Source organism: Cygnus atratus, chromosome 10, assembly GCF_013377495.2.
Source record: "Cygnus atratus isolate AKBS03 ecotype Queensland, Australia chromosome 10, CAtr_DNAZoo_HiC_assembly, whole genome shotgun sequence".
NCBI classification, from domain to species: domain Eukaryota; kingdom Metazoa; phylum Chordata; class Aves; order Anseriformes; family Anatidae; genus Cygnus; species Cygnus atratus.
Window position 1 is genome coordinate 10,843,551 of NC_066371.1, and position 70,614 is coordinate 10,914,164.

Here is a 70,614-nt window from a genome sequence, read left to right on the forward strand (position 1 = left end):
AATTTGTTGGCCAAGATGTGATTGCCCTTTTTTTGTAGCATTCTCATAATGAACATAAAAAGATTACAAGATTTGTGAATGTAGTCAGTCCTGTGGAAGCTCTGGCAGTTGTCTCTGCTTTGACTTCATTTTTTTCCCCTTAGTAATTAAAAACACTTCTACATGTTCAGAACCCAACCATCATTATGGGCACTTCCAGAACAAGATGTGGGATTCAGAGCTCTGTAACCTCACTTAGCCCCTTCCAGCCGGAAAAGCTGAAGAAAGGTGAGATGAGACTTTGTTTGAAAAATGTATTTCTTGCACAGGTTATTAGAACTGAATATGATGGTTTGTCTACAAGCACATGAGTTAAAACTATTGCTGTTGCTGAGATGCAGGACACTGAGATAGATCCCTCCTCTTGGGTAAACCCTGCTTTCATTAGGCTCAGCAAAGAGCACGCTGCAGTGGCCTACAATAAATCTTGACCCCAACCATTTCCAAAGCACTGTATAACATGGAGGAGAATAGATTTTGGTAATTACATAAAACTTTGGTTAAAACTACATAGAATACATTTGAATATTCACAAACTCGTTAGCAGAAGATGAGAGGAAGACCTTGTGACTTTCCGGACAACAGAAGGGTCTTGCACCAGGAGTGCATTTACATTATGACAGAGGAACTGGAAACGGGGAGGGATGAGAGAGATGAGTAGAAAATCCAGAAGGTTCTTTTGAACTGATCCTGGAAACAGTGGGGTATAGATAAGATATTGCAGGCAAGCTTGTCTTGGATCAGAGAAATCAGGGGGCTGGGGGACCTGGATCCTGCCAGCACTGCACTAGATTCTATCCTACAGCTTGTGGGGTCTCCGGTTCCTGATGCAGCTGAAGCTACGTGCCTGCTCTGACCAGGATGGGGCTAGCCCTCATCTCCACCTTCTGCATGGGGCAAGAAGCTGGGGAATTGCACTGGAGAGGTCGGTGCCATGGGCAGCTGGGGAGGATCCGTGAATAGGGGACTTCACCATCCTCTATGGCAAGAAGCAGTCGTGGCCTGAAGGAATGGAGATGCGGTCAAGGACTTAGTGTTTAAAAAAGGAGGTGGTGACAGGAAGATTTGCAAGCAACAGATGTGGAGAAGAAGGAGAGTTCAGGGTCAAGGAGGATGGTGCTGCTGGTTCAGGGGCAAAAAGGAAGCAGCTGGAGACGGGGTGGTGGGTGCTGGGCCATGTTCGAAAGTGGGCTTCTCAAATGGCTGTCACTCTTTTTGGCAGTTAGTGCATGTGGCAGGTTGGCACAGCTCAGAGCCATGTTTCCAGCCCCTGGGGCTCTTGGTTGCAGGGGAAGATTTTCTTCTCCAGCATATTTCTGCAGGGCTGGTGTTAGGAGGTGGGAAAATGTCATCTTGGGCTAAAGCCAAGGAGTGGAGGAAAGATAGCTGGGGTTTTATTTCTGGTCCCAACACAGGTGTAAGGTTTGCAGGAGTCATTTAACCTCCCATTTTCCTTAATATAGAAGAGAATAATAACCTCTTTTTATCTTGTAAGGATATTTTAAGGCTTAATTCCCTAGTGAAGCACATCTGAAGTAAAAATTGCTGGTGAGAGGTAGAAAACTGACAGCAATGCTCACACATCTGGGACTTTGTTAAAAGTATTTGACTGTTAACCCTTACCCCATAGGACATCCACATTTTGGCATCCATTCTCCTGTTTTACAATGTTTGTGCAAGTGTTGTTTGCTGTTTTCCCGGTTAAACTCATGTGACGAGGTCAGATGGCTTCTTGTCTGATACAGAGATGTCAGATCGACTTTGACAGCAAACTGCAGTGGGGCCCAACCACGAACATCAGATGCCCTGTTGTAATTTTCCCTATTTTGTAGCAGAGTGCTCAGGGGTGATACAGCCAGGTCTAGATTCAGTGCAGTTCAGCTGATGGGTAACTGGGAACACTAGGAAAAAGAAGAGCAATTTCTTTATTGCAATTTGGGTAAAAATGTACCCATTCCTCCTGTGGCTCTCATATGTCACAAAAATTCCCAGAGCATATGCCGCATGATTTTCAAGGATGATGAACACTCACATTTCCTTGTGTCCAATGGAATCATGACATTAATTTATTTACTGACTGGCTGACTTCTAGCAAGAAAAGGGGAAGTGCAATGTGACTGTGAGTTTCGCAAATTGACATGATGCAGGAAAATCTTAAACATCTTGAAAATCTTTTTTGTTAAAATTGCATTTTTCACGTTCATTAAGGTTCTCTTTGTTCTGCAGTGTGGGAGGGAGGAAAAAAACAAGGTCTTTCTTTTTTAATGTGCACTTTGCTTTGTGTACCTTAGGACGTTCACCATGTGGAGGAGCCATATAGATTGGCTAACCTGTCCCACGTGTGATAAAAGCGTCAAGTACCAGGTAGGATGGGGATACTTTTGTACTGATGGGCCGCTCTGCTCAGGAATAGTCAGTGTTCTCCTGGGCAGATAACCGCTATAGACAAGAGAGGAGAACCAAACTGAGCCAGAAGGAAGCATTTTTTTTTTTGTTATTTTATTCCTGTTATATGACTGGGAGAGAAAGGTGCGAAAATGATGCAATTTTATTGGGTTTGTTGGGTGTATGTGACAGAGCTGCACTATAACCTAGTCTGCTGGCACCTGGCATTTAACTCAGCCATTGAACTGTACTCGTTCTCCCCTGAGCCTCAGAGGTGACTGATCATTTTAAATTATTCCTCAAACTGATTGATTGAATTCCATCTATATGGATCTATTTTGCTGTTAGGAGAGCTGCTGCGTGTTTCACTGGGATTCCCCCCATCTTCCCACCCCTGCCCCTGGGGTTTGCTGTGTGCAGTTTTGTATCCCGTAAGTTTTCCTTGAAAATTCAGATTCATTCACTTCCATGAATGCACGATTCACAGTGGAGCTGACACATTTCATTAAGCTCAGCACATTGCGTAGAGGCTTGGCAAAGGGTCCCCGGGCTTTATTCAACCCAGACACACCGTGTGACCAGCTGTCACAGGCTGTGTTGTAAAACTAGAAGAAAACCATAAAACAGAGTTGAGGGAAAGGAAAAAATTGTCCCTCTCTGGGGACAGCACTTTGAGTTGTGACAAAAGATTCTCAGAGCCCATCAGACGCACACAAAAGCTTTGTGCAGAACTCAGCTGGTTTCATTTTGCATGCTTGAACGTTATACCGTGGGTAGGTGCCACTGTATAAAGGATCCACCTTGTTCCTGCTGCAGCACAAAGTTGTGCTTTTAACCGGCTGTCCAGGGCACATAGCTGCTGGTGGAACAGTGTATCCTTTTAACCAGGCTGCAGGATTAAAAACAACCTGCAAAAACATTGCGTCTGCTCTGTTACATTAGGGAAGAGTGTTAAGAGTGGAGAGTTGTGCAGCTCTTTTTGTAAAGGGGCTAAAATCTATATTCACTAGATCTTGCTGAATCTGGGGTAGGTGGCCACACATACTGATTGTCCTCATTTTGCAGAGCTCTTTTTCCCCATGCTGTGAGTTAGCAGCACGTCGTGGCATTCTTCACCATACAGATGCATCTGAGCATGGGTTTTGGGGGGCTGTTATGGGGCCCCAACCCCAACCACTGCAAAGCTATGGCCTCTCCTGTTGACTCCGCATAGACAATGTAGCAGGGTGGTTATCAGAGTGCTTTTCATGCATAGGGTGATGGATCAGGAGAGGGGGATCTGGAATGCATGTGTTTGAGGCCTCCTTTTGGGGAAACATCCAGCAGGAATCAGCTGGTGTGTGAGGTTTGTGGTATCTGATTAAATATTTAGACTTGTTACGTGTTTGAATGTTAGGACTCTGTTGCATTTAAGGGATCCTTTGGAGGTACTGAAGGCTTTTCTGTGTTTTCTTTTGATGTCAGATGTCTGAAACAGGACTCCCCCAGGTAGTGGATATGAGGAAACTATGTCCTGAGTGAATTGTCCACAGTCAAAGAGCAAGTGAGTAAGAGAGCCGGGACAGAACTCCCATTTCTTGACTTTCAGTGTTGCAGCCTAACTACCAGGTGTCGTTTTTATTGTCACTATTTTAGATAATTGGATGATGTATAAATAGGTCATAGCTTTGGTAGAGAAATAATTGCAAACCTCAAGGCACTGATAGATGACTACTGTAGATGCTAACAAAATTAGTTAATCAACGGTGGTAAAATTATATCATCATCCAGTAAGTGAAGCATGAAACACCGCGACTGGAATCTGTTCCGCACCTGCTGTTTACCTTGACTCATGCCAATTTATAAAATGGGTTAAGCTATTTCCATTCTAGCATCATGTTCTCCATGTGGGAGAAAGCTTGCCTAATGAAATGCTTCCAAGTGAAAAATTGTGTTCCAAAGCTCATTAATCTCTTTCCTCTATGATAAGGAGATGCAGTTATATGTCCGTGCTGAATCCTGACCTCTCTGGTGCAGAGGTGGTAGCAAAACTGTGTGCAATGTGGAAATGAAATACATGTTAGGTTCACATTTGTTTATATTTAAGGGCCGCACATAACCCTGGATAGAAGAACAGCTTCTTGAAGGCGTGAACTGGCAACTGCAGTGACTGTTCCGTGTGATGCTATCAGTTCCGTTCATCCCTTGTAATTGGGTCAGTTTGTTGAAAAGCAGACAATGAAGCTGCTGAGGTGTGTCAGTACAGTAAAGGAAGGTTTCGGTCCAGGCCTGTTCTCAGTTGGACTTGGTGGTGTCAGGTCCCTGTTCTGTATGCTGACACAGCTCGAGTACTGGAGAAAGCCCCTGTGTGCTTCATGATCGCTCTGGCTGTGCTCTGGGGTGGATTTGGGCCTGGAAAAGACCAGGCAACCTGGTTTCAGTAGGTATACTGAAGTAGTAGGTATGCTCTTTTTAAGCATAGTACAGATCCTTTGAGTCTGAGTTACAGCAGAAAATATCAGGCTAATCCAGCATGATACACTGCAGAGGAACAGATATGGCTTTTTACAATACACAGACAGAGATCCTACTAGCAGCATTATTCTCTTCATAAATGGGTTGAAAAGGAACTCAGATATAGGGAAGCAGTAGGGTAGGATGGTACCCAGATCCACAGACAGCGTTGTGAATGGGTGTGTGGGGTGACAACGCGAGGAAAACTGAATTATGATCTTAGGGTTCTCAGTGCCTTATCCATAAGGAGGTGGTAGCATTCAGCATCTCAAAAGATTTAACCCAGGAAGGGATATCTGGCATTTTCCCTTATTTTTGTTGTGCTCCTATATGTTTTTTATGACAATAAACATCAGGTACGGCCTTTCTATAAGCCATATAGCATGCTCGCACACAGAAATGCTTTTCCCTGAGGAGCTATGGGATTTCACAGCACTTTTTTTTTTTTTTCCCTTTTTCCAGCTGGGGATCTGAGGAACAAGGCTGTTTGTCAGGCAGCGTTTTTGTCTGAAGTGGGATGTGACTGGCCTTCCCAATGAGGGGCTTTCAAATGGGCTGCCTGGGGGATCGTACAGCAAACTTGCCCTCTCTGCAGTAGTAAAAGAGCGGCTCTGATGTAGCTGGCCTAGCAAAGCAGATTTACAGAAGCAAAGGCCTCTCGAGGGAGCAAAGCCAGCTGGAGTGTCCTCTTGACTGAGCAAATCGTAAAGGGGGTCCTTATTCTGCTGGGAAGAAGTTGTGGGATTGGCTTTACTCTCAGCCTTTGGCAAGAGGGACGTGTCCGCAGCAGGGAGAGAGTTTTGTCCTGAAAGTCTGCATGGTATGGCTACACTCCTTCCTCAGCACAGGGCTTTCTTGGCTCTGGTTGGGGGCGCTAGGGAAGGCACAATTGAATTGAGAGCGATCCTACAATCACTTCACTAGCAACAGGAGCTCGAACAGGCCCCAGATCTGTGGAGGAAGGATGTACATTCATGCTACTTTTATTCTTTTGTCTGCCAGCGTCAGCTGAAAAGTACTTAGGCTTTGCATCTTACTGTCTGTTTGATGCTCTTTGTTTTTCCAGACAGGGGTTTGTATTGATTGAGAAATAATCAAGTGGTTCTTGTCATCCTCAGTCCTGCTATTAGACATTTTAAGTGTGTGTGTGCGGACAGAACTGCCTGCCTGATGTGTGCAGTGACTGTCACGTGTAGGTTCAGGCGTTTTGTTTGCAACTTCCGAAGCCTCTTCCCAAAATAGTTAGTAGATACATTTTTACCTTTTGATAGATCAATTTTTCCCTTTTTTGTAAGGTATTATTTGTAAAAAGAAGGAAAATGACTGATGCTGTTCCCTTGGGGTTTTTATATCCAGAATGACCCCTCACCAAATGTAATACTACCAGACTGGGCAGCAAGGTTTGATCCTCAGAAATGTGATGGCTTAGGCCTTTTTAATTCAAATTCATGTCTCTGGAAATTCATTTAGCAAGAAAAGCTCGTATGGAAGCAACATCTTTAAGTATATGCAGTTCTTAAAACCTGGTTTTGAGGTTTTGAAGGGTAGTTTAGCTTTGGGAATTGACCGTCGGTGTAACAATAACCGTGTTTTCCATGGTAATGGCTGTTACTTTTCTTCAGTCCACAAAAAAAAAAACAAACAACCACCACCACCAAAAATTGTAATTCTGTTGAGCAGGGATACTACAGAGTCAGTCTGGTACATGTGAACCAATTGATTTCTAAGAGACTTCAGAAATGGACTGCTTTCTGAAATAAGAATTATCACTAGCGTTAAAATTAGTGAAGATGAATTTCTGCTCTCAGTAAATCCAAGGTTTAAACATAGAGAATGACAGATAGCATTTCATTTACCAATTGACATCTTGGTAATAATCCCCCTGAATAAAAATCATGGACATAAAAGCATTTGCACAGATGTGTTGTACAAATAACGTACCTCTAGATGTGGAAATACCCCTGGAGCCCTCTAAGGCAAGAACCCAAATCAAGGTAGGACAAACGCGTGGAAAGCTGTGAGCTACATCTGTGGTTTAGCTGTGGGGTAACTTACCATCTCTGTACCTCAGTCTTCCCATCTGCAGTCTGTGAACAGTAACACCACGCTTCTCAAAACTGTTGGGAAAATTCACGGATGAGAGTTTATAAAATAATTTGAGGTCCTCTGGTAGCGGAGTGACATTTAAATTAGAGTCAGAACTGCACCAGATACTGTGTTCATGCATGGACCATGGCTTGATTCAGATGCTGTAGGTAAATCTAAATCCGTGCCATGGTCACTACGTCTGCAGAGAATGGCTGTTTTCCTTTTAATCTGCTGTTCTTCAATGGGTCTCCAGCCTTTTCTAGCCTGTCTTCGTGAAACGAATTTTCCCCATTCAAAAGCAGCAGTGTTTTATTTTTGTTTTAGCTGTGCTTGGGAATGCAGAGCAATTCAATCAAGAGGAAAATACACCATGAAAAGCTCTGAAAGCCCTGAGGTCAAGGATCTGAAGTTACCCACAATATTAATGACAAACCAGTGGCTGCGCCATGGCAACGGACAGAAGAATATGTGGCGTGGAAACCATAAGTAGTGTGGGGCTTTGAAAGAGCACAACCGGGAGAAAAATGGAAATTACATGATGTTCTCTCTGTTCTGTGCTAGGACAGCCATGTACAGTCTAATCCCTAATGTTGGCAAGTCCAAGATTTTCAAAAGGGCCCTGTAAGAGACGGAGAAAGGAGTTGGTTTTGCAATTAGGCTGCTGAAAAGTTTTATTTAAAAGGAGAAAGGTTTGGGCAGGAGAAAGTTAAATAAAAATGCTTTATAAAAAAAAGAAAAAAAAAAGAAGGATGTTGGTGTTATGGGATCTCCATGCTTGGATTCTCCTCTGGGATCCCCTGCTTGGTCCAAGTGAGTCACTATGAAAAATCAAGTTGGTGTTTGACTTGATCAGAAACATGAACCTCAGCTCCTTTGTCAGAGCTGGGAATAGCAGCAGTAAGTTGGGCTGATTCAGAGGATGTTTGGGTTTCTTGCGAGGTGAAAGAATTATTTGCAAAACCACCTGTAGACAGAGTAGCCTGCTACTATTTACTTTTACTAGAAGGCTGTGCTTCTGTGACCATCTCTGCTGGCTTGTGGTACAGGGGACAATAAATGGAAGATGGGGAGGGCTGACCCATCCTGCTCTTGCACAGCACTGCTAGGGGAGAGGTATCGAGGCAGGGAGAGTGGCAGCTTTCTGCTGCAGGGCCCAGAGAAAACTGCGGTTCTTATGGTCAGAAGTGTGAGAACTGTATCAGAAAAAGCTGAATAACCTCCATAAGAGTGGTCCTGCTGTAGTCATGGCCCTACTGTCACCTTCATTCTGCTAGCAGGTGAGGCACTGATGAGATAACTCTCTTAAACATGGGACACTTTTACCTTGCAGAAACCTCCTTCTGCTGGCTGAGCAGTGTGACACCTATGGTTAGTCTGCACCAATTTGTACTGCTCTGGTTCAGGCTTCCACAAACATTTTTCTTTTGGCACCAATGACCGCAGCAAGTAGCTGACAGTGATGGAACTGAGCCGTACAAGCCACTGGTGATCCACATACCGTGACTTGGCTACCCCAATCTAGAGCAATTGTATTTTTGTTGTCATATTGCAAGGTGTGCCTGATCTCAGGTGGCACACAGCAGCATTATGGCTTGAAGTCAGTGCCAGCAGTTGCAACTTTGCATGTTGTTATTCTTCACAAATGCCCTGTTTGCTCTTCTCTTTAGCTGCGTGAGCACTGCAGCCATATAGCCTTGCATAGAGCTTTGTATATGTGCAGGCTTTTTTTCCTTTTTTAAGCCATCCCCTACTTTTCAGAACTCTGGTGTTATAGTTAGTGACTCAAAACCGGGTCATGCTAAACTGGGTTGCTGAGCAGCCCATGGTTCTGTGCTGCTGTAAGAGCTGTTGCTGTAGTATTTGTTCTGTACCCTGGCTATCAGATGACCTAATTCTCTTGGTGAGAACAGGCAGCGCACTTGAGCAGGGAGAGATCTGAGGACAGCCCCGTGCAGGAATCTGCCCATTGAATCTGGTGGGTTAAAGGGACTGGCTTGCAACAAGTGAACGAGAACACAGAAAAGAAGCATATAAGGTCTGAGGGGAGGAGGAGAATGGTAGGAAAGTAGCTTGACCTGGAAATGGGAAAAAGCAGCAGAGGAGGGTGGCATGATTTCGCAGAAGTTCATTAAACATCAGTAGCAGAGTGGGCAGGGGAAGGAAAACCACTGAAATCAGAGAAGAACATTAAAAAAAGAAAAAAAGTTCCCTAGATAAAGGATAAAGGCAAGAACTGGAAGCAGTGAACTTTGCTGTTGCTGTAAATGCTGCAGAGGATTGCTTAGCACCTAAAATATGCCCATAAGACACTTTTGATGGTAGGAAAGGCAGTAGCTCAGGAGGTATTGAATTCAGAACAGGAGCACTGTGCAGCTTCTGGGCACTCTGGTGGGCAGTCTCCTTTGAAGCACCCTTTGATTACTTGGGAAAAGCTGGGATTAAATGACAGAAGGGAACAGAAAGTTCAGCTGGGACACGTGGCTGAGAAATGTGACTGTGTTTTCCTCTGCCAGTTGGCATTTGTTGGGTACCTTTTAACTTCTTGTTTTAGTGTATTGTTCAGTGGCTACTCAGCTGACTTTGCGTATTTTACTTCTGAACATGGAAGAGTTGCATCTTTGCATCTCTAATGCTTGTGGCTTTGCAGCTCCAGCGATACAACAAACAGAAACAAGATGAAGCTGGCTCATCATTAGCACTATTATTTCCTGACGACATGCTGCTTTCCAAAATAATCTTATCTGTAGCAACTCAGTTAACTTTCAACCACCTCCTTCACGTGGATCCTCTTCTCCTTGTAACTAGTATAAATGTCTAACGTGGTTATGAATAGATACAAATGGTGATGAAGAGTGAGTGCGAGAGCGATGGAGAAATGCACGTGCTTGGATTAAGTGATCCAGAGTTCAGTTTCTGTGGCACTATTTGGTTGACTGGTGTCAGCAGGGCAGGGGTGTGCTCCAAGTTCCTTCCCATTTTCTACACCTGGCCAGGACTGGCAGCCCCAGACAGTGCCATGGTGGATCTGCAGGAATCTGGTATCTGCCTTAGAATGAAGGAGCAGGACAAGACCAATGACCACATTTGGGGCAGAAGAGAAGTGTTGTCTCTGCTGTATACTGAAGGAGGAACCTGTGTTAGTTTTTAGTTGTTGTTGCTCCCCAAAATTGGGAGAATTTGCTTCCAGGAGAATTTGCTACCATGCAGGGAGGCTGGGGACAGAGAGAGATGGAGAGGAGGAGCAGGGTCAGTCCATGCATGACTGTGATTGCCGTGTTATTGAACATGTCTAGCGTGATGGATGTCCTTATCTGTTGGACATTCTGCTAATTCTCTCTCCAAGGGTTATAATTTTGCTGGTCAGACTAGGTATTGAAAACTCTGAGCAACTCTTCCCTACACAAATGGCCCAGATGTTGCACTTGGTCTATGGACCTACAGAGCTGCCTTTCTGGCTGCTTTCTTCACTGTCGTCACTAATCCCTTGCTATCTCATAAGGTAGTTGTGTGGCTCTGGACCAGAGCTGCCTCTTGAGTATAACTTCTCATGCACTTGCTGTGCTCCATAACCAGCAGTGGGGCCTGTGGGGCTCTGGGGACTTCAGATCTATCTGGAAGTAAACCAGGAGGGGGCTGAATTTGCTGTCGCTGCATGTACAGCCCAGTGCCAACACGTGTTAGAGCAGCGAGACCCCAGTGGAGCTGCTATCCTTGCCTGTGTGGTGTATTCCCAGGCTTGCAGAATTCATGGTGTGTCTTGTGAGCTTTGGCTGCCCAAGACTTTCAGTATGCAAAAGAAGGTTGGCCACTGCTCCTCCAGCTGTTCGTGAAGTGATACGTGTCAGTGGTAACCCTGCGTGTAATATCAGAAACAGCAGCCGCAGATGGAAAATCACCAAAGTGCAAGTCGTACTGACATGTTCAACGCCTGACATCAGATTCCTCGGAAAAGGTCCTGAGGAATCTGGGAACCATGGCACATGATGGATTATTTCTGGTTTGGCCTGTCTCCCCTGTGCAGCTTTATTTCTGTCAGTCTGTGCTTCTGACAGCTGGAGGGTTGTGGAAATGCAGCTCATCTCTTGCTGCCTTTACTATTCCTGCACTGCTAATAGGCTGGCGTAAGTCTGAGTGTGACACATGTGAATGTTTATCATATGTCCTAAGGTGACAAAGTCCTGGAGTACAGTCTGCTCTGTTCTTTCCAGCAAGGATGCAAAAAATAATCATGCATGGTTGCTGGGAGCAGAAGATATGCTAGTACTCCAGCCATTACATTCCGTCAGAGTTTGTGGGCAATTATGCACCCAGAAAAACAGCTTACCATGGCTTGGAGAGAAGAGGCAGATTTAAAGCCCATTGCTGTCTTCTGATCCCTGGCAATAAAACATGCAAAGACTACATCCAGCTCTTGATAGCTTATCGAGGGGCATGCTCCTAGCTGTTCTGTCACAGTTTTTCCACTGACCCTCTTGTTGCAGAATCAGCTGTTGATGGTCTGCCCGGGCAGCGCTGGGCAGGACTGCGAATTGCAGAGCACGGGGTCCCCTGGATGCCAAGCCCTCTGCATGGCTCTCAGCACTGTGCAGGTGTGGGGTGGGATGCAGGGAGCAATGCTGGTCCGTGTAATCACGAGCTTTGGGCCCAGCCTGTCAAACTCTGAGTGCTCCCAGGTCCATGGTGCTGCCCGTGGCACTCAGGACGTTCAGTACCCACTGCGCAGATCTGGCAAGATGCTTTTAGCCAGGCCGAGGTGGTCCTGCTTTGGTGTGGGAGGGATGACCTAGGCGGCTTCTTTTCTTTCAGCCTGTTTCCAAAGGGCTTGAAGAACCTACAGACTGCACAATGCTACAGCTTCCACCAAGTTCTTTATAGTCGAGTTTCTCCCCCTAAGGATATCTACCAGTAGGAAAGAAAGAACCTGTCCAAACCTCAACCTGAAGCACAGATACAAACAAAGCTAAGCCCGAGCAAAGCTGCTGGATAATTCCACATCCCATTCCACTGTCATGGGTCAAAAACCAAGGCTGACACCAGGCTGGTAATGGCATTTCAACTCCAGATGCAGGTTTTCTTCTGTAGTCTTGCGTTTATATGACCGCAGTGTGCTGGTGGATGGACTCAGGCAGGCTGTGCAGCACTGTGTCACTGAGTAGTTAGTGCTGGTGTTGATATTAACTGCTCCATCCTCTTTAATAACATTATTAGGCAGACTAAAATGAGAGTTAATTTACTTCAGGGCCTAGGCTCAGCCAAGGACTGAACCCCAGCTTTGAGCTCCTGCTGTGCAGCGTGGTGCTTTTCTAGCACAGATCCTGGGGAAATAGCGGTGCTGGTGGGAAGTGTGACTTTTCCTTGTGGATTGTTTGAATCCCATCACACAGGTAGCAGGAGCAGCGACAGCTTTGGTGGCCTCCTGCCTTGGAAAAGCAGGGGAGCTCACTGTTGGGACTGTTGTTTCCTGGGCACTGGGGCCAAATTTGTTCTGTTAGTGAATCTGCTCTCATAACACGAGTCCTTCTAGGTATGCAAAGGGGACAAAACGACCCATTAGCTCTTGCAACAGTTCCAAAAAAAGAGCAAAAGTCCTGTACTGCTTGTTCACAGCCTTCCTGGCGTTTGCACAGGGGAAGTCTAATGCCATTCCCCTGCCATATTGTTTCCCATGAGTATCTGCCAAAGAATGCCTGATGCAAAAAATAAACCATGGCAAGTGCTGTCTGTTTCCATTACTGTATGGGGAATCAGTGGCTTATGTAACGTGCAGCGTGAAACCATTGCAGAGATCAAATATAAATATTGCTCTATTGTGGAATGTACTGGGAGCATAGCTGACATTTTTGTGGCTGATGAAAAATCAAAGCTCATTATCACTCCTGAGGTTTACCCTCTCTGTGCGTTTGTGTGTGTGTCTTTCTATTTCTGTATATTAAAGGCTCTGGGTCAAATCCTGATATTCTGAGTCTATTTTTACTCAGTTGCTACTCAGGCAAAACTTCCATTGACACTAACTGGAAAGCTGCCTAAGTAAAGGGCTCTGAGGGAATTCAGAAGCTGGCTGTAACTCAGCTTCATTTTTTTTTACTTCTGAAATTCCCTTTCTTGAGGCTTGTCTTAGTATCTTTAAGCTTGCGTTAGCAAATCCTCGGCTGGTGCAAGTTGGCTTTGCAGTACTATAGCCAGACATTGATTTTTTTTTATGTCACTTGGATCTTTTCTGCTCGCCATTTGGGATAAGTGTCCTGGGGGTCTGTCCTTTGTAGGACTTTCCCCATGGAAGGGGATGGGGATATGTGGGTGAAGCCAGCCAGATGGCAGCAGAGCTGTGCTGACTTGCAATGGCTATGGATCTGGCATGCAGAATATTTGTCTTTTTTTTTTTCTTTCTTTTTCTCCCTCATCATTGGAAACATTTGGAGCGTGCTGGCAGGAATTCAAACAAGTTGCCTCCAATCTCAAAGCCCTCCCTGCTGCTTTCCTCCTATCCTGCAGCTTCCGAGCTTGTTCTTCCTGAACCGGTGCCACTCCGTAGCACAAAGGCAGCAGGTTGGGATCTGGCATGGAAGGCCCCGTGTGAAAGACACCTGAGGAGTAACTGGCTTGGGGAGTGAAATATATCCAGCGGATGAAAGGAAAGGGTCCTCTGGCAGCACATTGAAAGTGGATGTCAGGTGGAACCTCTGAATGGGGGGCAGACAGAAAGGAAGAATCACTTCTTTTTATCCTTAACTTGATTTTTAGTTTTTAGCCCTGCTAAAATCCTGCACTTGCTTCCTGGGAATGACTTGATGAGGAAGAACACAGGCGAGGCCGTCCTAGACAGATGGTGCTGCAAAAAAAGGGTGGCAGTGAGGAGTCGTGGAAAGAAATGGAGGAGTGGGTGTGAAACGAGGACAGGGAGAGAGGGAGGATGTGTGACGCAGGCACGAGCAGGTCTGGGAGGAATGATGTAAAGCGGCCCCTGAAGTGAGCAGGGGAGCTTGTGGTACGGGAAAGTCGTGTCCACAAGAAGCAGCTTGTATAAGCTCCCAGGCGCTTCCTGGGTTCTGCAGTTGCACTGATGAGAGGTGCCAAGCTCCTTACCCGACACAGTGAAAGGCTTTGTTCTCTGCTTTCTGTCCACATCCTGAGCTCCGCTTTCCTGGTGCTACCAGTCAAACCAGGTTGGGAACTTGGGACCAACACCCACAATTGCTTTCTTACCATCCTCTGACCCACCTTGGGTTTTTACTGCTAGCTGTACCATCTGCTAGCTGTTCCTGGAGATAGTGGGTGAAGTTGTGCTCTGGGCCACAATGCTGGTCCTGGAAAATAAGCTGTGTTTTGATGAAAGCTATGTTTTGTTATTAGAAACGTGGTGGTGGAAGAGTTACCAAGGGCTTATTTGCTGCCTCTGCAAAGGAGGGATACCCAAATTGCACTGTGGCACTTGGTGGAAGCCACAGTCTTATTTGCTGGTAAATGTCAAACCTCTGAATCTCTCAAGAAAACGGATATATCCCTGTTATGCTCCCAGACCCATTAATTGTGGCAGCAGAGAAATGATATCTTGCCAGTATGACCTTCAGGAGAAGGTGGTGAATAGGTTAGGAGGAAAACGGGTCGGCTGCTCTCAGTGACTGCATGTGGATAGCAGAAGGAGGACCACTACACCCACTTAATGTTCTGTGGACTTAATACACTTCCAGTTTTACATGGTGCTCATTATCTGGCCAGACAGTTCATCCTAACAATTTTGTTTGTGTTGACCACTGTTTATTTAAATGCTAATGAAGTATAATTGAGCTTAAAATATACACCCTCTTTAAACCTCAACTTACCTTGACAATGCGAGTGGAACACGAAATTTCTCTTTTGTCAGTCAACCTTAGGGAGAGACTTCAGGTTTCTTACCCTCTGATACAACAGAATATCCTAACGGTTGGCCCAGGCAGCTGGTTCAGTTGCAAAAGATAAATTTGGCTTCAAATGCACTCCTGAACTTCTGGGGAGAACATGTTGCCTTTCTTGGGATATCTGCATACGCAGTAAAATGTAGAAATCCCTTGTCCTACAAGCCTTTTCTCAAGGTTGCTGATCAAGTGTTTAGCAAGCCAAGAGGGCTGAGTAATTTGGATAATTTAAATAAGGAGCCCCTCATGCTTCTCAGCTTCATTCATTACTATACTTAATATGTAATTACAGTTAGGTGAAATACCATTAGCCATTAATTCCCTGTTACTGATGAAAAATGGAATTGAGTTACCACTTGTAAGAGGCTTATTTCATGCTTTTTAGTGCCTCAGCCTACAGCAGAGCATCTCTGAAATAACTGTGGAGTAAGCAAAGCATGACTTTCCTAGAGCTGGGCTGGAGCTGTGAGCCAACCTGAACAATCAAGATTTAGGACTTTTGTTCAGGATATTTGACATTACCTGCAGCTGAGCAGCTTTAGGGGCTTTTGCTGGTGGATGTTTCTTTCTGCTCCGTGGCTCAGGGAGGGAGAGGTGGGCACTCCATGCAGCGGAGAGCTGAGGTGTTTCATGTGGGATGATGTGCACATCGCAAAGTCTCTGTTGTAATCCTTGGCTTCCTCCCTTATCTTTCCAGGGTGTATCTTGCAGATGGGAACAGGCAGAACCAAGTCCAGCTTCCCTGTTTCTGAGCTGGCCAGGCACAAGCTGGTTCTGGTCCAGGTGCCGTGGAAGTGCATTAGCAGAGTGCGGAGCCAGATCTAATACTCCCTGCCCTGTGGCACAGGTGGGTGAGGAGCGAGAGCAGCTCTCTGCTCATAGACACAGACACACCTAACCCCTTTGTGAGGCACAGAACAGCCAGAGAAGGGATGTCCAGGAGTGTGGGCAGCCCAGGAGCCTGCCCAGAACCACCTCCGCTCTGTGTTTTTACTGCAGGGTTGCAGGTTTGGTGTGTGAAAGCACCAGCAAAAAAGTTGTTGTCCAAAGTGAGAACTTTTGTTTCCCTTCAAGCTGTGGATAATTATGACCTACCTTAAGGTAGTGTTGTAAAGCTTCATTTCTTAATATTTGCTGTTTGGGATCTCAAAAGGCAGGTGTTAGACAGGAATGAGGTATGACTTGAGCTTCAAATCCTAACTTTCTTGCCCCTGAGGATCTCTAAGGGAAGACACGCTTTGTACTGTGGGGCAATGACCAGTTTCATTACCCACAAGGAGTGGCTTTGCCTTCTTAAGTTACCCTGTTAAAAGGGTAAAAAGTCATGTTGGACTGCATGGGAGAATCTTATTACTTGGTGCTAGAGCAAGAGACTCAATGTGTATGTATACACACAAGATGTACTTTACATTCAGGGTGAGGAGCCCCATAGAGCTCTTCCTTCAGTTTCCAGCAATTTTGTGTGTGCCTGGGAACTCTTGTTCCTTGTAATTTCTCAACAGAAGTCATGACTCTGTCCACAGAGTTAATTATGATATATTTGACGTCTTATTAAAAAGCACAGCTGCAGGCCTAAATGTATACAGCAGGCTTCCTTCGAGTCTATCACTTTGCTCAACCCAACATTGCTGCAAGGTCACAGCTCTTCAGAAAGCCCCATTAACTACAAACTGGCACTTATGCTGAATAAATTCACTTCATTCAACACTGTAAAAAAAAAAAAAAAAAAAAAAAAGTCATGAGTTATCTTCTCCTGATGAGGTGTACCTGATAACAGGCTTGTGACTGCCTCTTTGTTACTTCATGATCATCTTGCCTTTATTTTCTCTCCTTTCCATTCTGCAAGAGCATATGGGCCCCTTTGTTTTGAAAAGAGAGACTAGATCATGGGACTAAATAAAATGAATCATAGATTATTAAGTGTTAAAGCCAGAAGGGACCATTATGACCAAATCCTCTGACCTGCATAACACAGGCCAGAGAATCACATCCAAAAATTCCTGGAGCAAGTCCTCCATTTGTATGGGAGCTATGAGGATATTTGTTATAAGAATCTTAATTTAAATACCACAAATGATGGAGAAGTCTTTCTGATAATAGTAATTGCCTTGAAGCCATGACAACTCTCTGTCCCCAGCCAAAGTATGCAGGGCTCAACTATAATATGATCGTTTTACACTACAAACAGTTTTGGGAGGAGGAGGTCAAAGCAGAAGATAAACACAGAGTTTCAAAGAGATGGCTATGAACTGACTGTAGCTCAAGAAATCAGTGAAAACTGCCCATTGAAAGGAGGGAAAGAAGATGGATTAAGCCAGAGTTTACTGAGGATGTTTTAAGTCTTCTAAACCAGGCTCTGATATAGGTGGAATAGCTTCCTCTTGATCTTGAGGATTCTGTATTCTTGATCTTGATTCTGCATTTCTCTTTCCACCTAGTTCGATGCTCTGGACAAGAAGCTTCAGACTTGAAACAACCAGAGTGTAAGGTCCCGCAGTGCCTCTGCTCATAGCCTGCTTGCTTTGCAAAGTGCTCATTCCTCCCACAGACTGCTTGGAAGCCTGTTTTTTTCTGATAGCTCATTTACTGGGAGTGTAACCTGACCTTTAAAGGGTTCGTGTTCAATTACTCCTGTGCCACTTTCTGGTCACAAAGCAAAGATCTCCAACAGCTGAGGAGGCAGTGCAGCTGATGAGGATGTTTCCAGCCAAACCCCTTAGCAGAAGGGAAAAGAAACACTGGAGTTTCTCAGAAAGCCACGGGCAAATGAGTGATCTCTTAAGGAGTATCCATTTGTCCCTCTCCACCAACTTGCGTCTAGGTCATAACATCCTTTATAAGAAGTTTTATATTGTTTCCACTATTGGGATCTACCAATAATGGAGTCTTTAGGGCAAAATAAATATGATTATACCTGTCAACCCCACTGACTATCTTCGTATGCAGCTTGCAAGGTTATCACATAAATAATTGACACCATGGTTCATATCGTGCCATTGATTAGCTAGCTGCTGACTGAAACATCCACCCAGTGCTTTGAAGATGAAGTGCTGAATATTTATTGTCATCATCATACTTCTGGCTTTCAGTTCCATGGAGAAGGGCCAGCACTGAAGCTCCAGCTCCAACCACCCTAAACATGGGTGTTGTTTGGAAGCTGATCTACAATCGGGTTCCAAGTTTAGCAAATTTTTATCATGGAGTGAATAAAACCCCAGGTGTGACCATCCTGGGGGCAAATCCCTGGCCTCACTGGAATCAGTGACTGGAATCAGTTGGACTATTGCCAGAGGCTGGAGTTAGAGCCAGGAGTGCATACTTGAGGTTCGAGATAGGATCGTATTTACAACTTGATCCTAACTCCTTACTTAAAGTTGGGCAGGAGGTGAGAGTGTTGCGAAGTTTGTACCCTTTCCTAAGGATTTTTGAGTAGAAGCAGCTAAATAAAAATGTTTTCTTCAGACTCTCTTAGCCTGGGGTTTGTTCCCAGGCAACGGGGAAAACTTGATGATCTGCCCCATCTCCTCCTCCTGTGGCATATATGTCCCCTGTATGGGATGTTGCCAGTGCAAGTGGTCTAGCATGTTAGCCCAGCATATCTAGAAACTTGGGATGAATTTTATTCTCTGAAAGATGTTTATCTCTGTAGACAGAAATACACCTCTGAGAGCAGCCTTTCTGCGTTTTGGGAACGTGTGAGATCAGATGAGGGTGGGAGCCCTTTAGCAGGGCTGTGTGAAGACCTCAGACAGAGCCAGTCTCGGTTCTCTCTGGCTGCAGCCAGCCTTATCCGGCAGAATTGTCCTCCTTGAGGACAAGTTAGGCTTTCTGTCTGAGGAGTCTTGAACTAAGGCAATATGTTTCTTCATGTTGATACGCAGAGGTTGCAGGCAGAAAGAAAAGGGCTGCTTCTTGCCTCTGCCACTGTTTCGCTTGCACCTGCGCTGCGGCCAAACATAGCGTGTCCCCTGTCAGCCACACAGACCTGCCAAAAACACACGCAGCTGCTGCCTGCTTGGGAAGGCTGAGAGCCGGAGCTGGGAGCCAGCCCTGCACCAGCTGCAGAGCAGCTGCTGCCCAGAGGCACTTTGTGCTCGAGCTGCCGTGCACCGCGTCCCGTTGCGGTGCCACGATGCTCGCTGGGACTGCAGCTCTGGCTTTTGACATCCAGCTTGCCTTCTGCTGCGCTGAAACTCATTAATCCCTTTCCAACACTGTACGCTGTTCCCAGTGTTTGTAGCTTCTGATGAATTCAGAGCTTGAGGATTAGTTTCTGTGGCCATTAGAGAAGAAGGAATGCACTGAAAAAGGAGTGTTTTAAGAAAGTGGCTGTAGTTCTGGAGAGGCTGGGCTGCCAGTAGTTACAGGTAGATGGAGAGCTTGCTCCTTCCTGGGCTGGGGCAGGGTGTTGGGCAGATTCTGGCAACCAAAACAGCTAGGGGACAAGGAAGAGTAAGTGATCTACGTTTTACTATGGCAAACTCTTCTAAGCAGTGTCAGTATATCTCATTGCGTGATTTACTTTCCCTTGCTCTGAAGAGGGCTTTGGATTTAACATTGTGAGTGTGGGGAAACAAATGCTTACCCCTCGGATTTCAGTGTCTCCATGCACAATATCCATCGGCGTACGCAGTAGACCCAGCGAGCCAGAGGCACTTACTGTGCAAAATTTAAGGATTAAGGTTTTAACTTGGCCTGAACAGATTTCCCCTGAGCAGCTTGTTGCTGTGGGGGTGACAGCACTGGAACAGGCTGCCCAGAGAGGCTGTAGAGTCTCCTACTCCAGATACATTAAAACCCGCCTGGATGCCATCCTGTGCATCGTGCTGTAGGTGACCCTGCTTGGCAAGGGGTAGGACCAGATGATCTCCAGAGGTCCCTTCCCACCTCAGCCGTTCTGTGATTCTGCCAGCCCTCCCAGTGTTGCTCTGAAATGGAAACCTCCCTGCACAGCTGCAGTGCGGAGATGAGTGGTTGTGCCAAAATAGTTGTTAACCAGATGGGAAGAAACCCAGCTCCATCCACAGGCACAGGCTTTGCTGAACCCCAAAGGCATACGGCTGTTGTGGTCGCTGCACTCTGTGGTAAAAACCTAAAAAAATTGTATGAGCAGAGATGTCTGCAGTCAGAAAGGGGCAGTGATATTAGGCTTTGTTTACTGCTGAAGATTTTTTGCTAAGAGACAGAGTAGGATTTGTGTTGTCTGTTTACTGTCCTTTAAAATCCAGTTGAAGGTAGCAGTAGTCAGTGGAGAAAGATAAGCTCTTCAGCTGGGTACCATCTGAAAAGACATGTTTAAGATGCATGGAACGAATTGTCCCCTGAAGGTGCCTGACTCTTACCTGCCTAATGTTTAATGGGTTGGATCCAGCCTGTTTCCGTTGTGACATATTCAGACAGAGGCTTTAGACACTAGTCAAGTTATGCTGGTTTAATAGTGCTCACCACTCACGTTTTCCCTCTTATCTGTGAAAGGCAAAGATTTACGTAGCTGAGCTGATGCTCAGAAAACCAGAGGAGCTCAGTTGAGTGCCTGAGAATGAGAACTGCAGCTAACTGCAATTTATAAAGCACCTGAGGATGTATCTACAAGCATTGGTAGTTTGTTACTTTCAGAAGGTAACTAGTCAGTATTTCTCACAGTTAGTAAATTGTTGAGGGGGTGCGAACTCTGAAAGCTATTTCATCCATCCTCTGTTGTAGCTACATGCATGTAGGTGTTTGTGCTTTTACAGATCTCCGCTATTGGAGACATGCTGTGTAAAGCTTCGTTGTTCTGTAGTTTGAAAGCTCTTCTTAAGGTGAAGCCCAATTTCCCATGTCTTTTTGGGTGCTTGTTAGTGTTTCAACATAGACAATTAGTGTATTAAAAAGCAACAAAATAAACCAAAAATTTCCCCAAAACATTGCAGGGGGTGAGAGAGGAGAAGGGAGGCTTGTAGTACATTTGAGCACATAGCTAAATTTTGGCAGCAGCAAGTTAATGGCTGTCTCTGATATAAATTGGAGGCTGCTCTGTCTGGGGAATTAAGGTTGAAGCATTTAGGTTTTTTAGGCTGGTCTGCTTGAACAAACTGCAAAAGACTTTTTAAGGGCTCACCCGGTTCAAGTTAACGAAATGTATTCAATCAGAATGATTTGACTGGAGAAAATAAGGGAGAATAGGGAGAACTTCAGCAAGATCTTTTTTACACCTGTAAAAGACTTTTTTTGTTTAGCCTTGTGACCTGGTATTTGTTCAGTTAGTGATAGTCCCCTGGTATTATAGAAAGGAAGTTGTTTTAATCCTCATTCGTGGCCAGAATTTTCTGTGAGGGTGCAAATTCCTCAAAAGCTCATTAAATTATTACCTTCATCCTCGACTGCATGCTGCAAAAACATTTCTCCCAGTCTTAATGTCACCGTCTGTTCAGGCTTATTATTACAGAGCAGATCACAAGACGTAATGCACTGCTAGCGCTGCTGCTGCGGGCTCCAAGCAGAGCATCACAAATATGGAAAGTGCAGGGCCCATGTACCTATTATGGTTCTCATTACTCCGAACCACTTCACTGCCAGCTCCGAGTTTCCAGGCGCTGCAGGGCAGGGCAGGGTCTGTTCCTGAGGTCCCTCTCTTGTGAATGCATTAAATGCCCGGGTGCTCAGCGGGTTGGCTCTCATTATTAGCCCAGACCTCTAAACAGAGAAGCCTGTTTGCCCGTCATTTCAAGGACTCTGTTTTGTGCTTAGCACACAGATACATAAATAGATCTTGCCTTAAGATATCAGAGCTGTTTTGGGTCCTATTTGTGGCAGAAGCGAGCTACTAATGGAATAAAAATCCATAAGTGCAATGTCTCATGTGTCTGCAGCTTTTTTCACCCAAGTGTTTCAGAAAGCTTTACCCCAGACCATGCTCAGTTGTTAATTGTAATTATCTCCATAGTATAAATGAGACGAAGACACAAGAGACTAAATTGCTGCTCAAACTAGCAGTGCATGGCATAAAGCTAGATGTAAACTTTGGCTTGCCTTCTCCAAGCTTTCTTTCTCAAAGGCAAGACCGTGCTGCCTCTGAAGTGTGCAGACCTGCCAATATCCTTCTGGGTCATATCAAAGGTTTTGGTAAACAGATGAAATATCTGTTTAGCATGCGTCATGTGCTACGACTTCTTATTCTTTCTGAATCCACGGGGCTTTGAATCTAATATAAACCACTCACTGCTAATAGAGGGAAGCAATAGCTCTGCTTATGGCCAGAGGCACAGAGAGGGTTGGATAAGACCGAGTGTACGGATTCCTGAAAAGCCAAGGCGTGTAATGGCTACTCTCAGCATGCTGGTATGAGACTCACAGGCAGCACATGGGCTGTATACCCATGGGCAGGCTCTGGACCAGCTCTTGCAAAACCAACACATGCACTTCTTGCATTCAGGAACTGAGTGTTTCCATGCACAAAATGAGAGGTGGCATGCAAGCAAGAACGGGCTGTCTTTTCCCCTTCTTCAGCCTGCCAGTGAAAAATCAGGATTTCCTAGTATGATACTTGTCTCTGTTGTAATGTTTTATATATATTTATGTATGTATATGTAATATATATGTATATGTATGCATGTATACATATACACACACTTGCATGCAGTCAGATTTTTAAACTACTTTGCTGTGGTTGCTATGTCAGGACAAGATCTCCTTGCATGGTGGTGAATACAAATGCTTGAAGTTAGAGTTTGAGCCTGGAAAGATGCTCCTCATTAAGAGGGAGAAAGGTCTGGACAAGAAGAGATCAGGGCGTAATGGAAGGTGATACAATCTAGTGGTTACAGCATTAAGGACAGCTGGTTTTCTGCTTGGAGTCTTCTGCTGGTATCTCTGTAGCTTTGCATAAGCTAGCTAAAGTGTCTCGTGTCTCAGTTTCCTTCAACGTACCACAAGGGAAATGCAACCCGAGTTGTAAAGGGAGAGCTGGTTTTTTTTTTTTGTTTTTTTTTTTTTTTTTAGCCAAGGATCCCCGAAGTCTTTCACAAATAGAAAGTCAGGTTCAAAACAAGCTCAGCTGGTCTGGGTTGAAGGAAATGCACAGAAATAGTGCCCCCTGCTCCGGGAATGTACCCGTGTCTGGGACTGAATGTTACCACAGTGCTTTCTCACAGCCTGGCACAGCAGTTGAGAACAGGGTAGGGAGATCAGGCACTGCATACCTTTGAAGGAGGAGTCAAAATGCAGATTTGAAGAATGTAATTTACCCAGGCTGGAGCTAGGGGATAACAGCGTACTGCTCTTTATTCCTTCAGTCTGCACCCATGTTTGACAGCCTTCCTATTGTCGTGTTTTGTCCTTTCTGGTGGCAGAAGACTGATTCCAGAGATGGTGCCTTGTGCTTGTAGGGCTGCTCTACAAGCAGCTGTAGGTGAAGTGTATGCTGCATCCAGCTGTCCTTGCACGTGGGCACCACAGCTACTGGGTCGCCTGGCTGGATGTGTCTAGTGGCTTTCCAGCCATGGGAGGCACTCAGGCAAATGTGCTTTAAAGACTGCATCCCCCAGCACAGCTGATGCAGCATTTCTAACCTTGCTGTTTGGATGGGAACATGCCCTTTAGTTTGGCTTCAAAAGGCAGAAGTGATCTTTCTAAAGTATCACAGGATAGGGGTTCCTGTGGTATCTAAGGCTAAGTACCCTGTGGTATCTAAGACGCAGTTTCAAGGTTATATCCAAAACCAACTTTTATTTTTCAAAATTCAAATAGACTCAAAAAACCCTTGCAAGTTCTTGCCTTTCTTTCCAGAACTGTATGGTTCTTAGCCTGGTTCTTTCGAAAGGTTGAAAATAAATCAGCTCCCCTCTAAAGAGTAAATAATCCTGCTATCTGACACTAGCTCTGTGTTGGATTAGACCTAGAAGGAAGGTAAGTGTAGTAGCACATACTCAAAAAGAACCGACCAAGTCCCAAAGCCCAACACTGCCAGGGTTAATCTGCCGGGAGCACTTTCTATTAAATATAGAAACCAGTTTTCCATCTCACAAGTTGGGTATAAATAAATAATATATATATTTGAGGAGAGCCTGGCATGGCCCCAAATGAACCTGATCAGCCTGTATTGCAGAGCTGTCACAGAGAGCTGTAAGCCTCCTTACCACATTGTGAAAAAGCTGACAAGCTGTGGCTCAGTCACGGAGCAGGGACGCAGGTTTTTCCCCTTGCTTCTCTCTTCCTGTGGGTGATGTGCCAAGCTCTGAGCAGGGCTGCAGGGGCTAAGGATGAGCTCTGCTGGGACTGTTGTGTTTGTCCTCTTCTGCCTGTGGAGGAAAATAGCACTGATGGGGGAAAAAAAACAAAACAGCAGGAAGTTGGTGCTTGGTGTGTGGGAGAAAAGTCAGGACTGAAATAGAACTGAAAGTGCTGGAAAAAGTTGTTACTTGCAGTTTTCGCTGTGAGGAGAGTTTGTCAGATTGGGGCTTGCACAAATAAATGGTACTGCGAGCAAGAGTTTAGAAGTGTGTAGGCCTTTGCCTGGGTAAGCCAGGGAAGGAGCACTTGGTAATTAATGTGGACAAACAAAAACTCAGGGTTTGAAGCATCCCATAATTTGAATGAGATTGAGTTTGGATCCAAACCTGCTTTTTTGGGTCTAATACCAGCAGAATTGGGACATTTATATAACTTTTTTTTTTCTTTTTTTTTTTTTCTTTCTCCAGAATTCTACTTAACAAATAATCTGCTTGAGGAAGCCCGTAAACTAGATGGAAGGCATTACAGTATTGATCTATTATTTATATTCTACTAATACATCTTCCCTGCTACCCAGCCCACAAATGGTTTCTGCCCGTAAGTAGTAAGTTACAACAATTCTGCACTCAGCAATAGCAACACATTGCTCCCCAGGTGACCAGGGGCTCACTGAGCAAAGAACGTAGTATTTGGGGGTGTTAGCAGAGGGGTACTGGTGTGTGGCTTTGGTTGTGTTGGAGTGGAGAGGAGAAAGGCCACATACGTGAGGGTGGAAACTGAACAGCGGCTTTTGGCTCCAGTAATAGGGACATAGGCAAATGGCAAAATCCTCCTCGTTCTGTTTCCCTCATCGCTGCCTTCTTACAGGGCACTAGCAAGGACACATCTCCTTGCACAGGGGGTATGCTGGGGACAAGTGGCTCTCTCACTAGCTGCACCAGGGGTCCTGTGGTTAGGGAGGCTGTAGCCACATTCCTCTCCAAGAAGGCTTCTGCTTGAGTTTGTGCTCTGATCCATCCCTGCCTGAGAAGTACAAGCATGCTATTAACTCAATCTCAAAATTCATGGGATTGAGTTGAGCTTGGTGCCTCCCATGGCTTGCAAAAGGCCTAAATGCTATTTTATGGGAGTTTTGTATTGGGGTGTCTGGGGGTTAAAATGCATTTGTGCAATAACTGTGTAGTTTGCACACACATTTGGTAAGTCTTGAGACAGGGTACACAAAACTGCATCTGCTTTGTTAGACAATGACGTTGAAAAGGTGCCCCTGAAAGCTTATGGCTATAACCGTCCTTTTAAAATGCTGCTTTTTGGTAACAAATGTGTCTGTGCTCAGTCTTCGTAATCCCATTCAAGCCCTGTGTTTTCTGTTAAGTCTTGGGCCAAGCCTGAGGCCATTTCTCATGGTGATCTCTGGAACACCTGTCAGGCAGGAGCTGGACTGAGACCAGCAATTCATTCCAGATGCAGCCAAGCAATCCTTAGCTTCTAATGACTCCTAGCCATTAATGCTCTGATAATTGGTAACTTTGCAGCAGAGGGGTTTCTTCGTTCCTTGACTAATTTCCTCTGCCATTCAGACCTGCCAAATCACTTTGTTTGAATACCCTGTTTTGCCAAACAATATTGTTTGGAGTCCCCAGACCCTTTCTTCAGCAAGATGCAGCTTTTCAGACAGGAATGTTAGCTGCTGTTTGCAGCAGCAAATAGCTAAGAAGTCAAATGCAAAGATTCAGAACACAGATCAACAAAATCCAAGAATGAAATGGCTGCTTAAGGAAATATTCTAGCAAACCAGAAAGATGTTTCAGAATGTTCATTTCTGAGTCACTTAATAAAATCACTTCAGCACAGCTGTGCCCTAAGGAATAACCATCTAGATTTAATTCCTCTTAAGTAAGAGCCATTTATCTGTGGGGAAAGGATGCTGGATGAGAGCTTTGTTCCTTTTCCTTGGGAGCAATGACTTGTCTCCAAATACATTTAGCAGTGCCAAACATTCTCTGCAGGACTGAGTGTTTTTGAAAGGTGGTTTATTTTAACAGTAACAAAAAATAAAATAAAAATACAGTAAAAGGTAAAAAAAAAAGTAAAAAAATCACTACCTTACTTTAAGAAATCACTCCCAGGCAGAACTGAACGGTAGAGATGATGCTCCCATTACCTACTTTTGGAGCTGCTCTATCCCAACAGAAAGATTTCTTACTGTCATCTCCCTCATACTCAAAGCATCTAAGAAATCAGAGATGAGATTTACCACTCACAGGGCTGTGTCCTGCATCAAGCCAGTTTGGGTGTCACACATTCTTGAATGGTTCTGCAAATTATCTTGAAGTGGTCACTACAAACCAAGAACCACAGAAAGACTGAGTAGTGCCAGCTTTTGCCTAGTGTTCTGATGTGCACTACAGGGAATTGATATGAGTGCTCCGCATAAATACAGCCATCTTGTTTCTTGGCGTAGATGCAGTTATGTTAAACTAAGCATGCTGAGATGGCTACGAGTACTCATTCATCATGATATCCTACTAATTTTCAGGGGTCAGGAACAATGTTCCTTTTTAATAGTTAAAATTGCATTAAGTGAACAGAGCATAGTTGGTTAGCACCATTAATGTTTGGGAGGTGATGTAGCCTGAGTAGCTGCCCCTTGGTAGATAGGAAAACTCTGTTTTTTCTTTTTCTTTCTTGTCTTACTCAGTAGCCTTAACTGTCAGTGGTGGTAAGAAATGGACCCTGCGGGAGCAGCAAATAACTGGGAAGTTCCAGGAGAATGGGAAGAAAGCTGCACTGTATGCCAGCATTTAAGAGAGCTGATGAAGTATCATTAGTCAAAATAATGGAAGAGCTTACAGGTGACTCATGAATGAAAATGATAGGGCAACCAGTAGCAGTGAAGGTTTATTTAAGAACCACAAATCCCTTTAAATTAGTCTAGTATCCAGTAGGGTTGACAGCTTACAGGCAGCAATCTATTGACTGGCTGACAGTGGCAATGTGATGCACTGGTCTCCTGTCAAACATGCAACCACAGCACATTTCAGTTATGAAACCTCACAGAACAATGTGCTGGTCTCTAGAGGTCCAGAAGGGCTACAGTGGTCACTGGATTGATGGAGTCTTCTGCTGGCACAGAAAGGTTCGGTTTTATCCACATTCAGTGCTATTGCCCAATATTGAGCCCCATTCAGTAGTACACTGTTTGGAAACTTTTGGGAGCTTATCTGCCTGCCTAAAGGTGGGGGACTTGAGGAGAACCGTAAGAAGAGAAAGGGTAATTTGGAAAAGAACTTAGTAATAAAGATGTGAGCGCATCCAGGGGCTAAAAGCTGAAGCCAGACAACTTCAGCCTCATAAAGCAATGTACACAGGATGAGTTCTTAACCCTTGTGGTTGATTCTCCACCATCACTGGCTGGTTTTATGTAGGTCAGGTACTTTTGTAACAGAAATGCTGCAGTTCTAAAGTTGTACCATGTCTGCTGAGTCACACAGGATAAGGCCAGTCCCTTCTGGCCTTCCAAGGAATCAGCCAAAGATGGACTGAAACCAGTGGGTTCTAGCCTGGGATCTGAGCCTTATGCTCAGGCTGCTGAGATTTGGGTTAAAAGTACTATACAACACGTGTTACAGTGTACTTTTTCTTTTGATTTTCCCTCAGGAAGCTATCTGTGGAAAAACCACAAAAGATTTTGCTTCTTCCCAGGCATATGCAGTTGCCCACGTCTTAGAGAGGAGATGATACATGAAACATTTCCTCTTGTCAAGCATTCCCTCCTGAGGCACAAGGTATGTCTTTCCTGAAGCGTCATGCAGAGCTATACCAGCTAATTCAGCCACGCGAAACAGTCTAGCAGCACAGGGCTTGGGAAAGGACAGATTCCATGATGCATGCGTCTGTTTCCCATGCTGTATTGCTCATGTTGACTGAGAAAGCCTAGCAATGTAAACATGCCTGGAGGTAGAAAACATACCCTTGGTCTCCTCTGACATTCTGCACTGGGAGCGTTCCCATTTTATGTTATCAGCTTCCATGGAAAGGGGCTGTTTGTGAGAATAACAGCCACGTGTGCTGAGGGACCTGGGTGTGCGTTCTTGGAATGAGGCAGCTGGATCCCATCCCTGACTCTCACTGGCATTTTCTGTTGTGTGGAGGCATTGGCACCACGAAATGTCAGGTCTCAAAATGGAAATGGCCTGACATTGTTTAGGACCTATTCCAGGAAATGCCTCTTGGATAGAAGCACTCTCTTGCTGCCCCTTCTCCGTGACAGTGTGAGGAGAAGTATCTAAAATAGGTCATTGTTATGCACGGAGAGGGCCCTGTTCCCTAAGCTCCCTTGGTTTCCAAGTAAACGAGCTTTGGAGGTAAGTTAGCAAAAGAGGCTGATTCATTAGCAGCAAGGGAAATCTGCGCATTGGAGGGGTGCCCAGCTGCCCAAAGGGATTTACGTAGTGACATGCTTCTCAAATCTTAACAGAACGAGCTGAGTGATACACATGCAGGCTTGAACTATATCACAATCACATGCTCGCTAGGCTCATTTTTTATCTCATGGATTTCTCTGGAGAGTATCAGTTGCTCCAGTCCCTCACAGGGTTTTAAAATTGTAAGGGAAGGAGTCACAGTGAGGTATCTTCTAATGTGAGAAAATTCTCTAGGTTTTCTTTTCCAGATTAGGTCACCTTGTAAGGCAATTCTGGATGGAGTTTGTCCCTGCAGTTATAGAGGCTGTAAATAACATGTGTTACAACATGTTTGATGGGATTTCATTGCGCCATCATTAGTCTATCTGAATATCATATCCTAAATTAATAACAAATTAATTTTATCTGCTGAAAGACCCCAACTGTCACACTCCTGTCCGGAATGAGATCATTTTGGGCAGTTATTTACTCGCAGAGGGAACAGAGCCAATGCATTCTTCTGGCTTTGTTACTGAGGGTAGGCTTGTGCTCCGAGATGCACAAGATCCCTTTGTCGAATTGTCTAGAGCACGGGAGGAGAATTCGGTCTTTTTGGAGCATCTTCCACCTCTTTGTTATGCGTCAAGTGGAGGTGCCAGTTAGTACCAGTGATGAGACACTCATCCACAAGATTAGAAACAGAAACCTGCAAACCGCTCTCACAGAGGAGGCTGAGCAGCTGTCGGATTGTGAAGATCTCTGGCCCCTCCTGACCTGGGCCAGATTTGAACCATTGACCTAGAAGTGAAAAGCTTGAAATCCCTGCACAAGCTGTGCGATAAGTAGGACTTGCAGAGCTGCACGCTCTCATTCCACATTCAGTTGCTGCCATCTAATGGCAGACTGGGAGTAGAAGGGCATCATGCATTATAAATATCTTGTCCTTGGTAATCTAGTATGTGGGAGAACACGTGCAAATAGCTCTCCTCAGCTCCTGAGAGTGCCAGGCAAGCATGGTGGCTTAGGCTGGCTTTATTCTTCTGCAGAGTAGTTCAACAGGGGCCTGTAGCACTGCAGGTCAAGTTAAGAGGTGTCCCAGGGCACAAAAAGCAGATCTTTGTGCTACATTCACTCTCCTACACTGGGTGATTTCTGTATATGAAACCTGAATGAAGGTCTGTAGGGTTGTTCTGAAGGGTTGTAAACTGGCTTAACGACTGTCCCAAGAACAGCAGTAGCTGCACGGTGGGTGCTTATGGCAAGGGAAGGTGAGGAGAGAAAGCAGGTAGGAGATGGCTCTCTTAATTTCTCTGAGTATTACTGCTGCTCAAAACATCTGTGCTTTAAACAGTTTAAAAAAAAAAAAAAGATAGAGAGAAGGAGATGGAGACTGAAACTAAATTAACTGAGCTACCTGTAAATTACTGTGTGTGAAGGCTAGCATACCATAAAACTGACATCAAAACATACATAAAGGAAAAAAAAGCAAAGGAGGAGAGATGTCTCCTTCTCCCACCCACCCAACTCCAGGAAGTTCCTGCTGTGTTTTACATCTCTCAAACCCCAGATTTATAAGGCACTAAGCATATGTCATGTATTGGTTTTGTACTGCCTGTTTCTATCTGCACACCAACCTCCAAATGATACTTTTAACCCATAATAGCTAACAGTGTTTCACAGTGCAGAAAGGTTAGACTGAGCATTTCTTCATGCATCTCAGCTGTTGGGTGTCCAGAAGCATGTCCTATGGTGGGACGGCAGCCCAGTGTGCCATGGAGCAGTCACCAGCAGCCTTACTGCAGTGGTGACAAGGGACATTGCACAGCCTGGCAGTCACACTAAGTCTGTCGCTGGGGCTAACTGCATTGAAGTCATAAATCAAGCTTTATGGTTGAGAAATATCTTCAGTAGTCCCTAGTCATCAAAGAAATGCCATTTTATAACAGGAAACTGGGTAAAAAACAAATGTCGTGTCTGGACAAAAGTGTGGAAAGAGCTGTAAAATTCTCCTCTGCTTGGCTGAAGGAATAGTTGTTGGAAATAAAGTCCAGGAGCAAAGCAACATGGAAGACAGGAGGGAAACTTATCTTCTTATTGCAGAAAAGTCTTTGTAAGCGCTATGGAGAAATAAGAACAAGTGCAATGAGTCCCCTAATGCCTTTGACACTGCTGATATCACTTGTACCTCTGTGAGAGCAGAGAGAAGTAGCACACGTGAATTGCAGCAGAGTGAGGAAGAAAATCATTTTAGCGTGAAGCTGCTCAGCTTCATGCCACTGAGCACTTCCCAGGCTGCAGTGAGCAGCTGAACTGTTCCTATCTGGGAGCTCAGGGGCTCCTAGGTCACAGGAGCTCTGTTTGCAGTCAAGGTCCAGCAGCCGTTCCCTTGCGTCAAAGCCAGGGTGTATCTAAACACTGCTGCTGCGCTTCCAAGAAATGCAGTTCTGTGCTGCTGCTGAAAGACAGCCTTCTCAAGTACGTACCCAGTGGTGATGCACTGGAGATTTGAGGTTGATACACGAGGACACAGTGCATGTGCCAAACAGTTACATCCGTTTTTGTACATAGGATGAGGTGTGGCAGGGTGCTGGGAACCCCTGTGCTAGCTGATGGTTGGATCCAGGTGGGAGATCCCTCAGCTGGAGCCGTTACCAAAATGCCCTTGTCAATCAGTTTCCCCAGAAGGATTTCTGCTTGCTCTGTAGATATTTTTCTTTGAAGCTCAGGGGTAAAGTGATAGCAGAATACATTTTTAACAGGTCTAAAAATGTCTTGGCAAGGTTGCAGGTTTTTGATAGATGTCCCTTCCCTTCTTATTTCCCATAGGAAAACGCTGTCTTCTGGCCATTCTCAGGGAAGCACTGGTTGCAAAGGGAAGACATAAAATTACACCAAGTGAGCTGAAATTTAAGCCTCGCTGTTACAGCAGTGACATTCAACAGTTAATGCGCACCCTCAACACGCAGCAGCTGCAGCATTTCGTTACTGTCACTTACAAAAACCTTCAGCTCCCTTCAGTGTACCCTGCTTTGAGCCCAGAGCTTGCAGGCCCAGAGGCACCATTTTGTCAGTAGGAGCCCTTTAGCATAGCGTCACACCTGAGAGACTTCAGCAGGATATAACATTGCTCTGGTACTGAGGTATGATTTAATATCCTTGATTGTTCTGGAAATTTGAGCTGCATGATTCAGGAGCCGTGCACGAGTACGGTTACTTCAGTGCGTAATGGGATTTATGTGCTCAAATGTGATGGATGCTGCAATTACATTTCTAACGTTGGTTCAGTAGGGGAGGGGGATGAAATCAAGTTTCTAGGAGTCTCGCTGTTGATTGCAGTGGAGGCGTTTGCACAGGAAGCTTGAAGTGAGAGATGTTGTAATGCCAAACTGGGGGGGGGGGGGGGGGGGGGGGGGGGGGGGACAGGAAAAAACTGAAAATAGAGGAAAAGTCTTTCCTCAACTCCTAATTGCAGCCTCAGGTTTCTTCCTCCTGTGTTCAGGAGTTTTCACCCTTGCTGGTAAGATCAGCCAGGGGTTCAGGCAGCCTGCAGGCTCGGGGAGCAGCAGCTCCTCCTGGGGAGCGCTTCCCTGCGGGGCTCACGTCCCGAGGGGGCTCCGGGAGCCCTCCGACCCCCTTCCCCCCAAGCCCTGTCCCCTTCTGCCTTCCGTGGGCCAGGCAGGGCCGTAGGACAGCCACCAACAACACGACCCGGGGGTTGCAGCAGCGCGGCCCCCCCCCCGGCCTCACGCACGGCGCCGGGGCAGGCCCGGCGGCTGCCACTCAGGGCGCCGCGCCGCCTCCGAGCCGCCGGGGGCCGGACTCGAACCCGCGGCCGCCGCGCAGGGCGGGCTCGGCCCAGCCGTGGCGGGCGCCTCCCGCGGCCCTCTGAGGGCAGAGCCCCGGGCAGGGCGAAGAGCCGGTAAGCGACGGGAAGGAGACGGGGACACACACACAGGGGTTTCCTCCTCCTGTAGAGCGTGGTTTTAGGGTTGCCCAGCCTTCCTTCTTCCCTCCTCCGCCGCCCAGCTGCGGTTGGGGCCTCCCAGCGGTTTCCTTCCGCTGCCCAGATGTTGGGTGAGGAAGGGGATGGGTCGGGGCTGGGGTTTGGGCAGCAGGGTTTGGTCCTGCAAATGGTCAACAGCAGGCAGGCAGCGTTAACCTCGGTGGGTGCTGGCGGGAGGCGATGGGGAACGATCTAGGCAGGCAGGATGAGGAATGGTGATGTGAAGAAGTGAGACAAGAGGAGAGGAAATGGGCGACTGGTAACAATTTTGCATGTTTATTTTTTCTCAGAGGATGCTGCTGGCAGGTTCTCTGTAGGTAGGTGAGTCACATACTGCGTGCATGTGTGGCAAAGGAGGTGACAGAGGAAGTGAAAGTGTTCAGATCGGACGGAAGATTAAAGAATTACCCTCTTATTGGGGAGCGATTGGCAGCTGGCTCTGTTACGCTAGGTGTGAGTTACACCTTTTGCTGGACTGCAGGATGCCAGGGTGTGAACTGCTCCTAGTCAGATCCTAAAAAGGGTTGGATTTTGTTGGGCTCCTCAGTTCTCATGACCCCCTTATGAGAACTGGTGGGTCCAGCATGCCAGCTGCCTGCAGCACCCTCCGCATCCTTTCAGGCATCCCCAGAGTAGGAGTCAGGATGCACGACGAGCACTCCAGTGTGAACGCAGGCCTGGGAAGAGAGATGCAGTAATGGAAGGAGAGATTGGTTTGACACAGTGCAAAACTGAAGGTAAACTAAGCACCAGCATCTGAGTCTAGCAGAGCATCTAGGGTTTTGGGGGTAGGTGGTGGTTTGCCTTCAGGTTAATGGAGTGGAGTTGCCAGGGTCACCAGTCCCTGACCCACCCAGCACCTCCTTTCGTCATCTCACTGATTCTGACTTTGTTTTTCAGAAAAACTCCTTGATTCAAGAAAGCCACCATGAAAGGTGAGGAGGCTCGGCAGAGGAGAAAAGAGGGCAGAACTAGAAATGGAGAGCGATCCAGGCACAAAGCAAAGAGCAAGGGTAAACACAGAGAGAGCAGACTTGGCAGCCAGGAGGCAGAGGATGTCTCTCTGCCCACACAGCAGAAGCTGTTGGCTGAGGAGAAGGCATCCATGGCAAAGTCACGGGAAGAGTCAGCCATCGCGATTTGCCTGCAGGTGCTCCTGCCGTACCTCCTAGCTGGGTTTGGCATGGTCTTGGCAGGCATGGTTTTGGATTATGTTCAGGTAAGGGAAAGGAACTGATCTGATGTACCTGGTATGGGATAGGTGGGAAACTTCAGAAGCAGGGGATTTGCTCTGGGGTTAGCAAGTAAAGGAAAACGTGCAGCAGTTTTGCATACTAACATGTCCTTCCAAGGCAGGTATTGTATAGCTGCTTTTGTGAAGCTCTCAGTAGACAGCATATGGTGTTTTTCTGGCCCTTTTTCTGTTTTGGATGTAATAGACACCATGGTGCTGAAGAATTTGCAAAGGAGCTGAGCCATCTAAGTAGGAAGGTGCAGTCCTGTGCAGTGGTCTTAACTTGGTCCCAAGAGGAGGATGGCTGAGTTGCAGCCCCAAGGGCTGTGGTGGCATAGTGCTTTTCTGCAGTAGGTACAGCTGTATTGCTCCTGGCTCTGGATGTGGCTCTAAATATCCCTGCATCCCCTGCAAAGAACCAACCCAGCACTGTTAACACTTCAAATATCCAGCCCAGCTCAGGCTGCGCCCCACATCCTTCTCTAAGGCCTTGTAGTAAATAACATAGGTCCTTGAGTCTTCAGTCTTCCAGTCTGACCTCTGTTTTTGTGACAGTCAGGACCAGACCTTGCCTCCCATGGCATAGCAATACAGAGCTTTAAAGCAGCAATGAACGCCTACTTTCAGATAGTTTAAAGCTGTAGTTAATTTACAGATTATAAATTGCTATGCCTTTGTACTCTTAAGTGACTCTTATTGCCGTGTGCCTTTTAGTTAACCTGTGTTATTTAACTAGCTAGCTGTTGGGTCAGACTGCCCTGAGTTATCAGATACAGTGACACTGAAACTGCTGTGCTTGTATTGATATAACTTTCACAAATCTGGAGGTGTGTACTTTTGCTATTAGCCCCAGGCTGATCTCCCTAAGATAGAAGAGCTATAGAGGCTTCAGTGTAGGAACAGAGTATCCTTAATTGACCTTAGCATGTGCTCAATACCCAGCAGAATGTCTGCTCCAGAAAATACCACTTCAAATCCAGAACCCCTTGTCAGACTACTTTTGTCTCATTAGACATTGTTCTGAGAGTCTTAAGCAGACACTTGACTTGCACAAGTTTGTGGTTTTCATTTTTATTTTTCAGAGTGTTCAGACCTGCTCGTTCCTATGGGTCTCTGAAATTAAATGCATGTTACTTCCCATAGTGAGGTATTAAAGTGAGAAATATATTGCAGATAGACTTACGATCTTGGAAGACTGTTTTTCTTTCAGTGTTTTTCCTTTAGAGTGTTGTTTTTTTTTTTTTTTTCTTTTTCTAGGAAGTATTGGGCCACTAATTTAAACAAAATGTGAAACAAACCTCTTACTCTTCTGAAACCACAAAAGTCTGGTTTCTGCTTTATGCAAATAAAGAGCTCACAAAGAACATTCACGTTAGTGCTTAGAGCCTGGGTAATGAAGCCATGCAACATCACATAAGAAAAATAGGCCTTTGGCAATTAGCAAAATGACTTTTCATGGGTAAGTGTGGACCACCTGAATGTGTCTCATTATGAAATCACTGCTGCTGGGAACTGCCCTTCCCTTAACCAGGCAGTCCTGCCCTCAGACCTGCTGCTGTTTCCGTGGGGCAACAGGAGATTCTGCAAGGCTTTGGGCCCCAGGCACTTGCAACTTGCTTGCTTTCAGCTCACCACTTACTCTCAGTCCCCCTCCCTTTCCTTTCCTAAAGTGGGGAACAGAGGAGCAAGGTAGGAAACAGGAATAATACACAGCTTGATCTGATGGAGAGCTAGCAGAGTCAGGAGTGCCGGTGCTTCAACAACCAGGACGTAGGGTCCCCAAAAGGCATTGCCCTTTGAGGGCTCTGAGATGTTAGACTAGCACTGTCTGCTGCTACTGGTGCTGTGTTGTAAGAGTGCTCATTGTATCCTTGTCCCTTCTTTGCAGGGATGATAAGGTACGTTTGAAACTGCATTCCTTGGCACTTGCTGTCTTTCTGTCCATTTTTTGAACTGCAGCAGTAGATGGAAGCCCTAGATCAGGATGAGGGCTCCAACAAAGAGGCTGTTTCTGCTTTGGCTGCTCCAGGGCAATGCTACCTGTTGGCTAATTTATGAGAGTAGGGGTATTGGTGTATTTATGTGCAGAGAAGGGCAGCAGAGCACTCACCAGGTTTTGCCACGAAGAATGCTACAGCCATGAGGTGCATTTTTTCCCCAACTAGTTATAATCTGTTTCCGGCTGCTTGGCAACGCTCTTCTTCTTCTCAGATGTGGTATGTCTCTTTGCCAACGAATACGATATATCTCTTTGCTAGGAAAATGTGACACATCTCTTTGCTGGCAATAATGGCATGAGACTTTATCAGAGACTCCTTAAATGCATAACAAAATGACCCAGTGTACACGCACAGGTGCCCTGAACCAATTACCTTTCTGTACACTGATTCATCGGTCGAAGGCTTTTTATGGTGCTTGCTTAGAAACAGAGAGAGCTGAAGCATGATAAACTTGTAACCCCTGCCAGGTTGAAGCTTTAGAACAGGATGTGTTGTTGCTGTGTTTTTAATGTCATTTGAGTCATTCAAGCTTATTGATATTTCCTTTACATTAATGTTGCTGCCTGTCAGCGGTCCTGTTGATGGATGTGGTGATATAAGGTATGCATGTTATCAGACGTTAAAAAGCATGTAGCTGCTGCCCAGAGCTTGTTCTTTATTCTTTTTTGCTTGAAGCCTCTGAGTTTCTAACCAGAACTGCGCCTTCTTGCCATTGCTGCCCAGTTCCTGGCTGGTATAAAGAGGTCAGATGATGTGTGGTTATTACAGGATTTTTATTAACCTCCCTCTTCCAGCTATTGTGGACTTTTTTCCAGTTAGATTAGCTGAAATATACTCCCTTTTTAGCTTTCAGCTAACCGGACTATTGTTAGGTGAAAGAGGTGGACATGTACACACCAAGCTATCTGGGAGTGGAGGAGGCTCTAGGGGCTGTCCCAAAATACTAACCTAGAAAGGACGGAGTTTCCCATTTTGTAGCTAGGGCTCTTGTTTTCCACCCTGCTGTGCTTACAGAGAGATGCGTTGTGCCGCCTCAGCCCACTAGGCTTGGTACTTTGCTGTGTGTGATACCAGACCAAAAGACATGCACCATCCAAATGGCTGAGAATGTCCTTAGTTCTCCGTTTATCTACAAGGCAGAAGTATGCCTTGTTCTGTCCAGCCTTGCTAATGCACGTAGCTGCAGGCTGGGAACCAAGTCACGGGGGCAGAGTCCACAAGCCATTAATCTTTACATCTCTTTGCAGAGAGCGTCAGGGAGGTTGATTAGTACAACAGGTATTAGTAAGTCAGTGCAGTTCAAACATTGAATTTGAACTGGATTGGGAAACTTGGATCTTTCATGCCTAGCACTGAACGCTTTCTTTCACTCATTTCTTTCAGTAGGGCATAGCTGGGCTTGAACGTACGGTTGAATAGTGAAAAAGCCCAGCTGCCAACCTGCTAAGCCAATCCTATACTCTTTCATCCTAAATTGAGTTTTTAAAGCCTTTTCACCCTCTGTTCTAGTTAGTTTTGCCCAAATTAATTATTGTAAAGGAGCCCCAGCAGAATACCCAGACTTCCCTCCCCTCGTGCTTGACTTTGAGCTGAGTAGTTCACTGCAGTCTTTATTGAGCAGGATATAAATTCTTTGTATGTGGCTGTGATGCAGCTCTGGTTCTTGGGCTTGTGTCAGCTGTTTGACCAGGGAGACTTCGGGGTGAGACCCCCTCTCTAAGTGACGGTATCTTCCTGGGAGTATGCAGAAGCAGGGTGTTTTGCTCTAGGACAGGAAGGGAGACCAGCTCACGGCATGCCCTGGAAATATTCGTCCTTTCTCTCCTTTGCCTGTGGAGTAGCGAGATTACGGAGCTACCTTAAATAAGCTCTGGCTATGACTCTTATCTTGGCCTTTGCAAACTAGCAGAAAGTTGAAGTGATGACAGCAGATAAGGGTGTTCGCTTTTGAAGCTTATTGGCTGGTTCTCTAGATTTTTTTTCCCCCTTGAAAGCCAGTCATTCAGAGGTATAGCTGGCACAGAGCGATCGTTACATCCTGTTGAGACCATGGAGGGGACGAGAGGGGCCAGGGTCTAGAAGGGCAGATCTTCTCTCACCAGCTGGCTTAACTGTCACTTGCCCGGGGATGGAAGCTGCATAATATAGTCAGCCGGCAGAAACGTCGACTCATGTTTTCCTTGACCTTTCTTCACCTTGGAGGAGAGCAAAACGGATCCTGGCTGTTAACTCCCCACCTCCTCGGCCTTGGGACAGCGAGAAAAGTTCAACGTTGCTTATGGTGGGAGTGAGGGAAGTGGGGCCGGCTCGCAGCAGGCTTATATATTAAACCATCGTATCAAAGGCAAGCCGCAGTCTGACAAGAAATGTAACCTGAGGAGAAAGGACACTAGTGCGTTTGAGCACGCTGAAGGATTCTTGCATGACCTGTCACTCTTTCAGTGCTGTAGCCTGAGCAGGTCTTACTGGTTTTTACCGAGCTGGTGGGAGCTGAATGGGGTGTGGGCTCGTTTCTATTCGTCCACGGACATCTCTACAATCTTCTTTTATCTTTTATAATTCCCCCCTGGATATAACTCGGAGAAATAGTGTCCGTCGGGTTTGCTGCCACCTGGGCTCAACCCAGCTGAACCAATTTTGGAGGATACCCTTGCTGCAACCCTCTGGACGCGCTCCTAGGAGGAGGAGAAGATAAAACGATTTGGCATCATTGTTGTAGTTTAAGGAAAAGCGTATTTCTTTTGACTTCGGAGTGAGCTACCAGGAGGATCTGTGTGATGACCTGATCTCCCTCCACTTGTGCTGCTGAGCATGGGGTAACGGTGTTCGACCATGGTGGTCACCCAGTTAGAACTGGAGCTGTGCTTTCATGGCCAGAAGCTGCGTGGTTTCACCTGCAAGTTGACTAGGTCAGCCAGTGGATTTCTCCCAGAGACCTCGTTCTCCATTGCTTCCCAGATTTTCGTGCCCTTCCTTCTGGCTGGCTTGGGCATGGTAGCTGCTGGCCTCTTGATGGATGTTGTTCAAGTAGGTACATGTGGTTAGGCAGCTTCAGTAGTGAGGGGGTGGGCTGCTTCCCTGACCTTGAGTATTTGTGGTTTGCTGTGTTTAATGCGTGTGGTCCTGGTAGCCGGTCAGCCAAATGGCTGTGGGCTTTTCCTGTGCTAGAGAGATGCTGTCTGTCTTCTTAAGATCAGTGCATGGGCTCCTTGCGAAGTGGGACAGCGGCTTTCAGAGGGGCTGCCTGACGCCACTCTTGATGCTTTAGACTGGGTGCTCACTGTACTGCATCCAGCTAAACACTTTGGTGATGACTGCTATGAAGCAGCTGGGATCAGGCTGCAGTGTATTCCCCTGTTGCATGATATTCTTTCTTCAAAAATGTCGGATAAAGAGATCTAGGTCAGGGTCGTTACTACCTACCCGTTTCACTTGGAGGCAAGTTTATATGTTTTCAGTTCTTTGCAAACAACCTAATGTAATCTTTGGTCTAGAAGGTATTTAGATACTGTGATGAGACGCGTGCCAGCATGAAAAGATAAGCATTGCCTACAAACTTAGTGCTTCTTGGCCAGATTCTGAGGTGGGTGTAAATTTGGAGTAACTTCCATCGACTTCCAAGCAGTTGTGCTGGATTTACACCTTTGTGCCCACAGCCAGAATCTATCCCATCTGTCTTTCCTTTGTACCAGTGGCACAAATAGAAATGCAAAATTTGATCTAGTTTGGGCATCTAATGCCAGTGGATTTACAAATCAAAAGGCTGGCAGAGTTTCCCAGGGATATATCCTGCAGTCTGAGCTCACTGGAGTACATTAGATTCTCTGGCATTCGTACCACAGCAGGATCTAAATATGGACACTTGAGTGTTTGGAAGGACAATACCTTGCTGTTTTTTTCTTGCACTGGAAAAAACAAAGAAGGCAGCAAAGTTGAATAAAGGGGAATATGAGGAATATCAAAGAAGGGTTAACTGGAGTGCACAGCTGTTGCTATGCTGTGTTTGTTGTCTCCACCTTGTTGTGCAGCGCTCAGGCACAGACCTGTCTTGCAGCATTACAGAAGTTCTCAAACTACCCAAGATGTTATGTTAATATTTAGCAGTTATCTTTGGCCAGATACCTCCGAGAAGTATAAAGATATCATACGTACCCGTTCCGTACCCTTGGCAGGTGAATAGGTCTTTGTTTAAAACAAATCCAATGCACTTGCTGAGAAGCGGACTCTGTTAAAGAATGTGACTGTAGCAAAACTGATGGAAAACACAGTCCTTGTGTACCTACATTGCACGTGTCTTTTAAAATACCAGAGCACGGTCTACTTTGCTCACTTTGCAGTATTTGCTCACTAGACTCTTAGAAATGGGGTCATGCATGAAGCATAATAATAGGAAGTATATTTTTTGGTGAAGGTGTTTCCAACTATACTAAAATAGAAGCCATCAGCTCCCAGAGGAGGGAGCTAGTGCATTGAGAATCCCAGCCAGCATCGGGGAGATGTTATTGAGGTAAGCTGACATGATGTCAACAACCCTCTTTTTAAAAACAAAATCGGTAGTTGGAAAAATCCAGGGATTTTAGCCTTTAAGGATTCGGATTGTTTTTCTGTGCCTTTTTGTCTGTGAGCTGCTTATTTTCAGCTTTTTTTCCTGCAGCATGAGAACTAGAAACTCGGTGTCCTGTCCAACTAAAATCTGAGACTTGGTTTGCTTGCATGCGGCCATGTATTGTGAGACTCATGGTGGCAATCATGAGGGCTCACACTGCAGAGACTACATTTTTTTCTAGTCCAGGAGTCTGTGATTTGCCCATTTTTCAGGGGATCATCTGACCGAGGAATGCTTTGCACGATGTGTAGTTGCTACAAAACATTCTTAGAAAACTCCAGGTCTACCTTTGACAGGGAGATGTGTGGACAAGCTCCAAGATGGTATCTAAAGCATACATGTGAGTTTAATGGTGCTGCTTTGTTTTGTTACTTAGAAATACAGTGGCTCTGCTGGGAGTCTGGCTGTTTCTATAATTTGCAGAGCTGATATTGTTATAAACTGTAGAGCCTAGTGGACAGTGCTTATTTGTGTCCATCAAACTTTACAGGACTTCAGCAATTTCTGATCCATCAAATCAAGAGGGATCTGTCCAGCCCAGTTGACATCAAACTCAAACTTGGGTCTCTCATACTGTAAAAGGATGCCCAAAGCAATAGCCATTTGCCTTTTTCTCTTCTTAGGAGCACAGATGATGGATGCAGCCTCTGTGAAGAACCAAGATCACTGCAAGGGTCTTTTCTTGCTGAACGATCCCGCTTCAGCCTCCACTCCAGTGAGCCCTGGCCGGCTGGTCGGTCTGGATTCCAGGCTGGCTGGCATTGCTGGGGAGGCACAAACCTTGTGGGACCCCGTCAGTGTCTGGCCCACTGTTTTACAGTAAGGTGAAGAATCAGGTTGAAGCTGGACGATCAGATTTCAAACCAGAGAGTTCAGAAGGAGAGCTTCCCTTTCATTCTCCCCTTCCACACCACTGCAACGTGACACAGTCCAAACAGAAGTCACAGACATAAGATATTTCTATCCTTTGTTGATAGAAGCCCATGGGATGATTAACATTGAAAGGGATTTTGAATTGGCTTGGGTTTTACAATCCAGGATCTTTTGATCTTTCTGTTGACTTGTTCACGGCAATGGAAAACCTGTGAGGTTTCTTAGCTGCTGCTGTGGGAGGATGGAGGGGTAACAGAGGACGTGGCTGGGATTATGAGGACAGCACAGTGTGGGATGGTGCGGTTAGGCTGGAACTGGAGAGTCAGTCTCAGTACATCACAGCCTCTTTTCCCCTCTGGGACCCCATGAGCAGATCCAACTGCCATGGGGATCATAGGATCAGGTGGGCCAGCTGCAGTGGATCATAGGGTGTCCAAATTCTTCAGTGCCGTGCTTTGCGAGTTATGGCTCTAACTCCATTATGGGTGCGTGAAGTGGGAAAAAGTTACTTTCTCCCTCGGTTTCCTTGTGTGGATTTGATCTGGGCCAGTTTTCACCTCAGAGGACAGAGATGCCTGCTTGACTCCATCCAGCTGTCCTTGTTCTGGCAGCTCCTTGCCTGAACAGCCCTAACCCACCACATCCACCTGCTCCTTCTCCTGGCAGTCCTGCGTAGCAGTGGCACGGGGACCATCCATTTATTCTGCATTTCTGCAGTCTCTAACACAGTGGAATCCTGACTGCTGTGGTATGAATTAGTGTGAATCTGTCCTCAGGCTCTTGGTGAGTCACTAATGAGACTCAAATGGAAGCAATTAAATCAGCTTTGTTTTTATTAGTACAGTTGTGTGATTTTTTTATTAGTTGTTCAAAGCTTTTCAGTGGAATTATATATAAGCCAGTGTCCCAAAAAAATCATACCTCACATGCTAAACCTTCCTTTATGATGGCTTGAGACCTGTAAAATCCACCATTAACGCAAGGATTGGAGCATACATTGATACAACAAAGTCCTATCTGCCAAAGGTGACCTACGTGTAAAATATAAACAGTTGAGTTTGTCTCTTTCTTCATAGTTATGTCTTTTTATGTGCAAAATGTGCAAGGTCTTACATACGAATGCCTGCACATTTGTGTATTTTAAATGGTTGGGCTTTTTTACATTGCGGCTAAGAGCTATTTTTTCTCCTCTTTCTTTTGAAGGTGTCAAAGATGGGTTTGGATCTTTTTTTATTCTTAATTAAAGAGATAGGAGAGAGGGCAATTTGAGTCTTTAAGAGATGTCCGCCCCTTTTCTCAGGTATTTAAGTTCCATGTTAACAAATCCAAACAAAATTGCAGTGTACCAAATAAGGTGACTCTTCTTGTGTTGTCTGTTACTTACTCACAGTAGGTAACTTTTAACATTTTGAAATGTGCCAGGTTCCAGATCAGCGGTGCCAGGAAATAAGCCTCCTCATATTGATAATAACGTTTTGCCTATTATCTGCACCCCTGAGGGGTGTCTTGCACCACGTGCTCGGGGCTGGCTCTCCCCCTCTATCATTCATATTGACTCAGAAGGAAGCTGTTAAGTCTTCCCAGCAGACAGCCACACCACCGGCTTCCCACAGCTTCTCAGGGCACAGCCAGAGCAAAACACCGAGCCGTTACACCCTGTGTATGTTTCCCAACAGGCTGAATGGTGAATGTGTTGACATCTATTGAGTCTGTCTCACCTCCCGGATATTCAGGTTTACAAAATCCCAAGGGATGTGGAGAAGGTAGGCAGAGGTCTGTTCATATTTGTCCTCTAGCACAAGAATTCAGGACCACCATATGAAACTCACCAGTGACAAGTTCAGAATTAATGAAAGTTCACGTGATGTGTAGCTAAGCTGTGGAAATTTTTGCCCCAGGATGGCACATGGGCTGGAGGGGGTAGATTGCACGAGTACATGAAAGAGAAATCCTTCCAGCAGCGCTAAGTGCACAGAAGCCCCTCCAGCTCAGGACCCTGTGGCAGATAATTGTAGGCTGGAGAATTATCCTGTATGCTTGTCGTGTTTATGGGTGCTTATTTTATACATCTGAATTTGACCAGTGATAGAGGTAAGAATAAATTAGATGGATCTTCAGTCACTGCAGCTGCTATTTTTTCTTGTATTCTGCTCTTAGATGTTAGGTTGGCTGATTTTACTTCACAGTGAGCTGCTCTGCTCTGCAGTTTCATTCTGATGTGAGCCTCTCTGGCTACAGCGTGACTTTGCAACATCCTTGTACGCACAGGGGGTAAATGAATTATATTGAAAGGCACCGCGTGGTAGATACACTAGAGAAGATGTGTGTTAATCAACAGAGTTTAAGGTTTCAGATCATCTCCAGCGTTGCAGCTGATTCAAGAACTTTGTATAGTTCAGCTTCAGAGGAGCAATGATGATGAAGATTCTGGCCCAGCAGTTCAGGCTTATGGGATATCTTAATTCAAAATCCTTTTTCCAGCTGTGCTGGGAGTGTGCTTGGTAACAGGAAGATTTAGGAACTGCCTGCGGAGAAGAGATACAAAAAAGTCTTTCAGTCCCACCACCAGTCTTAGATGCTTAGTGTGAGATTTGGTAAAGAAAGACAGGCGTGACTTTTTGTTGTTAGATCATTTCCAGACCTTTGTGTTTGTTCTCATGAGTCAGGATAGCAACAGGAGTTCCTGTGTCTAGTGTCAGTATAGAGGATGGAGGGCGTGCTGCATTTCATTTGGCTTGTGAACCTTAATAATTTCTGGTGGTGTTGGCTAATGCTAAAAGGTACATTTTAAGTTGTGACTTTCCAAAACCTGCTGCTGCCTTTAGGAAGGTTTCTACACTGTTAGGATAGTGCTTTGTTGTACATGAGATCAGAAAGTATCCTGCAAGCTAAAAATTGCCTACTTCACTCCCGAAGTGCAACCAGCCTCGGGCAGAATCTGCCCACATGTGCCTAGAAAATACCTGTAGAGCAGGGGCCGAGTTGGGAACCTGCTCTGCTCTGAAGCAACAGCATTGCAGTGGTCGGCATCACAAACTGAGTTTTTTTCTTTTGTTTTCTCCCTTTAGCACTGGGCTGTGTTTCAGACAATTACAGAAGTTTTTATCCTGGTTCCTGCCTTGGTTGGCCTGAAGGGTAATCTTGAGATGACGCTGGCATCCAGGCTCTCTACTGCTGTGAGTGTTAACAAGGCGGTGGTAGTGGGAGGGAAGGAGTTAGCAGGAGGCATCAAGAGATTCTGCTTTTATGTAACTACTCTGTGTATGAGACAAGCCAGTTTCTGCTAAGTAGAAATTAGCGGTGTGTGAGTGTTAAAATAATGCATTTGCCCTCATTTTATAAATGGAACAGAGAATTTCTGTCTGCTCTTTGAATGTGAATTAATCCCTGTGAGGCCAGTTGCTCCTATCTAGGGCCTGGTGACACATGAAGGAGACAGAGCCAGGGATCCAGAGCTATCAGCTTTGGGACTGGATTGCTTTTCTGCGGCTACTGACCCTTGAGAGAACCAGGGCTTCCCAGCAATTCCATCTTGGGGGGAGTAGCCTGAGGCTTCTTGGGACCTGCATTAGCTTTTGTTTCTCTGGATGTGATATCTCAGCAAGGTTTCCTATCTCCATAAGCAGTTCTGTTTGCTTTCAGCTGTTTGGGAGAAATTAGAGCTTAACAGAGCAATTTAGGGGGCCAGAAAGAGGAAAAACAGTTTAATTTGTCCAGCGTATGGTCTGCATGAGATTTGGTGGATGTGCTCACTTGGTCTTAAGGTGGGTGCCCTACAATGCCTCTGCACTTCCTTGTGAGCTTCTGATGCCCCTGGGGTGCTGGTTGGGAGCACATTAGAGATGTCTCAAGAGGGGAGTGCAGGGAAGGCTGGGAGATGCTGACTTGTCCTTGTTTCTCTGGCTTTTAGTGGCCCCTTTCCCACAGGGGCCAGATGAAATTGCCTTCAGCAGCCACCTTTGCCACGGGGACAGGTTTTCAGGGTGTCTCTTTTGATTCCTAGGCTAACACTGGACAGATGGATGATGCTCAGAAGCAATGGAAAATGGCCACGTGCAATTTAGCCCTTATCCAGGTGAGTCACTCCAGCTGGGAGGGGCAAAAAGTCCTTTTCTCTTGCTATTCTGTAGTCTGACGGCATCTGTTCCCAGCAGTTCTGGATCCAGAGCTATTGATTCGGGGCAGATATTCTCAACAGAGCCAAGCAAAGCCTTGACGTCCAGTAAAGCTCTGTGTAGCTCTGGAGCTTGTAGTTCATCAGCAAAACAGATCTAGACATACGTTGCCTTTGTGGACAAACAGAAGTAATGAAAGAAACTCCTTTTGCAGGGGGAGCGGCAGCACAGTCCCTGTTTCACAACAGCCCCCAGCTAAAGCCTGTCGTTTACAGGCAGAGTTTGGGAATCAGCCTGGGGCAGGAGGGGAGAGATGGGAGAAACAAACTCTTTCTGCTTGTTAAAATCCAGCAACTAGCCGAGAAGGTTGCACATGGCAAGGCTGAAGGGCTTGCAACATGTGTCTGTGTGCTTTCCCTTATCTCCTTCCACAGCTTTCAGCTTGGTAGGAGTGCTGTGTTGATGGGAAGCCCATTTTTGTGTTGACCGGGGCTATTCCTTCACTGATGGACTCAGTGTCCTTTGCTAAAGTGTTATCTGCCCTTTGCAGGCCTCCAGAGTTTTTCTCCAAACTTTGTCAGGATTTTTTTTTTTTAATGTAGCAGAGCCTTACAGGGATGCTGCTTAAATACACAAGCAATCAGCATCTCTGCAAGGGTTTGCTTTTTGCCCTCCTAGCTGTGCAGAAATGCTGCAGTCACATGGAGCCAGGACTGCCTGGGAGCAGATGTGGCTGATTGCTCACCAGCTGTCTTTTGGACCCTAGGTCCAGGCCACCGTGGTGGGACTTCTGGCTGCCGTTGCTGCTGTGATCCTGGGAGCCATCTCCAAGGGCTCTGTGGAGCTGAGCCAGGCTGCTGTGCTGTGTGCCAGCAGCGTGACCACGGCCTTCATAGCTGCGCTTGCTCTTGGTGAGTTGTTTTAGTTCCTCCTCAGATTAAATGCGCGGTACTCAGGTGCAGAAAAACCTCTCCCCTCTGCCAGGGAGGCCCAGCTGAAATCCTTTTCGTTTGGCATGGGGATGAGGAGTGGAGGGAGCATTAGTCCCGTGTCCACTGCTTCACTCCTGCTCCTCGTCCTTGCTTCTCTTCTCCCAGGATCTGCTGTTTGCTGGGCACTTGGCATCAACAGCAGCAATCAAAATGTCCCATGTTACCTGACTTCCACAAAAAATGCCACATAACATGGGTGGATGTATATGCAGACGCACACACTTTCTCCATTCAGCTTGGGTGACGTATTAGCCATCCACACTGTCCCTTTCGTAGGGGAGGATTAGCTGATGCCTTGCACAAAGCAGGGTATTGAGAGTCTGTTTGCTAGCAGACAACTCCAGGCCGTGCTCAAGATGGACACCAGAGGATTGGGGCTGTCCCTGTGCCTTACCCGCTCTGAGCCCTGGCTCTTCCTGTTTGCAAGGCAAACACCATGGGGTGGACAGGCAGGAGCTGCTCTGTGACAACTGAGGAGGAACATTTTGTAGGTCTGCCATGTGAGGGCAGCATGATACCCTGAATAGAGGGAGCTGGCAGAGTTGGATATAACAAGTTTTCTAAGTGAAAGGAACGAGTCGGAGCAAGTGCATATCCTGAAGCTGGAGTCAAAGGGTGATCGTAGATGCCTTTGATGAAGAACATTACATGAGGCAGTTGTTAAAAGAAAAAAAACAGGAGCCCAGCTTTCATTAAACTCTTCCCTTCAATCTCTCTGCTCAGTGTGATACAGAGAGGCTTTGCTGCTGCGCCATTGCAGGCTTTCAGCTAGCAGTAGTTTCTTCCCTGGGCATGGCCACAGCCGGCCTGTGTGGGTGTGCACGATGGGAAAATGGTATTTTTATGGCCAGGGAGGGAGGCAGCGGGAGCTGTTCTGTGGGGAGGGGAGTGTGGGTGTCTGGGAGGGCTTTGGTGGAGAATGCTACAATGTGAGGATGTGCTTTTGTATAAGGCATGTTGTATTGAGGAAAGTGGCATTTTTTAGGGGAGAGCTTATGCTCCTGTGCATGCTCAGCTTTTGTGGGCCTGTGCAAACAGACACAGAGGTTGTGAGCAGGAGCAAATCCTTTCCCAGGCTTCCTTTGGCGCATCCTGTCAGGTACAGGAGGATTTTGAAGAGATGTCATGTGTCTTGTCCCAAGGCTGCCCTTGGCAGTCACACAGCAGTGAAGGTTGGCCAGACGGAGTTTATGCCAGGGGCCCTTCCACAGACCTGTGAGAGATCTGGTGGCTGAGGATTCTCACGTGTTCATCAGGGCTTGGGATCTGTGCTAATTAACCTACTTGGGCAAGACAAACTTCTCTCCTTTCTGACAGTGTTGAAAAGCAGCTGAATTTTCCAGGTCCAGCTGAATTTCCCAGGTGCATGGAGGTAGACGGGTGGTGTGAGCCACTTGCATAAAAACCCCATGGCTCTGGAGCTGCTCCCTGCACCATCCCTCACCATGTGCAAATTAAAGCAGCCCAAAGACTCTGGGCTGCAAGGGGTCTGTGTGATGGCTGGGCTGAAAAGCTAATTCAGGCTTTTGCTTACTGTGAGTAAGCTTGCTGCTCCTTGGTGGTTGAAACTCTCAGAAATTATGGTCTAATATGGAAAATATCTTTGTGCTGCAGAATCCAGAGTAGGAGATGGCACCAGGAGGCTGTTGCATGCCTGCTGTGTGCTTATCTATGAGTGTGCTTCGTGCCTGGTTCTGCTTCAAGGCAGCAAAGATTAGGCTGCTCAGGAGGGGAGCTTCTACATTTGGGCTGTCTGCTGGTATCTCCTTTGATCCCTGGAATCGGCTCGTGCCTTTGGGCCTTTGGTGAAGTTCATAAGGGCAGAGGCATGCCCTTCAGATTGGTGAAAGCAAGAGGACAAATTCCTGGGGATGTCAGCGGTGTGATTCCGCTATGGGTGATCTGCTGCGTGCTTTCCCCAGACCCTGCGTCCCTCTGGGAACCAAAATAGCAGCTCCAGGGTGAAACGCAGCAAAATGCTTCCTCTGATGCCTGCTCTGTGTCTTCTCTAGGTCTGGTGATGATTGGCGTGATCATTGGAGCAAGGAAAGTTGGGATCAATCCAGACAACATCGCCACACCCATAGCAGCAAGCCTTGGAGACTTGATAACCCTTTCCCTGCTGGCAGGAATCAGCAGTACCCTCTTCAAATACATAGGTAAGGTGTTTAGCAGGAATTTGCAGCTCAGCAAGAGATGAATCCTTGTTAAAGTATTGCAGGGCACTTGCACGTTTCTGGGATGCTTCAGAGTGGAGGCTGTTCATGAGGTGGGAAAACGACCACAAACGCTTTTTCCAGGCAGTCTTTTAGCCGCAAACTGGAAGGCAGAACCTAAGAAACGCAGCTAGTATGTCTCAAAGAAATGACCAACGTGTATCACATAGCTTTGGATAAGAAGGTTGATGTGTGTGACACTGTTCCTGCATCTGTCATTAGTGCAGCATAACTACTTTCTGTGCATGGTTCATAGCAGGCCCCTCCTCACAAAGCTATTTCAGGGTTTTGGCATTTGTAAAGTATTCTCATGTCTTCTCATGTGGAGAGTAGTGGATGAACAAGATGATACTGTATTCTTGGAGTTAGGGAGATAGTGCTGCATTGTTTAATGCTCACGGGGCTCTGAGTAGGCGTTGTGGCTATGAGGTTAGCTGTGCTGCTGGTTGGCAAAGACTTGGGCACCTGTTGACATTGAAAAGCACAAAACATGTTGCAACTTGGTGGTATATGTTTGACTGTTGCTTGTAAAGTGCTCATCTATTTACCATTAGCGTAACCTAGAATAGGAACAGGAAAATAAAGAGATCCAGCAAGCTCAATACCATTTGAAACCTAAACTGTTGCTTCAGACTGTGAGCAGCAGTGGGAGCAGCTGTTCCCAGTTTGCATAACTCATTCCATGTGCCAGAAAGTGAGGGAGCACACATTGCAGGGAGAGGCCCATGAATTGCTTCCATGCAGTTCTCCTTGGGCTTCAGAGGTGCATTTTTTTATTAGGCTTTTTCCATGACGCCATCACACCTGCCTCTGTAGAGTTCATTTGCCTTTCAGTTGCTGTGCCTCTGATAACATCTCCCAGGGAACACATGGCAGAACAACATGATAGCCTCTGTGGCTGTGACTAGAGAAGCATCTGTGATGCTTTCAGAGTAGTTTACATAGTTTCAGCCTCTTGATATGGATAATACTCACCGCACAGACACCTGATTGTTGAGAGCAGAAAGTGAGTCAGGTAAAAGGAAGGCACCATTGATGGCGGTTAAATAAATCCATTTCTCTCCCCAGTGTGTAGTAAGGGATAGAAGATGGATGTGACTTCTGGATCCTACCAAAATGTATCCTTCAAAAATACCAGTGGGTCTGTAAGTTTGGGGTACCATGTGCCTTCTGGTACAGTACCTTCTCTTTACAGAGAATACACTCTTTCGCCAATGAAGATTTTTGATTTTTTTAAAATCAACCTTTGACCTCCCCAGTCCGTAATGAAGATGTGAACTTTGTCAAAGGGTTGCAGCTTGCTTAGGGGCTGTTCATGGTGTGGCAGAGTTGGTATGCAGAGACCTAAGTCCATTCATTCCAGCAGGAGTCTTTCTGTAGGCTTCGTAAGCTTTGATAGACACCAGTGCTGTGTGTATGCATCGTTTAAGAAGGAATTAATCACCCAAAACAACGAGGGTGGGGGTAGGAAATCCAGTACAGCAGCTAAGTCTGTCATACAACCCGCCTGTCCTAAAGGTGGGTAAGTGCCCTGACAAAACAGTGACTATTTACGCCCCAGAAGTGGTTGCATTTCAGTGCTGACTAAAGCCACATGTAAAGAGTGCATCCGTTTGTGTAAGAGCCCTTGATTCTGTGAAGATATCATCAAATCAATGCTATCTCATCCAGGTAGCCTGAGGCCCTGACAGTGTCATTTTGAAAAATGTGCACTTCGAGCCTGCAGTCTCCCAGATTACCTGCAAAGCCTGTGTTACAAACCACTGGCAATGGCCCCAGCACAGAGACCAGATGGAGAGCTTTGTCGAAGAAGTGTTTTTATATCAGTAGGGTTGGCATCATCCCCATCGCTTGAAGGTGTTTCTCATGGTTCTGAGTCATGTTTATTTTCTTTTAGTTTTGCATATACACTTATTTTTTAAAACCTTTGCTTCTAAAGGTCACTTCAAGGTTATGCCCCTACTGAACGGAAAAAGCACCTAGTGGAAACACGTTAGCTAGCATGAAAGAAACCCTGGATCTTAACTGGCTAATACATGCAAGAGAGCATTTGTCCCTGTAGAGCAGGCCAGCTGCTCACTGAGCCTGCTAGCTTATCACAAAAAGTACCTATTACGTCTTGTTTTAGATGAAGGCATGAGGTGTCTGTCTTAAATCTGATGCAGCTTGCACATAGGAGAGTTCCCCCTCTTGCCCTGCTGTTTTATTTGTACCCTGAAGCTGGAAAGTTTGTAACTTTTGTCTTGCTTAGTTGGAGACAAAGTTGGAGGCTTGCACATCTTCAAATGTTACTTGCTTTGAGTCCTGCTGATTTTCAAATAGCATCCTGTAGCAGTGAGTTTCAGAGGTTAATTATGAATTTCTGTGGTGGAGTGAGGTGGTCATGTGGGGAATATCTTGGTTCATATGATTTTTCTGTTAACGTATCTCAGTCTGAGCCAGATCCCTGCTGCCTTTCTTCCAGACTTTATGCAATATAATTTTGGCAGCCCGGGAAGCCAGGGGCATTTAATTCAAGATTTCTTTTCCTTGCCAGATATGAAATACCTTTCTCCTCTGATCTGTGCTGTCTTCATTGTCATGATCCCACTCTGGGTTGCTATCGCCAAGCAAAGTCCTTCCCTTGCTGAAGTTCTGAAGTCTGGATGGCAGCCGGTCATTGTTGCAATGAGCATCAGCAGGTAAGCCAAGGAACAACCCCTTCTAGCCCACAAATGTTTGCGTGTTACAAGGAGACCCTGTGCTTATTTAGAAAGCCACAGAAGGGGAATCTGGAAGGGAAAGCAGAAGGGTATCTCAACAGGCTGTGAGAAAGCAGATAGGGAGCTCACAAATGACTGGAAGAAGCAAGTCATTGTTTTAAGTCTCACTCCGTACATTCACGTACCACATGGGTGCGAGCCAGGAAACCAAAAAGGGAGATGATAACCGTCGCAAATAGTCAGACTTCAGCCTCATTTTTATCCAGCTGTAAACGACTCTGGTGAATGTAGGGCCAGGTAGTTCGTTCCCCTCTGAGCTCCATCATTCAGACCCTGCTGAGACAGAGTTTTGAAAACTGCTAAAACCAGTATAGAGGTTTATCAGAACTTTTGGCAAGGATGGTAAAGCTTCCCTGACTAGTATTCGTTTTGCTCAGAGGGGGTCCTTGCTGATCTTCTTATGCCATTAACAAAAAATGCAAGGCTATCAGTGAAAACCGAGGTAAGAGGAGTAAACGTCTGCTATGGGGAACAGTCCAGCACTTGCAATGGGGAAGAAGCAATAACCAATCAGTGTGCTGTTTTCACAGCATAGGAGTTATCCTGGGGAAGAGAGATTGATTCACCCTCTTTGCCTGTCCTTTTTTTTTTTACAGCATTGGTGGACTCATCTTGGACAAAACTGTAACTGACCCAAAGTTTGAAGGCATGGCTGTTTTCACACCTGTGATTAATGGTAGGTTGGCCAGGGAGGTTATGTGCATGCTTTTATTTATTCCTCCTCTGTCTTCTCAAGGGTTATGCTGTCCACTGTTGTCCCTATGCAGGAGTCTCTTTTCAAGTCCCTGCTCCCACCACCAGTGGAAGTGAAGCCACTGGTCCCCATTACATCCCTACTTACTGGTATTTTGAAGCATCTCTGGTGCGAAATAACAGGCAGGGCTGAAACATACTGACAGAGTTGTTGGAAATGTTAACAACATCTGATGATTATCTGTGATAGCTATGCTGACACCTTCACTTTCATAACAACAGACCTACTAAGGATGTCACAATAAATCCATTTTTTGTCTCTCTTCACTCACTAATTTGAGCTGTGCAATCATCCCCTAAACAGATTGATGATAAAGACTAATATATTATGTACACATATATATGTATACAAGATTATGTGTATAGATTATATATATACATAAAAACATCTTTTGTGTGTATATTTATATTTGTAAGAAGCCTCACAATACTCTGTTATACACACACGAATGTATCAATATAAACTGCTGGGGATCACTGAGAATCTACTGGGTTGTTTTTCTGCTCTTCTAATGTTCCTTGCAGACCAGGCCCATTCCAAGGGAAACCCATGTTCCTAGGGAAGGCTTGGCCTCATGCCACTGTCAAAGCATGGTGTCATCTTGAAATGTCAGAGGGTGTCATCCAGCTGTCACCTTGCTGGATCTGCATAAAGACAGCCGCCTTGGTGACAAACTCTTTCCAGCATGGTTAGCCAAAGTTCCCGATTAGGAAAGTCTATATGTCAACAGCCGTTTAGGTGAACAATGGCTGACCCAGACATCAGTCTCTGGGGGTGGGTGACTGTTTGGCAGAGCTCTGTGACTTTGCACAGGTAACTACGTTGCCTGTGCACGAGAATCCTGCAAAGAGTAGCAGTATGTGTTTCAGAAAGCTTCCGTGTTGAATGTGCTGCTCTGTGAGGGTGTTTTCGTTTTGGTTCCACTCCGGCAAATCTCACGTTTAATGATGGATTATTTCCTCCTTTAAGGCAGGGAAAACATGAGAAGCCTGTGCAATCCAGCTCAATGTTACCTTTTCTGTGTCATTTCTACCCTGCACACACTCAGGATGGTGGAAGTTTGCTCCACAGATCATCAGCCCTCTATTTTCTGCTGGAAAATATAGCAGCTTTTTCATATTTGCTAGAATTAATCAGTCTGGAAGGAATTAATTTCCTTTTAATTGCGTAACATATTTGGGCTCTGATTCATTCTCATATGATTCCTTCTTTAACAAGTGTGTCAGATGCCTTCAGACAGACATATAATCACTCTCCATGATGTTTGTTGTCTTGTTCTCTGACTGAGTAAATCCAAGCAGTGGCCAAGAGCAGCAGCTGCCATTGCCTGCACTGCTTTCCCCAGGTATTGCTCACAGACTGCACCAAACCAGGTGCAATTACATCACCTTCAGAGGCACGTTGCATTTACTGCTGATGCTGAGAAGCCAGGGAGAACATTTCCAAAAAAGCAATGAGAAGGAGACCATCACTGGAGCCATCCTGATTTTTTGAGTTGTTCCTACCAGGTGAATAGCACAGCTTCACCATGACATGTGGGATCAGATTTTCTCACCGCTGCTCCTAGAGAGCTTGTAAGTGAATGCAGATTGACCTGTCTTGGGCTAGGTTTGAGGCTGGTATTTCCTGCTGCAGCGAAGGTGGTGTACTGGTTTACTGTCTTTTGTCCTCATAGGTGTTGGAGGGAATCTGGTCGCCATCCAGGCCAGCCGTATTTCCACATTCCTGCATTTCTGGAGCATGCCTGGAGTTTTGCCATACAAGATGAGGCAGAATTGGCCCAACCCATGCACCACATTCTTCTCATCAGGTAGACCTTGAACTCTAGGTGTCCATGTCTCAAGGCCCGTCATCACAGATAGCTCCTTTATCAAGCCCGGTTGGCGCGAAGGACTAGGTGGGTTTCAAAGGCAGAACTCCCTTTCTCCCTAGTGGGGAAGATCCTCAGACAGGCGAGCAACATCTTTGCAGTAGGCAGTTTGAAAAAAAGCTTGTGTGTCTTTGCTCACTAACATGTAAAGAAACTGGTCTTCAGGGAACGCTAAAGAAAGTAACTGAAAAGGAATCTGAGATTTTATCTGATAGAAGGTGATTTTAACCATGGCCAGCCTAGAGCCATCACCTGTGGACAGGGGGCTGAATAGAGCGTTACCTTACTGCAAATCAGTAACTCCTCCACCTTCAGCAGTGGATAAACCTAAACATCATTAAAACTCAGTTTGGGTCTGTTGTCTTTTTAGACTGCAGGCTCACTCGATTTTCCCTGCTAGGATGCGAGTTACCGCTGGAGCAGACTAAAAGCTGGGAAAGTGGGTTGCAGCAAGACAGAGCAGAAGCAGTGGGAGGCAGAGAGCTGCTGAGAAGGAGTGTTTAGAAGATGTAGAGTGAGAGGATCAGCATGGAGCACGTCTTTGGCACAGTTTTCAGTGCCAGACAAAGCTGCTGGGCTGATACTGCAGATGCTCCAGATTGCTGCATGATCTAGAAAAGGCGTTAGCAATGTGTTTGGTGGGAGGGGACAGAACCAACTCTACGTACCAGCATTAAAATACACAACCATCTTCTGTTCTTTCCCCACTGTCTGCAGCCGCTGTGATCACTGTTTTTGTCTGTCCTCTGCAGAGGTGAATTCCAAGTCAGCCCGAGTCCTGTTCCTCCTGGTTATCCCAGGGCACCTTGTGTTCCTCTACACCATCCACCTGCTGCAAGGAGGCCACACATCTCTGTCCTTCACCTTTGTGATGTTTTATCTGACCGCTGCTTTGCTGCAGGTAAACCCCAACTTTTCTTCCAAAAGGAACTTCTTGGATACCACAAAACCAAAACAGTCTCCAAGCTAGACAGGAGTCATGCTAAAGCTCCCAGCAGTGGCCCCCATTTCTGTTCATTTCAGGCGTCCTTCCTACCAAGCAAGCTCTATTTTCTACTCATCCAGTAATATTTCACCCTAATTGCCACCGTGCAGTTTCCCACAGAAGCACAACTGCCACTAAGGACGAGGGAGGGATTAGAATGAGATGAGGAACAAATTACTGTCATCCACAGGGCTGCAGTAGGCAGACACACGTAGCATAGGTACCTCTCACTGTAGGTGGTACCTTTTTTTTTTTTTTTTTTTTCTTTTTACCATATTTGCTCCTTGAGTTTCTAAGCCTCAATTATTCCTACTGGTCATCCTAGTAAGGAGCAAGTGAAAGACTATGAGCCCCAGCCAGCAAGTTTCCCCACTCATTTTGGAAACCAATTTCATATATCATGATCCCTCTGGATGGGGCCATATGAGTCAAGAGCGAAGGGAAAACCCAGGCCTGGGAAGCTCGTCGCTGAAAGTAAAGGTTTGGGGTCAGCAACGGGCAGTTCAACCAATTTGTTCTGCCTGTTCCCTTTCAGTGTTTTCACTGCCCTGTAAACTTTGTCGTCTCACTCAGAAATGCATGCATCTGTCACAAACTCACAGAGGCTCTGACTTCACTTGCCCTTTTAAATCAGTAATTCATTAGTTTGTAGGGCGAGGCAGCTGGCTTCTCACTTTGCCTTACAAGCAGCCTTGTGTCCACGGGTGAATTCCTTGCGTGTGTAAACAATCAGTTTTTCTTGACCTTTGCACAACCCAAAGCCCAGCACCACAGCCATAGTTGTAAAGGAAAATATTTATTCTTCTCTTTATGCATCGAGGTAACTCCTCAACCAGAGCCAAGCATGAAAATACACTGAATAAATGACAGTGTAAAGAGCAGAATCCCAGCAACGCCACTGACCCCAAAAGACTCCCATGGAGCCCAGCAGAGGAGAATGTGCTCAGCCTGGTTCTTTCTTCTCCTCCATTACAATTTACAAAGAAAACCAGAAAGAATGAGAGGGGGTAGTTCGGTTCAGCTGGAGGAAGCCCAAAGAGAGAGATTAGGGGCCTAGAAAACATGACCTTAGAGGAACAATTGAATGGACTGGGGTTAGCTAGACTAAAGAAGAGAGGCTTGAGAAAAATCTGGTAATAGCCTTTAAACTACTGAGTTTCTGTGGGGAGGGACAGAATAACGTCTTCTCTGTGGTCACTAGGAATGAAACAAGAAATCCTGGGTTTCGAATGGAAAAAGACAGATTTATGTTAGACGTTGGAGAAAAGAACAGTCAAAAAAAAAAAAAAAGCCATGGGGCTGATTGCTTACAGTGTGGCATCTCCATCTTTGGGGGTGGTTTAGCATACATTTAAACACTGTCAGGAAAGATGGGGACATATTTCACCCTGCATTGAGGCAGAGGGATGGACTATATAAAACTCTCAAGTTTCTATCCAGCTTTAATTTCTGTGATTCTGCCGTTTAATTTGCTTCCTCCGTCTCCCTCTCCCTGCACCCAGCTTGCATTTTGCACCATTAGAAATGCTGCCTCTCTCTTTGGTTCCTGTTGTGCTGTGGTCCCCTATGGAGGGACTGCAGATGCGGAGTGCAAACTCTCCCTTCTTAATTCAATTAACTAGACGGTCTTTAATCTTTAAGAGAAATATTTTCTCCTCCATCTGTTTATCAGAAGCAGGAGCAAAATAGGAATTACAAGAAATCACAACAAAGATTTTAAAATTGTTGAGATGAAAAAAATAAATGTTTTTTTTTTTTTAACGTGTCAGTGCTGCTTGGGATAACTTTGATGTAAAAACTGCCTCAAACTCTAGTTGCCCACCGAGACTTTTAGGAGAAACAAAGTAGATGAGATTTGAATTTCTAATGGAAAGAAAAAGGATGAGGAGAAAAATATCTGGTTGCAAACTTACGCATTGGGGCTGCCTGCATATCCGCAGCAATCCTGTTTCTGCTGAATTGAATGGGAGCTGAGGGAGGTTGTGTGTTACCTTCTTGCTGCGTCACAGCAGGGCCTGTCTTGCCTCTCCAGGTGGGAATCCTGCTCTACGTGGCCGACCTAATTGTGCGCCTGATGTGGAGGAAGGCGCTGGATCCAGATAATTTCTCTATCCCCTACCTCACTGCCCTGGGGGATCTCCTGGGCACTGGATTCCTCGCCGCCTGTTTCCGCCTGGCTTGGCTAGTCCACGGCGCAGACATGACCCTGGGGAACTGAGACGACATGCGCTGCTCCACATCACTCGTTCGACACGGTGCTTTCCTCCGTGACAGTGGGGTGCTTGGCGATGAGCGCTGGGTCACCCGGCTGGGTTGGGCCTCCCCTGCTGCCCCCGCCGCCCTGCCTCTCCTCCCTGTCGTGCCTTAGAGCTGGGCTCGCCCACCCGGAGGAATCAGCACCCACAGACTTGCGCCGTCGCATGTGAGTAAGTGGGGTTTAGGTAGTGCCTGCTGCTCACACCCGCACCCGGCCAACGTGGCACTAAGGAGCTTTTGGGCTATATCGTATTGAACGAACGTTTCGGTCGGCTTCAGACCCTAGAACCAACACAGCCTGCAAGGCGGCTGCAAAGCCTGCTGAGATCGCTGATCCTGCAGGTCTGATCCTGCAGGTATCACAACATCTCTGTCCAGCTCTGACTTGCCATCCAGGAAAATACTGTATTCGCCCCCTTTCCCTGGAGGAGGAGAGCATCCAGGTCTTTAAACTCGTCTTCTCTCTGTCGCTCAGACGCTCAGGGTCTGACTCAGTGAGTGTCTCGCTGGCTTGTGCCCAGCAGGAGGTTATCTAGGGATACCACCTACCTAAGCCAGCAGCGTTGCTGTTGTCTGACCAACGAGCTGGATTGAGTGCATTTTGGGGGTGTAGGAGGGCTGGTTTTGTTTTTACGGTTTATGAAATGTCCAGTAGTTACAACGTTTATAGAAACACACACAAATAAAGTGGTTAAAAAAATGGAATGCTGTGGATTTGAGGATGTTTTTTCTTGCCATGGCTCTGCCTGCTAGGAGACAGTCGCCTTGTTCGAGGACCCACCAGCTCTTCAACATCTGGATTTGAGCTGCACTGGCTGCCTGCTGGCCTGGGGCATTTTCTTTGCTCCAGGTGCCGCTGTGGGGCTGGGGTTCTGCACAGGGTTGACGGTGGCTGAGGGTCCTTAATGGCATAAGCTGTTCATTGCTGGGAGACCAGGTGTGGGGAGAAGCACTCCCTGGACAAAACCAAGCTGTTGTTCCCCTCCTTTCCCAGCCTCCTCTTCCTTTTTTAGATTTGAAGGGTAAATAACCCCACACCAACTGAGCTGGGGAGCATGTGTGCACCAGCTTCGTGGTGGGGACGTGACAGCATTTGGGGCACCCTCTCCACCACCTTGGGCCTCGCTGTTTTATCTCTTGCTGCAGCCCAGGCACTGTCAGCCCTGAGCACCTGCGATAACTGCAGCAGCAGCGGTGGCTGTGGGGGCTTGCATGGAAAACAAAGCAAGCGTCTGATTGCCAGTCCCAGTTTGAGGGAGCTGCACTAAAAGATACATACATATTTTAATAACTTGAGCTGAGCGTTTTATTTTGTGCACTTTTATTAGTGCCAGTTTGGCACTGGCTTGAGCAGTCCTGGCAAATAACTCCTCCTGCCCCAGCACCAGCCTTTCTCTTCCCCACCTTGCTGCATGTCCCTCCTGCCTCAGAGAGGTGCTTTCTTGCGAGGTGGCCCAGTCACCTCCACCAGCATCAATTCCCAGAGCCCAACTCGCGGCTGCTCCTCTGCCACACGGCTCCAACAAAGCCCTGGCATGGGTGCGTCCCTTATTCGGGGGATTTCTGGGCAGAGCTCGGCTTGTTGTGGTTGTAACTGTTGACGGAGGACACGAATGGGAACACGTAATAGAGGCCATCTGTGTCCTACTTGTGCTGCCCAGCCGGGACGGGTTGACCTGCACTGCACCTTGCCCGGGCCAGGCTTGGGCCCCCTGTCACAGGAGGTGCTGGGGTGCGAGTGGTGTCTGGGTGTCACGAGGATCCCCAAGAGACTCGCTGTCCTCGGAGGACCACTCGGTGGGCAGCCAAGCATCAGCCTCCTGCCAGTGCACTTAGTGCAGGGAGCACTTAAGACTGAAAATTGCTTCCAGGCTCAAGAGAAATGATATAACCAAAGGAAATGGTTTCAATAAAGGGATTTTTTTTTTTAATTCAGGGGCAGCGAAAGGCTAGCTCTTTGGCTATTCAGCCTGTTTACTCTTTTTCCTTCCTCCTTTTCTTTCTTTCCCTGCGCAAATGAGAAAGGGCTCTTGGTAACAAAGGCTATATGTAACCCAGCTGCTAGTTGCTCCCCAGTAAACTAAATTTCAGGTTCATGCCCATGTTTTGGAAGGTCTCTGAGGAAGGGTGCTGTGGTTGGGAGGAACTGGGTGCCTGTCCTGGTGCTGGGGTGGCCTTGGGGAGATCCTGGTGGTGCTGGGGAGGAAGGTTGGGTGTCCTTTGGCAGGCAAAGAAGGGTCTGTCACCTGCCGTAGGGTCTCGAGAAGAGCAGGGGTTTGCTTTCAGGGGCAGTCAAAGGATTTATCTGCCTCTCCCCGGCTTCCACACACTGCCTCCATCCTAGTACAGTATTTTTCCAGAAAAACTACTGTGTTTAAGACACTGCATCCTCACCAGGGACGAGTGAAGTGCCAGCCAGCAAACAAGCAAGCCTGAAAAGCCTCCTTCAAGCGAGACACCACTTCCAAGACATACTTGAAAACATTTTTTTCCCCTTCAATGGAGGTCTATTTAATCCTCCAGCTGGTAAACAACCCAATCTGCGGTGCACAGCGAGCTCGGGAAGGAAAGCTCCCCATCACTGAAGCTCGGTTGTGTTGCGCTGGATGGAAAAATGCGATGATTTCAGATGGGTCACCAGGGACAGGGCTGGCAGCTCCGCAGCACGAAGCATCCCAGCATGGGCAGCGCGCCTGCCGCATGCTGAAGGCCGGAGCAAGCTGTGAAGGTAGCGGTGTGCAGAGGACGGGGCCGGCTCTGTTAGCTGCTGAGCCACATTTGCCTGAAAGCTCAACATTGTGGGAAGGGAAAGGGCTCCTCTTGTATGGGGAGGGAGTCTCGTGTGTGTGCGTATGTGTGTAGGTATCATATATGCAGACACACACGTAAACACATAAATCAATGCCTATTAAATACTACAATCAGATACAAATATAATTGCTCTATTAAACATTATAGTATAATCACATATGCTAATTATTTTTGTAACAGAGTTTATATACATACTTATTACATACGTATTAACATATAACTATTAAAATTATTTGCAATAACTCTATTATACATTATGATATAATCATTATTTACACTGCATATGTATGCATGTCCACACACACACATAAAAGTGATGCTGTTCTTATTTTCTCTTGCATCCCTGGGGCTTTGAGAGCTCCACAGCAGCTCCCAAGGATCACTTTGAACCCCAGGGCCAAGCTGGCTCCCTCAGGGCTGCTTGTCCCCAAGCCCTGCAGCCTGTTTAAGGCCAGGGCTGGCAGGGTGGGTGATCCTACTGAGCTCCTCGCTAAGCACTGCTGGGGAGTACTCGCTCCATCTATGAGAGGGGTACTCTGTGACCCAGGGGTCTGAATGCTGCTTCATATGGCAACAGATGTGGTGTGTTTTTTTTTTTTTTTCTAAAAAAATATTATTTTTAATAGGCACTTGATGGGGAGGTGGAGGGGAAGGGAGGGTTTAAATAGAGTTTGCAAGGTTATTCCTTGCCCGAGGCCAAGCCGTGTGCAATTATTGCATCTCACTTGGATTTTTCCGTTTGTCTTCGGGCTCCCATTGCTGAGCCGGGGTGACCTTGGCAGCACCGGCTGCTGCTGTCCCCTGGCCTCCTGCTTCTCCTGCCCCAACCCACTGGGGACACCAGGCTGGGTGAGGAGCTGCTCCTGGCTCCCTGCCTGCCAGCAGCCGAGCTTCTTCGTAACGATGTAGGTGGCTAATTGCAGCCATGCTCGCTCGGGCAACTCTGCTCCTTTCGGCAGGGTCATCGCAGCTGGGAGGGCCCAGCGGTGTCACCTGGCTGCTGTAACACCTTGTGGTGTGTGGTCACACAGGTCGGCCACTGCGAACCCCAGTGTCACGGAGACCCTTCCATTTGGGACCCCAGTGGGGCTCCTGGCCTTCATCACCTGACCATCATCTTCCTCCTGGATACTCTCCCTGCTCGCAGCAGCGGGGTCCCCTCAGGGTGGGGGGGGTGATGCTCAGCCCCCGTGCAGCCCCGTGCGTTTTGAGGTGCCACCACGTTCCCATCCTGAGGCAGAGGAGCAAACAGAAATCCAACTCCATTTTCGAGGTGGCCTCGATTCCCTTGATGCTTTCTCCCCCGGCAAGAGGAAGGGATGCGGTGAAACAGCTGGAAAACAAAACAAAACAAAAAAAACAAAAACAAAAAAACCAGCCTGGCAGGCCTGCAGTTGTGCTCTGCTGTCGCACGGTGTCCCCCGAGCTCCACGCCGGTCCCGGCCTGCGCCGCGGGGCTGCCCCGGGCTGCAGGCCGCAGGGTGGCCATGTTCTGGGGGCAGGCCGTGATTCCGAAGGGTGGCTCTGGGCAGGGGGAAGGCCTAGGATCTGACCTGAATGTATTGGGTGGTGGTTGTTTTTTTTTTTTTTTCTAGAAAAATCCCGAAGGTGGGTATGCCCAAATGTGTGACCCAAATGATGGTGTGTTGCTGGCCGCCTCTGCCACCACCTCCAAAACACCACCGTCGAACAAAGCTGTGTCAGACCCTCGTTGTCACACCAGATATCCCAAAGGGGCTCCCAACCAGCCAGTCTGAACACCTGTGGGCAGCAAGAGACAGTCTGTGTGTCTGTCCTTGCTGCTGCCTGTCTGTCCTTGCCACTGTGTGCCCACCCTTGCCGCTCACCCTGCCATCAGCTTTTAAGAGCTACCTGCAAGGAACGGTATTTCGGAAAAGAAATCCATCTAAAAATCCATCCCTTTATGACTCTGCATCTGACTCCAACTTATGATTCATGACCAAAAGCAAAGAAGAGAGCTTGTGGTGACTTGAACAATGATTTTTTTTTTTTTTTTTTCCCCCCCAAGCACAGGCAAGTGCTAACCGGGGAACGTGAGACTCCTGAGAAAACAGGAGGACATCACTCCAAGCCTGAATGCTGCAGACGAAATTTGTTGCATCATATCAGCTGTTTCTGTGCTTTGACTTTCAGCCAGACAGAGAGATACTAAGGTAGCACGAGAAAGGCCGTTTCTGCAAGAGCTCCAACCCACATTGGGAGAATCGGTCAGGCTGCCAGGATCACCAGCAATTTTATTTACTTTTCTTTTTCAGTGCTTTGCTAAACCCAATGTCCAAACAGAGTAACCAAGGAGGGAATGTCAGCAGAAAGGGACAGATCAGAGGCAAAGAGCTAAAAAGGTTAAGACGTAGCAGCCGAAAGTTGTTAGATGGAAACATTATTTTTTAAAACAGTCTGAGCACACTGGGGTTTTATAAAACCTCCCATTGTATTGTACTAATAAGTCAAGTGCTCGCAGCTGAGCCAGCAGACACACTCTACAGCAAATTCTATTACCGGCGTGTTTATTTACAAAGGCAGCCACTGAGCCAAAGCTAAACAGAAAAGAGGAAAGACTGAAATATGGTTTTAAAGAAATACAGCTCTTTGGACTGCTTGAATTTAAAGCCTTAGGACTGTGTCTGTCATTTTCTTTTGTGTCCTCCCCATTTCTTCTTCAAAAAAATGAATTGTCCAAAGCCAGCCAACCAGAGGGGAATTTTCCTCTAGGTGTCTCTGTCCCCATTTTTAATTCCCTATTTTTTTCTGATGCACACGTGCACACTCTCACAACTAAGCAGGCACACATAGACACACGCTTCTTCTCCAGCCCTCCCAGTGCAGTATCACCTTTACCTCACCATTGCTCTCCCCTGCCCCAGCACAGCGCTCCTCGAGACCCTTCCCAACCCCGGTCTGCCCCAGTGCTGCTCCGAAGGATGATTTTCCTCCATCCCTGGTGCAACGCAGCCACCCCTGGCACCAGCCTCCGGCTGCGGGAGCCCATGCCAGCTGCAAACGTGCTCCTCTCTCTCTGTTCACAGTATTTTTCGCATCCCAGCCAAGACCACGTGAGGAGGAAGAACAAAAAAGCCCTCCAGGCTTGGTCAGAGAGAAACGCTGCTGCACTCCTTGGAGGTGGGGGGACAGTGTGGGAAGCTGGTGTGGAGGGAGAAGAACAAGGCAAAAAAAGAAGGTGGGAGCAATTTGAAACAAATGGAAAAACTTACATTAAATTATTGCTTTATTTCTGGTCCTATGCAAGTCTCTGACACATGCCATCCTGTCCCCAAGTCCATGCCCAGTGAGGAGGAGGAAGACCCAAAGGGATCCTGCCCAAAAAAAGAGCCTTCCCAAAACTGGACATACAGAGGAGTTAAAAGTCCCCAGACAAGGCAAGCCCTCAAAGCCAGCAGCCTCCTGTCCCCCCACAACATCTCCTGTTGGAGATGAAAGGGAAGGAAAGCTCTGGCCCCAGTGTTTTGTGAGGCCTCCTCCTTCCAGACCCTGCCTGAATGAGGCATCAGGATGTGGAGCAGACCATAACGGGGAGGGCACGGCAAGAAGTGAACCAAGAGATGAGCTCAGGGTGGGAGGAGAGGATTTGTGGTAAAACGAGAGTTACCCAGCTCTCTCCCACCTCTCCCCACCAGCCCCTGCCTCATCGGATGCGGAGGTAAGAGGGGATGGAGTAATTGAAGAGCAAGTAGTCCATTTTGTATAAATTAAAGAGCCTCCTCTGGTAGAAGGGGCTAATGTCCTGGAAGAACTGGGCCGTCATGTCGTCCGTCGTCCTGGTGGTCTTGGATGAGGACGGGAACTTGACGCTTGTGTCAGCCCCCACCAGCTGGAGGATGTAGTTGGCATCTTCAACCAAGGTCTCGTACTTGCCCACCACGTCGTAGTGGACAATGCAGGGGTGGCAGAGCGAGTGCACCCGCTCCCAGTGCTCGTTGAAGGGCTCCTCCCGCTGCGTCCGTGGATCCAGCAGGTAGTAGACAAACTCCTCGAAGCGCACGTCGTCCCCGCGCTCCAGCGCCCTGTCGCTGGGCTCCTGCCGGTGCCGCCGGATGATCTTGGTCCCATAGCGCTTGTGGAAGGCCGTGTTGTAGCTGCGGGTGAACTTGTTGCGGTACGCCGAGACCAGGCGCTCAAAGGGCTCCCGCACGAAGATGAACTTGAGGTAGCTGCGCAGGCGGTGGTTGATCTCGGGGATGCTGTATTCGGAGAGGGTGCGCAGGTTGGACGAGACATGGGCCTCGTTGGCGGGGATTTCCAAAGGGTCCCGGTACTTGCCTTGCCCCGTCAGGACCATCATCACCCGCTTCCAGTTAGTGCAGGCCACTTTGGGCACGTAGCAGTAGAGCAGCCCGTGCGTGTCATCCACCACCAAGTGCCGCAAGTCATCCGGCCGCAGGAGACGCCGCTTGCGGGTGTAACGGCTGCAGACGTTGCTCAACAGCTCGCGTCTCTGCTGGTGAACTGCCTGCAGCGATGACTGCTCCAACTGGGGAGGAAAAAAAAGCAATGGTCACCAGCTCACCCAAAATGACAGGAATCTACGTACAACGTCAGGCCCACAACTGTTCCCATCACTTCCCCTTCCCTGTTTTTTTGGAGGGGGCTTCCAAGGGATTTCCGTGGGCTTTTTGGGGACATTATTGACTTTGAACTCAACTTGCTTTGGTGTATTTAATGCTTGGATGTGCTGGGGGCAAAAGAGAGAACAACATGTAATGAGGAGCAAGATGAGGAGACAAATCAAGGGGTGAGAAAAGATCAGGAGTGCAGAAAGGGGCATGAAACGAGTCATGTTACAGCCTCTCCCCATGCTGGCTAATGAAGCTCTCTTACACCAGTCTGGGAACATTCATGGGCCCCAGCTGAAATCCCCCTGCAATCTGGGGGCGTGTCCTTTCCTGTCCAGGTTTTCGTCAGAAAGTCCAAAAATGTCAATAAAACATCTGGGGAAGGAAGCCATTTCCAGGAACTCAGAAGAGGAAGTTGTCTCCTCCTCCTGCCTGCTCCCTCTGCCTTTTACAAGCCGAGGCTGGGAGATTTCATGCTCAGCCCCAAGGCCAGCTCTGGGAGCCTCCTAAAAGCCTCGTCTTGGCCACAGCCACTAACGGTCTCACCATCCGTTTCTAACCCAGGGTGGCTCTGAACCCGTGGAGCCGTTGCTTTAATGCCACGCAATGACCCTGTGTTGCAAGACAACGGTGGCTTCCACTCTGGGTCACGCAGGCGTCACACAGCTCCACGGCGCTGTCCCTGCAGCTGGTGCGTCCCACTTGTGGCCACCACAAGATGAAGGGCAAAGGGCAGGCCACCTCCTTGGTGTCCCCATCCTCGCTGCTGACAGCTGTCATTGCTTTTGGGAGGCACCAGAGTGTGGGCAAGGCAGCGCTGCGTAGCTGGGGCTTTGTAAAGCTCCCGCCAGGAGCTGGGATGCTGAAGGAAACTGCCTGCACCGTGCGTGATCCAGCAGAGCCCTCACCTTCAGGGTGGCACTAACACCTGGAAGAAAAGCTCCTCCTGCAAAGGACGAGCCAACGGACTCTACCTGCCTCTGAGAGATGATTTTGGCACTGTTGGCAACTTGGATATGAGGAACATTGGATCTAGGGAGGCAATGATCATAGCTGAAGAGGTGTTTTCATGGTACAACTTGCTACAGAGCCAAACTTTTTGGAAGAAAATTCTCTTGCTGGATTTTGCTTGGAGGCTGCTCTCCACCTTTTAAAAATGGAAATGCTTTTTGCAAGTGCTAAAAAAAAAACCCAGACATTTAAAATGATCTGTTTCTTTTTTTCAGGTGTTTTTCCCTGCACTTGCATAATTCAAAACTGTAGGGATGGATAGACAGACAGACAGACAGACAGACAGACACTGTCTGCAGGCATGGCAACAAATAAATGTGACTACTTTTCAGCAGCCGCCCACTGGAATAAGTGCATGTCTTTCAGTTAATTCAGAGCAAAATTGCTCCCTTCTTTTCCTTCCTTTTAAGAGCCAGAGAAATTAAGCATCACTTTTAAGGAAATAACACCAGGACATTCCAGCAGGATTAGGGTATGCAGGCATCATGGCCAAAGAAGTCCGCATTTGCCATTTTCCCCAGAGCAAATGTAATTCGGCTGCTTATAGACGTGTAAGCACCACCCCAGGCTGGAACACAAAGTGTTGAGCATAGAAAGGGATATGGCTCCACCGCAGCAGAGCCCCGCATGGGCAGGGACCCACCAAGTCCCCGCATCTCAGCAGGTGCGGCTGGTGATGGAAAGGCCTGAAATGTCCCAGCATTATAAACCTGTCATGACCACAACCAGCTTTATATGCATATATATATGTATATGCATATACATCTGTGTCTATGCATGTATCGATATGCATATATATATCTTCCAACACAGAATCATAGACTATTATATATATCCATATATAATTATCCTATATTACATTATATTATAATATATTATATTGTAATTATATTATATATAAGGGACATATTATATTATATTAGTTCTATTCTATTATATTATATTATATATAAAGAACATATTACATCACATTACATTATATTACATTATATTATATTAATTATCATACTATATTATATACAAGGGATCCACAAAGATCATCACAGAAGGAGCTATGAATGATGAGCTCAGGAAGTCCAGCAATGATGCTCTTACCCTGCCATAATGGCCCAGAATTTCCTCTGACACCCCCAGATGGCAAAACCTCACAGGTTTCCCACCCAAGGCTCAGCCCACCAGCACTGAATCCATTTATCCCAATTCCAGCAAGGGCCATAAGCAGGTTTTGAGCACCAATTACCCCCCAAAGTGGCACAGTCTTTTCTTTTGGACTCAGGTAGAGGTTTGTGTGCGGGCCCTCGGGCAGCTGGCTATGGCGCAGTGCCCGTGTACTGGAGGGCTGGAAGAAGGGGTCAAAACCTGCCGTCCCCTCCTTCTTCACCCCCATTTCCCTTGCCCTGTCCCCTCACCTGGTCACTCTCGTACAGGGCCTGGAGCGGGCTGCGACCGGCCTTCCCCTGCCAGGCCGTCCTCATGGCCCCGTCTTCTGCAGCTGGAAAAGGAGCGAGAAAAATCAGAGGGGTCAGGGGCTGCTTCCTTCAACCCCTCTTTTGATGCCCAACCTGGCGGTGGGGGCCGTATCGGGATGTGGTGATGTAACCCACACAGAGATGAACCCATTTGGCTCTGGGGAAAGATGCTCAGCTACAGGGGAAGGTGGGGAAGATGAGCCAATGAGCCTTTTTTTTTTTCTCCATCACTGATACTGTTTTTCCATTGTCACTTCTAATTTTTAGCCAACCTGAATGGAGCAAATCCAATCTGTTTAATTCGGAGCCCGTTCTCAAATGCTAACAAGATGTTAAGTGGACTGCAGAGTCTTCACAGGCTGGATTTTAGTCAAAAGAAAGGGCTGATTTACATGAAATTAAAAACCACAGCCATCAGCACAAAATTTATGTGGTATGGGACTTTTCACTAATAATAACGATTGTCCCTCCCCCTTATTTTTCAACAGAGTACACAGTTAGGGTGCAAAAGGTCCAGAGATCCTTTAAACAAATGAAAGGCCATACATAAAGATAGCAGCTTGTTATGATTTCAAGAGCAACTGGGAAAAGCTGGCCCCACGTGCACGTGGGAAGTGCCGCGGCATGCCGGCTGCACTGGCTGGGGCACGCCGGGCTGGGAGTCTGCATTTCCAGGCTCAGTCACACAGTAATTAACAGGCAATTCGGTCACAAGTTTCACCCAGTTTTAAGGTCTTATTTGCTATTTTTGATTTTTCTCCCCATCCAACCAGTGACATCCCCTTGAGCATCTGAAGATGCAGATGGCCACCTAAGCATCCTCGCTGCCGCCCCGCAGAGCGGCTGCTCTGATCCCGGAGGGCTATCTATGACAGCAGGTATCTTTTTCATGTGCTTATATTTTGCCCAAATGAGAACTGCCCCAAAGTCACCCACGTATAAGCTCAACATTACTCCTTCTTTGGGCTGTAACAGGGGGAAATGCCTGGCTGGCCTCACAAGATTTCATCACCAGCACATGGTCGCTTGCGTGTGCATGGGACGCGCCACTTCCCGTGGCACTGTACGGTGACTCAACGAGGTGCCGCTTCTTCCTCAACGCCCTGCACCAGTTACCCCACAGGAGGGGGAAAGGGCATCTCTGCTAACGAGAGATAAGCGCAAGACCCAATGTTCACAGCACTGGGCTGGGACATTTGTCCCAGCAGGTCCCAGTTCACATTTTCCAGCTCAGCTATCTGCAAGCAGAAGGGAGTGAGATCAACCCTGAAAGCTGTGCTCGCCGCGCCTCCAGGCTGCCAGCAAAGGGCACTGAACTCCAGTCCCTTTCCCTGCTGGGGCTGACAAAATCCTGTTAGTTACTGGTGTGACCCTGCTGCAGGCTGCCTGCAAGCGCCCCGCACCGCAGGCACTGGGCCTGTGTTTAGCAAAAGCAACCTGGGGGGCGATGGTTTTTGAGGTTCACACGTGCATCACCCAGAGGCTTTCTCACAGGAGACATAAAATAAGCCCAGGATGGTTCAGGCTGACCTAAAGCTGCTGGAAATACGTTATATGGGGTTACAGGAAAAAAAAAAAAGGGAAAAAAAAAAAAAAAAAAAGCAGGCTTGCTGCTCCCATGCAGCTGGAGGTGCCCAGCAGTGCTGAGCACACACGGCATCTCAACAGCTTCTGCTCTCCCTGCCCAGGGCTGTTGCCAACCCCTTCGGAGCAGCGGGCGGCCCGCCGGCAGCTGGCACACGGCTCAGCCGCAGGGCGTCTCCTCGCTCAGAGCCGTCTGTGCTGCATGCGGCGTCCCAAGGAGAAAGGGAAACTGTGCACGGCTCGGCATGGCACCGTGTTGCCCTCCCAGTCCTTCCTGCTCAGCCCCAACTGGAACACAAAGCCCTCTTCCCCTGCTGGTCTGCCCCAACCAGCTCATCGTGCAATCCCATCCCGTAGTGTCTCCCCATCCTGTCCCCTGCCTGCCGTCCCCATCCTGTCTGTCACCACCCAGTCCGACAGGCAATGGCTCGCCTTAGAGCTCCAGGGATCCGCAGCTGGCTGGGCTGCACGGCTAGGGAGGAAACCTAGCGTGTAAGTGGGAGCTTGGGGAAAGGCTCGGCTCAGTCTGTGCCTGTTTCTTCTATCACATTTGGGATGCAGCCTGGGCTACGAGGAGGTGGGATGAAGGGGGCAGATGCAAATGGCCCGTACGTGTCCTTTTTCTTCCACTCATTTATGCTGAGATGCAGCCAGCCACCCCATCCCCTGCACTGCTGGCTTACCCATCTTTGGGATGCTCCTGGGACTCCAAGCAGTTTGGGAAGGCCAAGGAGTACTGAAATATATGGCAGTGTTGAGGCGGGAGGATCATCAGAGCAAATTAATAGTTCGTGCTGCATTTTGGCACCACAGCCCTGAGTACAGCAGGATCTTCCATCACGGGGGAGCTGCCAAGATCTTTGCACGCTGGCTTGCCTCCTGACTTTATAGCTTGTTATGAGGTTCCCAGATTCCCCCACATGTGATGGCAATCCTCAGAAATTTAGCATCACCATAATTGCATCCGTAAGCAGGGATGTCAGTTAGCCAAGGTACATCCAGTTTCTAAAGGGGAGAAAATGTCACTCCCTGGCGACACCAGGATCACCACTTGGGTAACAAATATGAAGACAGTGTATGTCCCTCATCCAAATCAAAATGTTTCTCACTGAGACAGGCAGAAGGAACTATCACATTCGTCCTTTGCATGCTCAAGGCATGGGAGTAGCAGTGATGTAGAGCAAGGGAGGGAAAACCCCGTGCTAAAGCAGTTACATTGACCAGAAATCACTGAATGAGAAGAGCCCGAAAAGCTGCTCAGGCACATTTTGGAGCCTCCTGTACTACAAATGCTTTCAGTCTTTCATTCAGAGCTTGGAAAGACAACACGCTCCCTCCTTCCTTCCCTCTGCAGCCCAGAGTTTTGTGCTAGCCCACTGAAACCAAAGCAATTCTCTTGCAGCGGTGTGACATCAACACCGCAGCAGGATCTGGGCTTCAAATGACTTGCCAGCTCTCTTTGGAAAAGGGAATGGATTTTAAAGCTGTAACTATTTAGGTGTACGAGCTGATTATGAAGACAGTCACTCATGTGTGAGGTGAGGGAAAGACTGGCTCATGCCCATCCCAGGCTTCTGGAAGCACTAGCGAAGGAATTTGCTGCTTTGGCTGCAGAGACTTTTAATTACGGAAGGAGGTTCTCGGTGACCACAACAGCAAATCCAGGGCCCGAATTTAAGATTTTGGCGAGGAGACAGGATTCAGGCAGCGACAAGCCTGCTCCTCTGACATCAGCATTACCAGAGCTCTAGGAAAGAGCCTGAAGGAAGGAAAACAGTTGAAAATGTGGGTACAAAGCTGGAGAGGGGAATAAAATGCAAGATGGCAGTTACTGAGTGCAGCTTACACCCATGCAAGCCGAGCTGTCAATAAAATAAGCAGTTTCTGTAGATTGAGCATATGTGGTAGATAGTCACCCAGATACAAGTAAAGCGTGAGATATGACCTGCCACAGGAAATAAGTACTTC

The 70,614-nt window shown here is 46.9% G+C and overlaps 2 protein-coding genes across 12 annotated transcripts in view; one reads left to right on the plus strand and one right to left on the minus strand.

The window, feature by feature from the left end:
* The first annotated feature begins 24,579 nt into the window (after positions 1-24,579).
* Positions 24,580-57,880, plus strand: SLC41A3 (solute carrier family 41 member 3). Of its 11 annotated transcripts, none has more exons than XM_035547045.2 (12): positions 32,343-32,432; positions 33,138-33,253; positions 33,417-33,735; positions 44,298-44,405; positions 45,233-45,304; positions 46,111-46,255; positions 48,349-48,495; positions 51,089-51,233; positions 51,911-51,990; positions 53,744-53,878; positions 54,691-54,839; positions 56,956-57,880. In XM_035547045.2, the coding sequence occupies exons 3-12, from the start codon at positions 33,445-33,447 to the stop codon at positions 57,139-57,141; spliced, it is 1,458 nt and encodes a 485-aa protein (XP_035402938.1). In that variant the 5' UTR covers positions 32,343-32,432; positions 33,138-33,253; positions 33,417-33,444; the 3' UTR covers positions 57,142-57,880. The 11 variants fall into 11 exon arrangements, with proteins under 11 accessions (XP_035402942.1, XP_035402937.1, XP_035402949.1 ...); XM_050712831.1 differs by having other exon boundaries at positions 32,406-32,432; positions 33,417-33,451; XM_035547046.2 differs by having other exon boundaries at positions 32,408-32,587.
* Positions 57,881-63,226: 5,346 nt separating this feature from the next.
* The window catches only part of CHST13 (carbohydrate sulfotransferase 13), a 24,600-nt gene continuing 17,212 nt past the window's right edge, over positions 63,227-70,614 (minus strand). Inside the window, exons 2-3 of the mRNA XM_035547042.2 lie at positions 67,003-67,085; positions 63,227-64,500 (exon numbers count right to left, since the gene is read on the minus strand). Coding sequence (XP_035402935.1) covers positions 63,655-64,500; positions 67,003-67,085 — 929 coding nt within the window. The 3' untranslated portion in view covers positions 63,227-63,654. The remainder of the gene's footprint in view (positions 64,501-67,002; positions 67,086-70,614) is intronic.

Bases quoted from the DNA above. Each gene is read 5' to 3' on its own strand.
- SLC41A3 (XM_035547044.2), top strand. From the start codon at position 33,445: ATGAAAGGTGAGGAGGCTCGGCAGAGGAGAAAAGAGGGCAGAACTAGA. The intron at 46,256-48,348 runs GTGAGTTGTTTT...TGTCTTCTCTAG, and splicing joins CATAGCTGCGCTTGCTCTTG to GTCTGGTGATGATTGGCGTG. The intron at 51,234-51,910 runs GTAAGCCAAGGA...TTTTTTTTACAG, and splicing joins GTTGCAATGAGCATCAGCAG to CATTGGTGGACTCATCTTGG.